General features: G+C 37.5%; 3 protein-coding genes across 5 annotated transcripts in view; all 3 read left to right on the top strand.

Moving 5' to 3' along the window:
- The window catches only part of LOC146892134 (cathepsin Q-like), a 5,494-nt gene extending 4,515 nt beyond the window's left edge, over positions 1–979 (top strand). Inside the window, exon 8 of the mRNA XM_085698859.2 lies at positions 651–979. Coding sequence (XP_085554985.2) covers positions 651–750 — 100 coding nt within the window. The 3' untranslated portion in view covers positions 751–979. The remainder of the gene's footprint in view (positions 1–650) is intronic.
- A 10,397-nt stretch (positions 980–11,376) lies between these two features.
- LOC146892133 (cathepsin R-like) lies at positions 11,377–15,721 on the top strand. 2 transcript variants are annotated; one of them, XM_087896722.1, is made up of 7 exons: positions 11,377–11,503; positions 11,791–11,910; positions 12,003–12,152; positions 12,615–12,839; positions 13,678–13,840; positions 14,492–14,609; positions 15,395–15,721. In XM_087896722.1, exons 1-7 carry the CDS (start codon positions 11,378–11,380, stop codon positions 15,492–15,494), a joined length of 1,002 nt encoding a protein of 333 aa, XP_087752848.1. In that variant the 5' UTR covers position 11,377; the 3' UTR covers positions 15,495–15,721. The 2 variants fall into 2 exon arrangements, with proteins under 2 accessions (XP_087752848.1, XP_085554984.2); XM_085698858.2 differs by having other exon boundaries at positions 11,788–11,910.
- Positions 15,722–41,631: 25,910 nt separating this feature from the next.
- Positions 41,632–46,164, top strand: LOC125408892 (cathepsin Q-like). Of its 2 annotated transcripts, none has more exons than XM_087896721.1 (7): positions 41,632–41,764; positions 42,051–42,170; positions 42,265–42,411; positions 42,871–43,095; positions 44,133–44,295; positions 44,931–45,048; positions 45,837–46,164. In XM_087896721.1, the coding sequence occupies exons 1-7, from the start codon at positions 41,639–41,641 to the stop codon at positions 45,934–45,936; spliced, it is 999 nt and encodes a 332-aa protein (XP_087752847.1). In that variant the 5' UTR covers positions 41,632–41,638; the 3' UTR covers positions 45,937–46,164. The 2 variants fall into 2 exon arrangements, with proteins under 2 accessions (XP_087752847.1, XP_048303514.3); XM_048447557.3 differs by having other exon boundaries at positions 42,048–42,170.
- Positions 46,165–72,089: the final 25,925 nt, after the last annotated feature.

Below are 72,089 nucleotides of genomic sequence, written 5' to 3'. Positions count from 1 at the left end.
GTTAGAAGATTAGGTTTCATTTAAGTTGAACAAAATCTGTTCTTGTTTTCCCATGTTCATGGATGAGGTGTATTTGACTGTCTGCATGTCTGTGGACATGTGTGCAGCAGTGAACATGTGTAGAGATCTGATGTCAGCATCAGTTGTTTCTCAATCACTATATAACTTCTATATTAAGGCTGTGTTCTTTTCTGATCTAAGAGTTAACTATTTAATCAGGCTTGCAAGCTTGTTTTTGGCATGTTCTGTGTCCATGTCTCAGGAATGAGGTTTACAGGCACACTCTAATGTCATTCTGGCTTTCCAGTTGCTCTTAAAACTGATCTCAGCTCTTTAACTGCTGAGCTCCCTGAAGCTCTAAGAACTTACTAACAGTATGTTATCATAAAATTCCCAACCCTTCACTGGTTTCTAGGGTATCAATATCATGTATGTGACATTAATTTTGTATAATGTGACACATTTGAGAGTTCGGAAATATGTAATGGTAGAAAGGTATCCTGCTGCGGTTTTCACATTCCTGTGTGAGGCACCTCTTGGTGCTCAGGAATAGACCCTCTGCCTTTCCTGATCATTTTGTTAGGTTGGCCTCTTGACAAATCCATCATGTGGTAAGTTTTCTACTAAATGAAAAACATGATCTCTTGCAGCTGGGGACAAAGCTGGGGCATGAACGGCTACATGAAAATTGCCAAGGACAGAAACAACCACTGTGGAATTGTTTCATTTGCCCAATACCCTCTTGTGTGAGGAGCCTGATGCCCACAGGGAATCACTTGGCAGGAGACTGCGTTTCCAGAGAGTTATATCCACTTCAAAGGTCAGCCTTTGCTTACTGTGTTGGATTGCTGAGTCTCTCAAGATCCACACTGCAGTGTGAATTCTGGGAGCTTTCAAATATTTCAAATTACAAGCTTTGTAACTGGTTCTCTAACTAATGAGTGTTTGTGATTCCTGCAGCAACTTTATTTTCACTCTTAATGCTTGTGCAAATAAAATCATTTAAAATTAATTTCAAGTATCATTTCTAGTTTCTTATCTTTTGTGCAGTGACTTTATTGTGGTCAAACGTGCAATTCACCTTGAATTGAAGTGGGGACTGAGTGTTGTGCTGGTGTCTGGAAGAAAGGGTGGGAGGGTCCTCCTTGATGGGTGGCTTTCTGCATTGTTGTGGTTTGCTTTCAGTGTTCTGTTTTTCCACCAGCAACCTTGCTCTGGATGACTCTATGATAATTTCTGGATTTGATACTTTTAGCTGACACACCTGTGGGAGCCCACAGAAGTGATTCCATTCCTCAGTGACTGAAGGTCAGAGGCTCACATGTTTTCTTGCTTCTTCAATGCTACTGACAAGAGGGAAACTTAAGGTGTGACTGTAAACAAGATATCTTAGCTTATGGTGTGGTTGTTTTGGTGTTTTGTGTATTAAGATGGCCCATAGAGGGAATCTCTTCCACCTTGACTTAAGGTCAGAGAGTTCAAGCCTATTCCTGTTCCTTCAAAAATATGACAGAAGGCTTGACCCAGGGAATGACTGTATACAGGATACTTGGTCCAGGGTGTGATTGTTGCAGTTCCTGCATAAACAACATATGCTTAACTCTAGATACAGTTGTTTGATGTTTCAGGTATTAAAGAGGTAGGCTTGTGAAAGAAAGGGAAAAGGATAAAGACCTTTAAAAAAAAGAAAATAGTTGGGTGTGGTAGCACAGACCTTTAATTCTAGAACTTGGAAGGCAGAGGCAGGTGGATCTCTATGAGCTAAAGGGCTTCCTAGTCTACATATTGAGTTCCAGGAAAACCAAAGATACACAGAGTAATCCTGTATAAAAATGAATTAAAATAAAAATAAAAGAAATAGAGGTTATAATAAAGCCACATAGAGATGGGAAAATACAGAGAATATGAATACTATATGCTATTGTGTTGTTTTTTAATTGTTTGATGGCTGAGAAAGAAGCTACAATTGCTAAAAGACATTTGATTATGAAAGCTGCCGGGTAATCCAACATACATATTTTAAAAATGCCTTGACTTCAACATTTAAATCAAAAGGTATGTTAATTTGGAGAAGAATTTTTGATTTTGATTTCACAGGAAATAACAGGCTGTAGATTCAATTCTTGCTAAAAAAAAAAAAATCAGGTTGACCAAGGAAGACCCCCCTGAAAAATCTCTGATAGAAGTGAATGACCCAGGTAATCCAACATTTCAGAGGACCTCTGTTCGAGTTTTCTCTGAGTTCTAGATCCAGGACAGCATCAAGACTGCTAGATGAGATGATCAAGCCTCACTAAATATCCCAGTCAGAGGTTGATCATAATTCTAAATATTTTAAGGTTCCCATAATATTGAAACATCCTCAACCACCAAAAAGTAGCCTGGAAAACTATACCCACATTCCAAACAAAATGATAATGGATGTTTGTCACTTTTATAAGGTTGGTTATAAGTATTTATGGATAATGGTCAGGAAAAAAATCTAAACAGAGGAAGTAAGATTTAGAATTCTCTTTTGCAAAAAAAGGGGGGAGTGCTATAGGACAATAATCTTGCATCCTGTAAAGATTTGTCAGTTGTATTTATTTAATGAAATGCTGTTTGGCCATGATTGGCCATTAGCCAGGCAGGAAAGGGAGCAACCAGAACAGAATTCTGGGAAGAGCAAAGGTGCAATTTGCAATCATCATCCAGACCAAGAGGAAGTAAGATGAGACTGCCTCACTCATAACAGGTATCAAGCAATGAGGCTAACACAGAGAAGAATTATGAGATAATGTAAGATGAAAGAATTAGCTAACAAGAAGCCTGAGTTAATAGGCAAACCAGTTAATAATTAATGTAGGCCTCTGTACATTTCTTTGGTACAAATGGCTGTGGGAATAGGTGTAGCAGAAACCTCTGTCAACAACCTAAAGCTATAGAATCTTCTTAAAAATGTACATACATGAAGACCCTATTAGGAAATAATCAAATCCTGGTAGAGAGTGGACAACTGTGACTCTCAATGTATATCTTCTTGTGTGTTTTCTTCTTGAACTCTTTTCCTTTCGTTTGTTTTGTTGTATTCCAATATTTTTGCTTTATTTTATCTTCTTATATTAGACTCTTACATGACTGTTTGTTTTGAAGAGAGAGAGAAGTGTGGATCTGGATGGCAGGGGATGTGGGGAGGAATTGGAAGGAGAAAATGAGAAATCATCATCAGGGTATATTGGTTGAAAAAAAAGTATATTTTCAACTAAAGAAAAATTATATCAAGCAAAATGTTATAAAACCTCAATTTCATTATATTGTGAAGAGAATATAGATACATATGACATCAAAATTAAGACTAAAAGAAATGAATCATTAAGCAGATCCATAATCAGCAATCAGGTGGAAGACAAAACAATAAATATGTAATCAAATCAATTCTTCCATCAACTACAAATAAACCTCAGGAACAGATGGCTAACTATGGACCTCTAAGAGAACCCAGAGTAGCACGGATTCATCTATGGCAGTGAAGGACCCATGAATGAAGCCTTGTCACAATTTAAAAATGTGGAGTATGTTCTTTTTCACTCATTCATGAACAATTATTGCACTGAGACATTTTTCTATGTTGAGTTATTTTTCTATGTTGGGTTCATAACTGACAAAGGACATTTCAACAAGGCAGATATAGAAGTGAAAGGGTGTAAGGAAGTCAGCTACATGACAGAGAAAGAGAATATAGGTTCTTACGACTATCAGGAGGCACTTGCGTAGATGTGACTCAGGAAGGGTGTACTGTTTTGGCCCAAGGCTTCCATTCCTGCTGACTAGCTCCTTCATGGGGATTGGATCTATCTGTTAGGGCTCAGAGAGCATCTGACTCAAGGTCCAGAATCATTTGTCACTGGGACACAGAGTGATGGAAGTTCGTCTGAACATCTTTCTAAGGTAAGGTTCACTGTAATTGCCTGCTCCAAGGTCACTCAAGTGCTTTCATGTGTTCTAATCCTTTTTCCCTCACAACTGATATAAATTGAAAAATGAGGGTCTTAGTGGTATATACTAGAGTTTGCAGCATGGGTCTCTACACTTGGAAATAGAAAAATAAAGAGGAGAATCCTTTAGAGATCAGCAAACAAATTCACAGTACAGTGTGGACTAGGTCTTCTGTTTAGCCACATAGATGATGGGTGTGTAACACTTCTGCTGGTAACGAAGTCGAAAGATTTCCTGCCATGCACTCCTGTTCAGTGACTTCAGTTCTTCACACATGGGTGTATTTAAGAGGTTAGTGTACTAAGAAAATTTAACAAGTTCCCTGATATTTGAGAACTGTGATAAGGTGATTATAGTTTAAGATATATGGACTCACTAATTCAAGTCAATCTGTAATATCTTTTGAAACCCTCAGTCTGACTTCTTTATCGGAGGAGGTAACGACTGGGGGTATTTCAGACGCTAAGAGTACAGGGAGAGCCAACTTTCTCCCAGTATCTCCAGGTTCTAAAAATATATTAAAAATTAAGGATGTAGAATTTTTAAAAGAATTTAAAAAGTCACAGGAAGCAGTAATGCAGAGCCAAGTACACCATCGAGGAATATTTGAGTAAAGATTAAGAGAGGGGCCTAATTACTGGAGTTAGTTGGTGGTCTTATCACAACCTCAGGAAAGGTGCACTTGGACCACAGGTTATATCTTGATTAGTGTTTTTGGCCAAGTAATATTCATTTTACTTCTGTGCCAAGGAGAAGACTAGAAAGTCAAAAGCCAGTTTTTGTTTAATACAAAATCACTGGGAATAGTTGGGACCAATTAACTCTACATCCAACAGAGAATTAGTGTCCTGAATATGCACAAAACTGACGAATGATAAACAAGAAACAAACCAATTAGAAAGATGGGCTTCCTAACTGGACATAAAGTTCTCACAAAAAGAAATAGAAATGGCTAGTAAATACTTTTGAAAGTTTTAAAACTACGTACGAACTTGAGAAATGCAGATTAATACTACGTAAACAATTCTGTCTCGTGTCAATCATAATGGCAATGATCAGGTAGACACATGACAACAAATTCTGATGTGGATGTGTGAAAGGGGACCCTCACACACTGTTCCTGGTTAAAGAACAGTTCCATTTGGTGATCATACCAAGCTCATACAGATTTGAACAGACTTGCCAGTCAGTCTTGGGAGGGTTAGACTTCCCTATGAGAAAGTGAGAGAAGATCCTAGAAATCCAGTTATCTAGCAGGAATTCAAACAACAATGCTACCCCTAACAGCACTCATTCTTACAAGCACTGAGAGGACACCCCAGGATTTGATGTAGATAAGTATCTCCCTTGGACCCACTGCAGATAGAGTGCATGGTAGCAGTCAGACACAGTCAGCGAGAAATATGAAAATGCCAGTGTGCTGGCTTTTTTTGTGTCAAGCTGATATAGACCTAGTTATCTAAAAAAAAAGGGAGAGTACCTCAACTAAGAAAATGTCTCCTTAAGATTGATATTGTGATGGGTCTTTCTTACTGATTGATGGGGTTGTGTCCAGTTCTTCTATAAAGTGTCACTTTTAATTTGATAATCTTGTGTGAGTGGGAATGATGTAATGCATATGATCTCAAAGTATGGCACCAGTAACTCTGGCAAGAGCACGACATCAAGATTGAGCCACAGGCAGACCACTAGGCAGTTCAGATATGAACCTAGCCCAGGATATATCTGAGATATGCTAATGGGCTAAATCCAAGCTGGTACTGATGTGCTAGGAATGCAGCCCCAAGGTGTGAGCCCTGATAGTAAAAAGCTACTACCCAATGAAAGAATTTTATAAAATAGAACTATGGGAATGGGTTTAGGATGATCCTGCTGTCCTCCAAAGACATGAATTCTCTGGCCTGTGCTTTGATGCCCATTTACTAGAGGACAACGTTTCCACAAAGGACCCTGGCCTCAGTGATCACTGAGATTCAGGATTTTATGTAGGCCTATATAGGCCTTCTGTCAGTCAAAACGATTGACTAAGCTCAAAACAATGTCCTCTATGGTACCAGTGCCACCCTCTGGATGCCTAAGATGAAAGACTTCACAGAACAGGGGGGTCAAGTCTGAAGTGTTGCAAGTGTTCTCACTGTTGAATTTCTCCAGTAGAACCCAGCACAACAGCATTTCTACACAATAGATGTTTCCTGCCTGGTGAAATATCTGTTTACCAGTTATATTGGTATCATATTATAAGAAACATTTGTATGAATATACTGAATATATTCAAAAGACAAATCTTGTGTGGACATCCTATGTGCCTATGCTTCAGCACAATGCAGAAAGATGGGTCTTTTTGGCAACTGAGCATTGTCCTTGGTGCCAAGAAACAGATTATTTGACCCTTAAAAGTGAGGTTTATCCTGGTTGTCAGGAATTCAGAGCAGCAGGGATTCATCTATGGCAGTGAGTTACCCGTGAATGAAACCTTGTCACAATTTTAAAATGTGGAGTATGTTCCTTTTTGCTCATTCATGAACAAATATTACACGGAAGCATTTCTCTGTTGAGTTATTTTTCTACATTTGGTTCATAACTGACAAAGGACATTTCCACAAGGCAGATATAGAAGTGAAAGGGTGTAAGGAAGTCAGCTACATGACAGAGAAAGAGAGTATAGGTTCTCCTTACGACTATCAGGAGGCACTTGCGCAAATGTGACTCAGAAGGTGTAGATTGTTTTGGCCCAAGGCTTCTGTTCCTGTGGTCTAGCTCATTCTTGCTGATTGCATCTATCTCTTAGAGCTCAGGGAGGATCTGACTCAAGGTCCAGAATCATTTGTCACTGGGAAACAGAGTAATGGAAGTTCATCTGTATGACTTTTCAAGGTAGGGTTCACTGTATTTGCCTAATGCAAGGTCACTCAAGTAGCTACATGTGTTCTGACAGTTTTGTCTCCACAACTACCATATACTGCCAAATGAGGGTCTTAGTGGTATATGCTTGAGTTTGTAGAACTGGTCTCTACACTTGAACATCAAATAAAGTGGACAAACCTTTAAAGAACAGCAAAAAACAAGAAATATTTAATATCTAACTGAAACACATCTGCTTCATCACCTCCAAAACGGACCAGGAACTTTTGGTTAACTAGGAACTTGTAACAGAACTTTTTCAAATTGAAATTAACAATGCTCAAATTATTACACAAAACAGAACAGGAAAATGGCATTTGCTTTATTCCCTCAAAAATAATGCCCTTCACACACTCATGTCCTCCTACATTAAAGCCTCACATTCCAAATTCTTTAAATCTTTATGAATTCATTTTTACCATAGACCAAAACCAAATACAGACTCATAGCAACAACAGTAAAATTAGACACCTATCTCCATGATCTACAAGGATTCCAAAAGTCCTCAATAAAATGCTAACAAACAAGATCCAAAGACTCCTCATGATCAAATTGTCTTTAATCCAAAAATTCGGTGGCAGACTAACATATGAAAATCAACAATGATATCAATCACATATATTGATTCAATAAAATACCCAAGATCATTCTTGTAATAGAGGAAATATTAAACCAACTAGATATCATATGTTAATATATAAACCAAGTTCTAAGAATGAGATTCATCTTTTTGAATCATGATGTGGTATGTCCTTTGGTGTATGTGTTGCTTTTATTGGTTGACGAATAAAGCTGTTTTCACCTATGGTCAGTCAAAATGCCACTAGGCAGGAAGTTCAAACAAAGATACATGGAGAGTGTAAGTGGAATTAAGGTGACTCTGTGTAGTTACTGAATTGAAAGATGCCACATTACTATCAGCATGCTGTAGCATGTGGCAATACATAGATTACTAGAAATTGGTTAAATTATGGTTTAAGAGCAAATAAGGAATATTTTTGAGCAATTAGCCAACCAGTGTTGTACTTAATACAGTTTCTGTGTGATTATTTAGGTGGGGGCCGTCATGAAATGAAAGTGCACTCTCCATTTACATAATCATATGGCCTGTCTTAGTCAGTGTTCTGCCATTACAGAGAGATGACATGACAGTGGAAACCCGTATATTTAATTGGGTCTAACAGTTTCAGGGGCATTGCCCATTGTTATCATGGCAGGGAGCACAGCAGTATAAAGGCAGGCAAGCATGGTGCTAGGTTAGTAAGTGAGAGTTTCACATTCGAGTCTGCAAGCAGTACGAAAAGAGAGTGACACTAGACTTGGCCTGTACTGTTGAAACCTCAAAACCAACTCCCAGTGATGTATTTCCTCCATCAAAGCTGTACTTCCTAATCCCTTCAGATAGGTTCATTCACTGGTGAACTGTAACATGAGGGCCTACTTGTTGAGGTCTCTGTTCTGCCCAGTTCCGACAGCAGGTAGGGCCCAAAGAAAATCACACAGAGGTCTCCATTAGTTATAAACTGATTGACCCATTAGCTCAGGCTTCTTATTAACTCTTATAACTTATATTAACCCATTATTCTGGCCTATGCTAGCCACATAGCTTAGTACCTTTTTCAGTGGGGCAAATCACATCCTGTTTTTTCAGTGTCTAGACAGGACTGGAAAAAAAGCTTATTTTTTCCCAGAATACTCCTGCTCTCATTGCTCCACCTCTGCTTCCTGTCTGGTCATTCCACCTATACTTCCTGCCTGGTTGCTGACCAATCAGTGTTTATTTAAAACATAATTGACAGAATACAGAATTGTCCCACACAGTGAACAAGTGTCCAAATCTGGGAGATTGTGGGAGAGATATTCTCTTCCATATCACCCAATTCCCCTTCCTGGAATCATAGGTTTATAGCCGTATCAGAATGCAGAAATACATTCAATCCAAATAAAAATATTCCATAGTCTATAACAGTCTCAACACTGTTTACAAGTCCAATGTTCAAAGTCTCTAATACTTGTGTCAATGTCTTAACTGCAATCCCTTGTAAAATTAAGCTTAAAAACAGATCAAATCCTTCCAACATACAATGGCACAGGATATACATTGCCATTACAAAGGTAAAGAGAGAGACTATAGTAAGAAAATACTGTACCAAAAGAGGAACTAAAGGTGGAAGGGAAAACTTCAAGTTCTATATCTGTGAGTCTGATGTTAAAGTATTCTTCAGATTTCAAACTTCTTTAGCTGTGCTGACCGCAACACACTTCCCTCCCTTGGATTTGTTCCACACCCTGTTATCAGCACTTGTTATAGGGTTTTCCTTGACTCTGGCATCTTCTGCTTTTAGCTGTTTCTAAGACCATCTGGATTTTACCCTTAGAGCTTCACACAATGGCCTCCATTGATTTCTAGGCAGGGACACCTCAGACACATGCCTTGCCTGAGCAGCCTGCCTAAGTCACAAAGGAATTCCACAAACTCTTTTTATATCCTTGGCTCTAAAGACAGAACCATGTAGGCAAATTTGCGCAGTCCTTATGTTTTCTGGGCCTGGAAAATGGTCCCTTAATTCTGAATGCCTCCAGGTACTGATTGCAATACAATGTGAGTGACTGTCCTTGATCCACCAGGATGGGTCCTGAAGCAGTATACAGAGTAACTTTGAATTGATGCTGTGCTGGTACAATGAAGAACGCCAGGTAAATGGCGCTTCTAGATGGCAGGCCCATGTAACATCCACAAGAGAAAAATCAGAGAGTTTCAAGAGATGCATCCACAGCCTGCCATTTATTTCTCCTCTTATACTTCAACCTTGAACACCACTTGGCCTTTGATGGTCATGTCTCCCAAATGTCTTGTGAGATTCAATGTATTACATACGGATCCATGGAAACAGAGCATCCCAAGAGTCTGTGTTCTCTAGGATCCAACCATAGCTGAGGAGTAAACACAAAACAGAATGTATTGATTAACTCCTGCCAGGGATGGTAACCAAACCTCCCATTCTAACTGCAAGGTTACATCACACATCTTTTCCAGAAAGTGTAATCAGAAGACAAGCAGCTCAGTAAACTGTGATTCAAAGCCTACAGGACTGCTATCCAACTTTTTCGACACGGTTCACAAAGTCAGATTCCTGTTGTCTGGAGAGGGATCCCACAGCCATGCCAGAGGGAAAGTCAGAGATTATCTCTCAGAAAGAGCCTGAAGTACTAGTGCTTAAAGACTTATTCATGTCAGTAACACAGCCAATCAAAGGGAGAGCATGACTGAGGGACGGGTTCAAATGGATAGATATATGAGATTTGTACCGTGAGTAAGGTACTGCTGTGTCAGACTCTGGAACCTCAACAACGTCTGAAGAGTTGAGACAGTGGAGTAGACTAAGGCCGTAGCCATCACCACAGAGAGGTAAGACCATGACTTTCCAAGGCAGAATGTCAGGTACTTGTGGGGTTGGGGTTGAGAGACTCCAGGGAAGATCAAGTAAATACCAAAGACTATAGTCTAATCCTCAGAAAACCTGTTGTGTGTAGGTATAGTGGAATAGGTAGCAAAGACAAAGATTACACCAGATCCCTTACAGATATGTTTGTATGGGGTTCCTTTACGTGAAAGTCTGGATCTGTCCACAGAGATTTACACCAGGTCCTTTGAACACCATTAAACCTCACTGGCACTTGCTGGTCCAGAAGAGACCATCTCTTCCATATAATCCCAGAACGGATCTGTGTTCAGTTCACATGGACAGACATAGTAGCAGATGGCATGTTCCTATCAAGGGCTATGGGCAGTGTTGCTTTAGATATGCATCAAGTTCAGAATCTGATAATCCCACTATCAACTTGGTCTTGTACTCCACCTACTCCCGTGGTTCTGACCTCCTGTTGGTTTTTCATATGACACTATTCTGATATAGGTAGTGAGCTGAGAATATGATTTCACAGTTGTGGGGTAGAACACAAGGAGTAGTAAATGACTCTTCCAACATTCTTATAGAAGATATTTTAAAATATTTTATTAAAAAAGGGAGGGTTAAAGTAAAGCCCACTACTTTCTGCATTTTAGAAAGGCTTATGATGTCATGTAGTCCCAATCCTTAAGTTGACCTTGAAAATAGAATCCATTACCATGTGATAGCAGTTTTGCTTGGTATAAACAATGACTCAGTGATATACTAGACAATGATAGCTTTTTTGCTTCTGTTCCTCACAGTGGGTGAAGACATATCTGAAGTAATAAGAAGCATTTCACCTAAAGTGTTCATTGCTAGAATTCTGGGCTCATGCTCTTCATTTTGTATTGAATCTAATAATCATCATTGGATGGCTCAGTTCAAACACATCCTAGAACTTTCCTGCAGTCTGTTTAAAATTATTTGGAAGAATAACTTAAAAACTTTTATTGACCACAATGGATTACTTTATTATGAAGGAGTAAGAAGACATAAAATTATTTCTGTAGTTATATCTTCATTTCTCTTCTAATCCAGGTTCTTCAGATATGACTCCTGTTGTTTTACTGTTCATCCTGTGCTTAGGAGTTAGGTCACATGTTTCGGCACTTGATCCCAGTTTGGATGCTGAATGGGAAGACTGGAAGATACTCTATGAAAAATCATACAGCCTGGTTGGTATCCTGGAAACTGTCTATAAGGGCCCCAGAGTACAAGTGTCTAGCCATAGTAGAGTTCATAGATGCCCCACCACAACTACCACCACTGAGGTTGCCTAATCACGGCTATTGTGAGCTTTGGGTAGCCAGATTCCCTTTCATCAATATGAGGAGAATGTGTGACTATTGAGTTCTAGACTAGCTCTCCTGGGCCTCTAATCACCTGGACAGCAAATCTACATCAGTTTGTACAGGAGTTTAATTATAGAGAAATGTCACACATTTTTGTTCTTATCCAGGAGGAAGAAGCACTGAGGAGAACAGTATGGGAAAAGAACATGAAAATGATTAAACTTCACAATGGGGAGAATGGCCTGGGGAAGAACGGCTACACCATGAAAATGAACACCTTTGGTGACATGGTGAGTGTGACATGGATCACTTCGCACTGTTCTCTTGTGTGTTTTACATGGAGTCTTTTCTATTATAATCATTAATGTATACTTTCTTGAAGACCGATGAAGAATTCAAGAAAATGATGGTTGATTTTCCTATGCAAAGTCACGAGAGGGGGAAAAGCATCTGGAAACGATCTTATTATGGTGGCTTACCCAAATTTGTGGATTGGCGAGAAAAAGGCTACGTGACCCCTGTGCGGTACCAGGTTTGACGCTGCCACCTGCCCTTCTTCTTAAACCATCTTGAAAAGGAAAGAACTTAGTGTCTCTGTTTTCTTATTGAATGAGGAAAGATGTGCAGCTCATATTATAAATAATATATTTTCTTCTTTGAAATCTTCATACATTTTCCAATATATATCGATCTTGACAGTCCACCAAACACCTTCTTCAGATATTAACTTCTACCACGTCTCATTGTAGAGTTCATGTCCCTTCTATTGTCATTAATAACTGATAAAAGCAAGAAGTCTTTCACAAATGTGGTGGTGGGGGGGACCCACAGGAGCATGTGCACACTACCAGCATCCAAGTCCTCTGGGAGATGGACAACTCCTTTCTAGGCATCTGTCAGCTGCCAGTTCCTCGTTTTCAGAAATTATTCACCTGTCTATGTTGTTACCTGAGTTAGCATTTGTTTGTGAAAAACCTTATTTTCTTCACTTTAGGGTAACTGCAGTTCTTGTTGGGCTTTTGCTGCAACTGGTGCCATAGAAGGACAAATGTACAAAAAGACAGGCAAACTCATTCCTCTGAGTGTGCAGAACCTAGTGGACTGTTCTAAATCTCATGGAAATCATGGCTGTGATTGGGGTAACGCATACTATGCCTTTATATCTGTTTGGATCCATGGAGGTTTGGAGGCTGAGGCGACCTACCCATATGAAGGAAAAGTAAGTGGACCTCATATGTTGTCATTTCAGCTCAACCTGTAGCGAGGGACAACTGTAGATATGATACACTATCCTCAGCACTCAGATTGGATGGTAGAATCTCTCTATGTTCTCATTTCAGTCATTAAGTATCAACCTTTGCATATATTTTTGGTGTGATGATTTTGGTGTAGTTCCTTTCTGTGTACATATAAAATATAGAATTTATTGTACATATAATAGAGTCTCTGCTGTGATGTAAGATGTTCTGTTTTATATGTTACTTTTATTTTTTTAATGAATAAATCAGTTTGGCCAATGACTTAGTGAAGTAAAGCCAATTGAGATGTCCAAACAGAAAGAGAGAGAGAAAGAGAGAGAGAGAGAGAGAGAGGTATCAGTGTCAAAGTGATTCCATGTAGCTTCTGAAGGAGAAAGATGTCAGAACATTACTGGTAAGCTACACCTTTGTGGCAAGACATAGATTCATAGAAATGGGTTAATTTAAGATATAAGTGCTAGCTATGAATATGCCTGGGCCATTAGTTAAACATTGATGTAACTCATATAGTTTCTAGATGATTATTTGGGTCTGGGTTTGGGATATGAAAGCACATTCTCAACTTACACTGCAGCAATAAAAAAATCTTATGGATAGGAGGAAATATTGGTTGTCACTGAGGACAAGAGAACTTATTTTCAAGTCTAGCTATTCCAGTACAATTTCACTTTCTGGGATGATTTTCAATAATCCAGACTTTTGTGTGCTCAGTTGCAAAGAGCAGAGTGTGGTGGCTGTGATTCTCTCCCAGGACATGGAGGAAAGAAACTAAGTCCCTTATCTCTTCACCTTTTAAAGGAAGGACCCTGCAGGTACAATCCTCAGAATGCATCTGCTAAAATCGAAGGATTTGTGGAACTCCCAGAAAATGAGGATGTCCTAATGGTTGCTGTAGCAAGTCAAGGACCCATTGCTGCTGCAATTGATGCTCTCCATGATTCTTTTAAGTTCTACAGTGAAGGTTAGAATATTTCCTTCTAGATATAAAGAAACAGCTATTGAGACATCTCCATGTCATGACAAGTTCTCAGACTGGCTTCTATGGAAAAATGTGATATGAATCATTAAGTTTCTAGATTTTACTAATCTCCATATAATAGTCCTGACTACTGAATTTCAACAGGTATGAACCCTCAGGTGAAAGTTAATGTGTCCCATTTAATAAAATGTATTCGTTAAGTAATTTCTCAACTCCTCTCCTTTTCATGGACATTTTAGTGGTTTATAGAAACTGATTATCTGAAATAGAATTGAAACAGAGACTTTAAATCAAATAATTTAGTCCTGTAAGTTTAACTTGGCATGAGACACTAGTAGAAAAACTGTAAAGTTCCATGGAGTCATTTCGTACGCATGCAGTTCGTAGCTATCAATAAATCTCACTATTTTGAATATTTTCAGTTTTCTGTGAAACTGTATGTTTGTGTGTGTGTGTGTGTGTGTGTGTGTGTGTGTGTGTGCAACCATGTGTGAGTACTAACATTTTTGTGAATAACTAACTCAAGTCTGATTGTGTCATTCCAGGGATTGTTGAAATAGTTTTATTGTTGGTGGCTGTGGTCACTGCCAGGTGTCCTGTGCCTCTCACATCAGTTTCTGTGTTATTTCTCAGGCATTTATTATGAACCAAATTGCAGCAGGTATAATCTGAGTCATGGAGTTCTGGTGGTTGGCTATGGATTTGATGGAAATGAAACGGATCACAATAACTACTGGCTGATCAAGAACAGGTATAAATTGCCATAAGAATCTTTATTTGAAATTTCAGGAGCTAGAGAAATGGTTCAGTGGTTAATGACCCTGGCGGCACGTCCAGGGCATTCATGATGAGATTGCAATTTTGAGGCAATATTTTGATATAAAGTTAGAAGATTTTGTTTCATTTAAGTTGAACAAAATCTGTTCTTGTATTCCCATGTTCATGGATGAGGTGTATTTGACTGTCTGCATGTCTGCGGACATGTGTGCAGCAGTGAACATGTGTAGAGGTCTGACGTCAACATCACTTGTTTCTCAATCATTATGTAACTTCTATATTAAGGCAGTGTTCTTTTCTGATCTAAGAGTTAACAATTTAATCTTGCTTACCAGCTTGCTCTTGGTATGTTTTGTGTCCATGTCTCAAGAATGAGGTGTACATACACACTATAATGTTAATCTGGCTTTCCAGTGTGGCTCATGAGACTGATCTCAGCTCTTTAACTGCTGAGTTGCCTAAAGTTCCAAGAATTTACCTACAGTATATTCTCATAAAATTCCCAACCCTTTACTGGTTTCTAGGGTATCAATATCATGTATGTGACATTAATTTTGTATAATGTGACACATTTGAGAGTTCGGAAATATGTAATGGTAGAAAGGTATCCTGCTGCGGTTTTCACATTCCTGTGTGAGGCACCTCTTGGTGCTCAGGAATAGACCCTCTGCCTTTCCTGATCATTTTGTTAGGTTGGCCTCTTGACAAATCCATCATGTGGTAAGTTTTCTACTAAATGAAAAACATGATCTCTTGCAGTTGGGGAGAAAGCTGGGGCATGAACGGCTACATGAAAATTGCCAAGGACAGAAACAACCACTGTGGAATTGTTTCATTTGCCCAATTCCCTGATGTGTGAACAGCCTGATGACCAAATAGAAGCACCTGACAGGAGACTGATTTCCAAAAGGGTTCATCAACTTCAAAGACCAGCCTTTGCTTACTGTGTTGGATTGCTGAGTCTCTCAAGATCCACACTGCAGTGTGAATTCTGGGAGCTTTCAAATATTTCAAATTACAAGCTCTGTAACTGGTTCTCTAACTAATGAGTGTTTATGATTCCTGCAGCAACTTTATTTTCACTCTTAATGCTTGTGCAAATAAAATCATTTAAAATTAATTTCAAGTATCATTTCTAGTTTCTTATCTTTTGTGCAGTGACTTTATTGTGGTCAAACATGCAATTCACCTTGAAGTGGGGACTGAGTGTTGTGCTGGTGTCTGGAAGAAAAGGTGAGAGGGTCCTCCTTGATGGGTGGCATTCTGCATTGTTGTGGTTTGCTTTCAGTGTTCTGTTTTTCCACCAGCAACCTCGCTCTGGAAGACTCTATGATAATTTCTGGATTTGATACTTTTAGCTGACACACCTGTGGGAGCCCACAGAAGTAGATCCATTCCTCAGTGACTGAAGGTCAGAGGCTAATGGCGAATCAATCCCACACCAGTTATGTTTTAAAGGGGCATTTATTTTGGGGGGTAAACTTCCATGCACATAAGTCGTCAGGAAAGGAGCCTAGTCGCTGGAGCAGGAGCCGGAACCAAGCACCAGAACCAAGAGGCCGAGCAAAGGCTTGCCGCTCTTCTTTTAAAGAGGAATATACCACGCCCCAGTGGGCTGGTATTTCAGCGGCTATTGGCTGACGGAGCAGAAGGCGCTCCTGCAGCACTGTGGGTCTTTAGCGACTATTGGCTGAAGCAGCGGAAAGTACTCCCGCAACAAGAGGCTCACATGTTTTCTTGCTTCTTCAATGCTACTGACAAAAGGGCAACTTAAGGTGTGACTGTAAACAAGATATCTTAGCTTACAGTGTGGTTGTTTGGTGTTTTGTGTATTAAGATGGCCCATAAAGGGAATCTCTTCCACCTTGACTGAAGGTGAGAGAGTTCAAGCCTATTCCTGTTCCTTCAAAAATATGACAGAAGGTTTGACCCAGGGATGACTGCATACAGGATACTTGGTCCAAGGTGTGATTGCTGCATTTCCTGCATAAACAACCAAATAACTAATGTAGGATACATTTGTTTGGTGTTTCCAGTATTAAAGAGGTAATTGCTCTGTTTCTTGTTTATATCAAGTTAAAGCAGTCTTTTGAATTTTGCCCCACTTTCTGGAATGAATACATAGGCACATGAAAAATAAATATGGTTATCCAATTGTTGTGGGACTCCAACAGATGTTGCCCCAACATGAGACCCTGACACACAAATTCACCCAGTTTCAATTCTTGGCCCCTCTCTGATTTGCAATGGTACCATGTGCTACTCCAATGCATTGAACTAGGCTGTGATTCTCCCTCATTCATTCATAAACCTTGTGTTAACACCCATTAGAACCTAGCAACCATACTAATGTATGCTCTGATCAGTACAACATAGCTGAAGCCCAAAGAATTGGAAATAGCCTTTATAACTATGATAAAATTTCTTAAAGATGGAGTGAAGAAGTCCATGAAGAGAGAAACAGTCTAAAAAAATGAATAAATTAGTTCAGCACCTAAGAGTAGATATAGGATCTATAAATAATACTCAAACAGAAAGAATGCTGAAAGTTTAATATTTAGGAACTTGAAAATAAACCTCAGAAAAGGGCTTATTAACAGATTATAAAAGAAAGAAGAAAAACACTTCAGAAATTGAGACAATATAAAAAAACAAGAATACCCTAGTCAGAGAATATATTAAATCTAAAAAACTCCATGTACAAGCATTCAAAACAAACTAGAACACCATGAAAAAGACAAAATCTAAGAATAATTGAAATTAAGGAAGGAGAAACACAGGTTAATGTCACAGAAAAAAATTAATAACGTCAGAGAAGAAAATTCCCTAAACTAAAGGAAAAAGTACCTGTCAAAGTAAAAGAAGTGTACAGAACACAAAATAGATGGAAAGAGAAAAGAAATCTGCCTCAACACATAATAAGTGATACACTAAGCATGCAGAACAAAGAATGAATATTAAAGGTTGCAAGTAAAAAGACCAAGTAACAAAAAAAGACAGGACTATTAGAATAATATATTACTTCAAAATTGAGACTTTAAGATCAGAAAAGCCTGGACATTAGTTCTAAAAACACTAAGGGAACAAAGAAAGTGGCTCAGCCTGCTATGTCCAGCAAAGCAGTCAATCAAAATAGATGGAGAAAGATATTTTATGACAAATCCAAATTTAAACAATACCTGTCTAAAAACCCAACCCTATTATAGGTGCTATAGGGAAAGCTTCAACCTGAGCAGGTTAATCAAACCTTTGAAAACACCAGAAAATGATAATCTCAGACCATAATTAAAAGAAGGGGCAATACCAGAACATAAAACAAAAACAAAACCAGGAATCAATAAACACTGCTCGTTGATAACTCTCAACACAAATGATCTAAATAGACTCACAGACTACCAAACGGATGCAAAAAATAATCCATTCTTCTGCTGAATACAGAAATAGACATTAACAACAACCTGGTAAAAGGATTAAAAAATATATCTCAAGAAACGGACCCCAGATAAAAGTTAATGAATTCAGTTACCATCTTGACAAAACAGACTTCAAACTAAAGCTAACAGAAGAGATAGAGGATACTACTCTCTTCAGAGTTTATCGCCATCGAGGGGACATTTCAATTTTTAACATCTATGCATGAAGTCAAGTTCACAAACACAACTATAACTTAAATCATATACTGATCCTTATAAACTAGTCCTTACACACCATACAGTGGGTGACGTCAATGCTGTACACTCACTAATAAACAGGATATCCAGAAAAATAAACGTAGAAATTCAGAAATTAACAAATATTGTAAACCAAAAAAAAAAAAACAACGGATACTTACAGAATTTTTACCCTTTACAAAAGAGTATATCTTCTTCTAAGCAACTAATGGAACTTTCTCCACTTTTGACCACATACTCAAACACAAAGTCTCAACAGAAATAAGAAAATTGAAATAACACCCTTTATCCTATCAGATAGGTTAAAACTGGTATCAACAACAGCAGAAACAATAGAAGCTTACAAAACCAATGAAAACCAAAGAAGTGACTGCTGAATAAATTATGGGTTAAGAGAGAAAGATATTGAGAAAGATATTAAGGACTACCTAGTATTGAATGAAAAAAGAATACAAAAGAATATGGGACAAAATATAGGCTTTTCTAATAGACACGTTCATACCAACAAGTCTCTTCAAGAAGAAATTGGAGAAATTTCATACTGGTAACTTCATAGCATACTTGAAAACTTTAGAACAAGCAGAAGAAATAACAACAAAAAGAGTAAATGTCAAAAAAAAAAACAGTTAACGGGTAAGGGCAATAAAATGAAACAACAAAAACACAATTCAAAGAATCAATGAAACTAAGAGTTGGTTGTTGGAGAACAACAATAAGATTGACAAGTTTAGTGAACCAGCAAAAAGGCAGAGAGAGAATCCAAATTTAATAAAACTAGACATGAAATAGGGAAACATAATTACAGAACCTAGAAAACTCTAGATAATAATGAGGACATACTTTAAAATCCACTACTCCACCAAATAGAAAAATCTAAACTAATGGATAATTTTTGACATTTCTCAGTTATTAAAGTTAAATAAAAATCAGATAAGCAATTTAAACAAACCTATAATCCCTCCAGAAATAAAAGCATTCATTAAAGTCTTAAAACTAAAAGTAGCTCAGGATCATTTGAATTTATCACAAAATTATACCATATTTCCAAAGTAGGGTTAAAGCAAATACTCCATAAATTATTCTACAAAATTGAAACAGAAGGATTATTGCCCAGTTCATCTTCTGAGGTCACAAGTAACCTGAAACCCAAAGCCATATAAAAGCCCCACAAAGAAAGAAAACAACATACCAATTTCCCTTATGAACATATATATATAATTTCTCAATAAAATACTGACAAACCAAATCCAAGAAGGAGATGCAGAGTACTTCAGAATATTTAAATGATAAATGTAATCCATCATATAAGTAGACTGAGAGAAAAATAAATGTATCATCATCTTATTAGAAGCAAAAAATCCTTTGACAAAAACCCAACACTGTTTCATTTAAAAAGAAAGGACTGCAGAGATTAGGAATATATGAATAAAAGATATATCTAAACATAATAAATGCAGTTTACAGCAGGCCCATAGCCAATATCAACTTAAAAGAAAGCTTGCCCACTTTCCATACTTATTCAATAAAGTACTTGGAGTTTAATCTAGAGCAATAAAACAATTGAAGTAGATCAAATGAGTAAAAATAAGAAAAGAATAACAAAGTATCTATGCTTTCAAATAATCTAATAATATTCATAAGTTACCTGAAAATTACCTAGAAAACTTAGACAACTGAAAAACACCTTTGACAATACACTAAGATAGGTATTTTACTCACAATAATGAGAAACCTACTTATATACAAATGAAAAAATGTACTAAAAGAGGTCAGGGAAATAAAACCTTCACAATAGCCTGAAGTGGGATTCCCCTCTCTATGCTGTGAATACCATTGGTTAGTAAAGAAAACTGTCTTGGGCCTGCACAGGGAATAGAGGTAGGCAGGGAAAACCAAACTGAATGCTGGGAGAAAGATGGAGCTAAAGAACAGCCACGTAGTTTCGCTTGACACAGATGCCAGAACTTTACCTTGTAAACCACAGCCATGTGGCCATACACAGATTACTAGAAATGGGTTAAATTAAGATATAAGAGTTAGCCAATAAGAAGCTAGAGCTAGTAGGACAAGCAGTGATTTAAATAATTTAGTTTCTGTGTGATAACTTTGGGTCTGAGCTGCTGAGCAGTCAGGAACAAACAAGCAGCCCTCCTTAAAAAAATAGCTACAAATATAGAGATATGAATGTAATACCATGGGGTTACTGTAACCAAGCAAGTGAAAAACATGTATGATAAATAAAAACTTTAAGAATTTGAATAAAGGAATTGAAGAGATATCAGAATATGGACTAAATCCCTATCTCATGGATTGGTAGCATGATTCCAGGCAAAATCTTCATCCCAACAAAAGCAATATATTCAGTTGATACAATTCACATGAAAATTTGAACACAATTTTTCACAGAACTTGGAAGGACACATTACAATCTTATATAGAAACAAAAAGGCAGGCAAGCTAGAACAATTCTGAATAATGGAAGAAATGCTGCAGGTATCATAGTCTCTGACTCTGAATTATACTACAAAGTATGATAGAAACAAGGTGATATTGGCACAAAAACAGTTATGCTGATAAATAGAATTGAATGGAAAATCTAGACATAATTCCACACACATATGGACCACTGGATTTTAAAAAAGAGGCCAGAAATATACACTGGAAAAAGACAGGCACCATCTTCAACAAATGGTGATGATAAAATAGGGCAGCTTCATAATATGGATCAACATAGATCATCCTGCAAAAACCACAAGTCTAAATGGATCAAAGATCTCAACATCAAACCAGATTCACTGATCCTGATAAAGAAAGTGAGGAATAGCCTTGAATGTATTGGCACTGGAGATGACTTCATGAACACAACACCAATAGCAATACCACAGGCACAGCAATCAGCAATTAATAAATAGAGACTCCTGAAACTGGATAGCTTCTATAATGCAAAGGACATGTATTCAAACAAAGCAGCAGCCTACAGAATAGGAAAAGATTTTACCAACATTGCATCTGACATACAACTAATATCCAAAATATAGAACGATTTATGAACCTGGATATTAAGAAAACAATTCAATTTTAAAATGGGATACAAACATAAACAGAAAATTCTCCAAAGAATAAACTCAAATGTCTGAGAAACACATAAGGAAATGTGCAGCATCCTTAGACATCAGGGAAATGCAGATCAATATAGCTACTTGAGATGTCATTTTACACCAGTTGAAATATCTAAGATCAACAAAACAAGTGGCAGCTCCTGCTGGTGATGATGTGGCGTAAGGTGGATACTCACCCTTTGCTGGTGAAACTGCTAACTTCTAAAACCACTATGGAGACTGATGTGGTGTTTTCACAGGAAGATGGCAACCAACTACCACAAGATGGAGCTGTAACACTATTGGGCATGTAGCCAATGAATCCTCTACCCTACCAGAGAAATACTTGCACAACCTTGCTCACTGCTGGTCTGGTCATAATATATAGTATTTTGAAGCAACCGAGCTATTGTCAGTAGAAGAAAGGACAAAGAAAATATGGCACATTTACACAAAGTAGTATTAATCTGCAAATAAAAACATAAAGCAATAAAATTTACAGGTAAGTGAATAAAAGTAGAAACAAAATTTACATGAATTAAGTATCCCCAGACCAGAAAGGCAAATATTGTACTCATTTATATGTGAATTTTAACTGTTAAGTAGATGATAAGCAAACTACTCTTCACAGAAAAAAAAGAGATTGGCATACTGTAAGGTGGGGATAGATCTCCCTAAGGAAAAAAATATAATATATAGTTATGGATGTAGATAGGTGGACTGGAACAAGAGGTACAAGTGATGAGATGGAGGAGGAGTGAGGAGGGGGACTTGAGAGAGAATACTGGAGAGACAACTAAAACTAAGGGTTATTTGGATGGTAGTATGAAAACTTAATGGTGTGGGACAATGGTCTTGTATCCTGGGAAGATTTGTTAGTTGTATTGCTTTAATAAACTGCTGACTGTGAAATGGTCTGTCCTGTCTCTTTAAGAGACAAGCCACTCCTACTTCCTAACCCCCACCCCTATCCACTGAGGCAGGCTGATCTTCCTCCTTGCTTGCACCATGAGTCTCTTTTTATTCAATCTCCCTGTCAAAGAGGAAGCTTCTGACTCTATCTACTTCTCCCATTTTCCCCTTCTTCCTCTCACCCTTCTCACTCTGCCTCTCTGCTCTCCTCATATCCATAATGCACTAAATAAATATCCAACCTCATTCTGCATGGCATGCCTACCATCTATCTCTTGCCTGCTGCCCAGGACCAGCTGTCTTTGGAGACCTGCAGGGTCGTCTCATGGCATGCCCATCTGGCAGTCTTTCCACGTGGCCTGCTACAGCCACTCAAGGAACTATGCCATTGCTCTCTGGGATTGGCTGTTCTTGGGACTGCAGGGAACCACGTAGCATTTTTAATTAATCCATTACATTTGGTGTGCAGCATTTCTAATTAATCCATTACAGATTGGCCAGTAGCCAAGCAGGAAGTATACGTCGGACAAACAGAACAGTAGAATTCTGGGAAGAGGAGAGGTTCAGTCTGAAATCATCACTCAGACCAAGAAAAACTAAGCTGAGACTGCCTCACTGATAAAAGGTACCAAGCCATGTGATTAACACATACAAGAATTATGGGTTAATGTAAGATGTAAGAATAAGTTAATAAGAAGACTGAGCTAATAAGCCAACCAGGTATAATTAATGTAGAACTTTGTGTATGGGGCAGGTGGGGGACAAATGGCTGTAGGACTGGGTAGGACAGAAACCTCTCTCAACAAATGGCACCTGCATGGACAACTACATCCACACAGAACCTGAGAAAGCTTGGGAACTAAATCTAGACACAAAGAACAGAGTTAAGCATTGCTTCTTCCTAGCACCATTTTCTCAGGTAGATTCTATTTGCTAGAGGCAAGCCAGCCTCATTTAAGAGAGATTTCTTGACTCAGCCTTAGCTGCAAAAACCTGCAAAAGGCCCCACCATGAAGCACCTAAGGGTTCTGATGAGTGGCTGACAGTATGCTTTTTGGTAGTGGCAGTGACCTTGAAACTCCATAGAGTGGTGGCAATAAACATGGCTCTGGCCAGTACCTTTGTCATGAGGCTAGACTCTCAGAAAGCTAAGAAAATGAGCTGGATCCAGCCAGCAAAGCTATGGCTTTAATACTAGCCATATCAATTAGCAAATTAAAGTCTTGGGTGGTTAAAAAGAAAGAGATAGAGTCAGATGAAAAAAAAACTTTAAACTGTTTACAGTGTGTTGAAAAATATATGTAGGCTTAGGAAAGAAGAGAAAAAGGGCAAAGACCTTAAAAAAGAGAGAGTGGTTGTGTGTAGTAACACAGACCTTTAATTCTAGCACTTGGGAGGCAGAGGCAGGTGGATCTTTTTGAGCTCAAGGGGTTCGTGGTCTACAGGTAAGTTCCAGAACAGCCAAAGATACACAGAGTAATCCTGTACCAATAAAAAACATGAGTTAAAATTAAAAATAAAAGAAATAGAGTTTAAAATAAAGCCACATAAAGATGGAAAATACAAAGAATATGAATACTATATGCTATTGTGTTGTTTTTTTTATTTTTGATGACTGAGGAAGAAGCTACAATTGCTAAAAGACATTTGATTATGAATGCTGCCAGATTAATCCAACCTATATATTTTGAAAATGCCTTGACTTCAAAATTTAAGTCAAACGGTATGTTACTTTGGAGAAGAATTTTTGCTTTGGGTTTCACAGAAAATAACAGGCTGTAGATTCAATTCTTGCTAACAAAGATCAGGTTTGACCAAGGAAGACCCCCTGAAAAATCTCTTATAGAAGTGAATGAACCAGGTAATCCAACATTTCAGAGGACCTCTGTTCAAGTTTACTCTGAGTTCTAGATCCAGGACAGCCTCAGGACTGCTGGATGAGATGATCAAGCCTCACTAAATATCCCAGTCAGGACTTGATCATAATTCTAAATTTTCTTTAGGTTCCCATAAGATTATCAGCATCCCCAATCACCAAGATGTAGCCTGGAAAACTATGCCCACATTCCCCCCCCCAAAAAAATGATTGTATATGTTTGTCTCTTTAGAATGTTGGTTATAAGTTTTTATGGATGATGGTCAGGAAAAAAATCTAAACAGAAGAGATTAGATTTAGAATTCTCATTTGAAAAAAAAGGGTGGAATGCTATGGGACAATAATCTTGTATCCTGTAAAGATGTGTCAGTTGTACTGCTTCAATAAAATGCTGCTTGGAAGGTAGCCAGACAGGAAATATAAATGGGGCAACCAGAACAGGAGAATTCTGGGAAGAGCAAAGGTGCAATTTGCAATCATCATCCAGACCAAGAGGAAGTAAGATGAGACTGCCTCACTCATAACAGGTATCAAGCAATGAGGCTAACACAGAGAAGAATTATGAGTTAATGTAAGATGTAAGAATTAGTTAATAAGAAGCCTGACCTAATAGGCAAACCAGTTAATAATTAATGTAGGCCTCTGTGCATTTCCTTGTACAAATGGCTATGGGAACAGGTGTAACAGAAACCTCTGTCAACAACCTAAAGCTGTAGAATCTTCTTTAAAATGTACATACATGAAGACCATATTAGGAAATAATCAAATCCTGGTGAACAGCAGACAACTGTGACTCTCAATGTATATCTTCGTGTGTGTTTTCTTCTTGAACTCTTTTCCTTTTATTTGTTTTGACCTATTCTGATACTTATGCTTTATTTTATCTTCTTATATTTAACTCTGTAATTATTACTTATATGACTGTTTCTTTAGAAGAGAGAGAGAGTGTGGATCTGGATGGCAGGGGATATGGGGAGGAATTGGGAGGAGAGGATGAGAAATCATCATCAGGGTATATTGGTTGAAAAAATATATTTTCAACTAAAGAAAAATTGTATCAAGCAAAAAGATATAAAACCTCTATTTCATTATATTGTGAAGGGAATTTAGATACATATGATATCAAAATTAAGACAAAAAGAAATGAATCATTAAACAGATCCATAATCAGCAATCAGGTGGAAGCAACAATAAATGTCTACCTAAATCAATTCTACCGTCAACTCATAAATAAACCTCAGGAACAGATGGCTAACTATGGACCCCTAAGAGAACCCAGAGCAGCAGCGATTGATCCATGGCAGTGAAGGACCCATGAATGAAGCCTTGTCACAATTTAAGAATGTGGAGTATGTTCTTTTTCACTCATTCATGAACAATTATTGCACTGAGACATTTTTCTATGTTGAGTTATTTTTCTATGTTGGGTTCATAACTGACAAAGGACATTTCAACAAGGCAGATATAGAAGTGAAAGGGTGTAAGGAAGTCAGGTACATGACAGAGAAAGAGAGTATAGGTTCTCCTTACGTCTATCAGGAGGCACTTGCGTAGATGTGACTCAGGAAGGGTGTACTGTTTTGGCCCAAGGCTTCCATTCCTGCTGACTAGCTCCTTCATGGGGATTGGATCTATCTGTTAGGGCTCAGAGAGCATCTGACTCAAGGTCCAGAATCATTTGTCACTGGGACACAGAGTGATGGAAGTTCGTCTGAACATCTTTCTAAGGTAAGGTTCACTGTAATTGCCTGCTCCGGGGTCACTCAAGTGCTTTCCTGTGTTCTAATCCTTTTTCCCTCACAACTAATATAAACTGAAAAATGAGGGTCTTAGTAGTATATGCTAGAGTTTGTAGAATGAGTCTCTACACCTGGAAATAGAAAAATAAAGAGGAGAATCCTTTAGAGATCAGCAAACAAATTCACAGTACAGTGTGGACTAGGTCTTCTGTTTAGCCACATAGATGATGGGTGTGTAACACTTCTGCTGGTAACGAAGTCGAAAGATTTCCTGCCATGCACTCCTGTTCAGTGACTTCAGTTCTTCACACATGGGTGTATTTAAGAGGTTAGTGTACTAAGAAAATTTAACAAGTTCCCCTGATATTTGAGAACTGTGATAAGGTGATTATAGTTTAAGATATATGGATTTACTAATTCAAGTCAATCTGTAATATCTTTTGAAATCCTCAGTCTGACTTCTTTATCGGAGCAGGTAACGATTGGGGGTATTTCAGACACAAAGAGTACAGGGAGAGCCAACTTTCTCCCAGTATCTCTAGATTCTAAAAATATACTAAAAGTTAAGGATGTAGAATTTTTAAAAGAATTTAAAAAGTCACAGGAAGCAGTAATGCAGAGCCAAGTACACCATCGAGGAATATTTGAGTAAAGATTAAGAGAGGGGCCTAATTACTGGAGTTAGTTGGTGGTCTTATCACAACCTCAGGAAAGATGCACTTGGACCACAGGTTATATTTTGATTAGTGTTTTTGGCCAAGTAATATTCATTTTACTTCTGTGCCAAGGAGAAGACTAGAAAGTCAAAAGCCAGTTTTTGTTTAATACAAAATCACTGGGAATAGTTGGGACCAACTAACTCTACATCCAACAGAGAATTAGTGTCCTGAATATACACAAAACTGACGAATGATAAACAAGAAACAAACCAATTAGAAAGATGGGCTTCCTAACTGGACATAAAGTTCTCACAAAAAGAAATAGAAATGGCTAGTAAATACTTCTAAAAGTTTTTAAAAAAATTTTACATACTTGGGAAATTCATATTAAAACTACATAAATAATTCTGTCTCGTGTCAATCATAATGGCAATGATCAGGTAGACACATGACAACAAATTCTGATGTGGATGTGTGAAAGGGGACCCTCACACACTGTTCCTGGTTAAAGAACAGTTCCATTTGGTGATCATACCAAGCTCATACAGATTTGAACAGACTTGCCAGTCAGTCTTGGGAGGGTTAGACTTCCCTATGAGAAAGTGAGAGAAGATCCTAGAAATCCAGTTATCTAGCAGGAATTCAAACAACAATGCTACCCCTAACAGCACTCTTTCTTACAAGTACTGAGAGGACACCCCAGGATTTGATGTAGATAAGTATCTCCCCTGGACCCATTGCAGATATAGTGAATGGTAGCAGCCAGACACAGTCAGCGAGAAAATATTAAAATGCCAGTGTGCTGGCTTTTTTTGTGTTAAGTTGATATAGACCTAATTATCTAAAAAAAGGGAGAGGATCTCAACTAAGAAAATGTCCCCTTAAGATTGATGGGTCTTTCGTACTGATTGATGGGGTTGTGTCCAGTTATTCTATATAGTGTCACTTTGATTTGATAATTTTTGATTTGATAATCTTGTGTGAGTGGGAGTGATGTAATGCATATGATATCAAAGCATGACACCAGTAACTCTAGTAAGAGCTAGGCATCCTGATTGAGCTCCAGACAGACCACTAGGCAGCTCAGATATGGGCCTAGCCCAGGATATATCTGAGATATGCTATAAATCCAGGCTGGTACTGATGTGCTCAAAAAGCAGCCCAAAGCTGTGATCACAGATAGTACAAAGCCTCTTCCCAATGAAAGGATTTTAAAAAAAATGGAACTATGGGAATGGGTATAGGATAATACTGCTGTCCACCAAAAACATGAATTCTCTAGCCTCTGTGTTGATACTCATTTTATAGTGGACAAAGTTTCCACTCAGGACCCTGGCCTCAGTGACCATTGAGCTTCAGATTGTAGGTAGGCGTACATAGGCCTCCTGTCAGTCATAGCCATTGTCTAAGCTCAGAAGAATGTCCTGTATGGTTACCAGTGCCACCTTCTGGATGCCTAAGATGAAGGAATTCACAGCACACGTGGGTCAATCCTGAAGTCTTCCAAGTGTGCTCACCAGAGAATTTTTCCAGTAGAATCCAGCAACAACAGCATTTCTACACAACTGATGTTTCCTGCCTGGTGAAATATCTGTTTACTATTTATGCTGGTATCATAGAATAAGAAATATTTGTATGAATATACTGAATATATTCAAAAGACAAATCTTGTATGGACATCCTAAATGCCTAATATCTTACAGTCCATACGCATAAGCACTCTGCAAAAATGATGGGTCATTTTGGCACCTGAGCATTGTCCCTGGTGTCAAGAAACAGATTATTTGTTCCTTATAAGTGAAGTTTTTTCTGGTGGTCAGGAATTCAGAGCAGCAGGGATCCACCTACAGCAGTGAGTTACCCATGAATAGACCCTATCACAAATTTAAAATGCGGAGTATGTTCGTTTTCACTCATTCTGGAACAAATATTACACTGAGGAATTTCTCTGCGGAGTTATTTTTCTACATTTGGTTCTTAACTGATGAAGGACATTTCAATAAGGCAGATATAGAAGTGAAAGGGTGTAAGGAAGTCAGCTACATGACAGAGAAAGAGAGTATAGGTTCTCCTTAGGTCTATCGGGAGGCACTTGCGTAAATGTGACTCAGAAGGTGTAGATTGTTTTGGCCCAAGGCTTCTGTTCCTGTTGAGTAGTTTGTTCATGCTGATGGTATCTATCTCTTAGGGCTCAGGGAGGATCTGACTCAAGGTTCAGAATCATTTGTCACTGGGACACAGAGTGATGGAAGTTCATCTGTATGACTTTTTAAGGTAAGGTTCACTGTAATTGCCTGGTCCAAGGTCACTCAAGTGTTTTCATGTGTTCTGACCATTCCCCACCCCCAACTAACATATACTGAAAATGAGGGTCTTAGTGGTATATGCTTGAGTTTGTAGAACTGGTCTCTACATTTGGACATCAAATAAAGAGGTGAAACCATTAGAGAACAGAAAAAAAAAACAATCAAAGGGCAGATATGGGAACAGGGAAGAAGCTATCTTAATTAAGGGAGCCATTTAAGTGTTCGCAAGAGACTTGAATCTAGAGGGGTTTCCAGGTGTCCAAGGGGATGTCCTCAGGTAGTTCCTTGCCAGTAGAGGAGAGGGTGCCTGAACTGGCCTTGTCCCATGGCCACACTGATGAATATCTTGAATATCACCATAGAACCTTTGTCTGATGATGAATGGAGATAGAGACAGAGACCCACATTGAAGCACTGAACTGAGCTTCCATAGTTCAGTTGAAGAGCAAAAAGAGGGAGAAGATGAGCAAGGAAGTCAGGACCACAAGGGGTTTGTCCACCTACTGAGACAGTGTGACTGATCTAATGGGAGCTCACCAAGGCCAACTGGACTGGGGCTGAAGGAGCAGGTGATCAAACCGAACTCTCTGAAAGTGACTAACAATGGGGGCTGACTGAGATGCCAATGAAAATGACACTGGGATTTGATTCTACTGCATGTACTGGCCTTTAGGGATCCTAGTCTGTTTGGATGCACACCTTCGTAGGTGTGGATGGTGTGGGGAGGGCCTTGGACTTCCCACAGAGCAGGGTACCCTGCCCTCTCTTAAGACTGGAGGGAGAGAGTGAGTGGGGAAGTGGGAGGAAAATGGGAGGAGGGGTGTAGGTGGAAATTTTGAAAAATTAATAAAGTATTAAAGAAATTCAATGTACATGTGAACTAGGTCTTCTGTTTAGAAACATAGATGATATGTGAGGTTTGCTGTGTAACACCCTGTAATGAAGAGGAAATATTTCCTGCCATTCTCTCCTGCTTGGTGACTTCAGTTCTTCACATATGGCTGTTTTTCAAAGGTTAGTGTGCTAAGAGAATTTAACAAGCTCCACTGATACTTGAGAACTGTGCCAAGGTGATTCTAGTATAAGAAATATGAACTTACTAATTCACATCAATCTATCTTTCTTTTGAATTCCTCTCTCTGACTTTTTTTTTATCTGAGGAGGTAATGATTGGGGGTATTTCAGACACAGAGAGTATAGGGAGATCCAACTTTCTACCCAGTATTTCCAGGATCTTGAAAATATATTAAAAATTAAGGATGAAGAATTTTTTAAAGAATTTAAAAACTCACAGGAAGCTGTAATGCAGAGCCAAGTACACCATCAAGTGATATTTGAGTAATCCTAAAGAGAAAGCCAATATTACTGGAGTTAGTTGGTGGTCTTATCACAAATCTCAGAAAAGAAGCACTTGTACCATAGCTTATATTTTGATTAGTGTTTTGGCCAAGCAATATTTATTTTACTTTCAGGTCAAGGAGAAGATTAGAAAGTTAAAAGTCAGTTTTTATTTAATCCAAATTCACTGGGAATAGTTGGGAGCAAACTGTTGTGCGGTACAGGGTGTTCAAAGTTCAAGATCACACAATCACCTTCCTTCTTCATTTGATATCTAGAAAACATATAACACAATTAAAATTGAGGTATAGCTCTACATAGAGAATTCTAAACAGAGTTAACTCAATGGTTGAGAAACACTTAAAGAAATGTTCAGCAATGTTAGTCATCAAGGAAATGCAAATCAAAACTACCTTGAAATTTCATTTTCCATCTGTCAGCTAAGATAGACAGTTAAGGTCAACTAAAGAAGTGACGGTTTATGCTGCTGATGATGCTGAATAACAGCGGACAGGCAGTCATACATTGCTGTAAGACTGCAAACTGTAAAACCACTATGAAAACCTGAGTGAAGATGCTAAAAGAAGATAAGAATTGATAGACCTCATGATTCATCTATACCCCATTGGGCATGTAACAAAAATATGTTTCATCCCACCACAGAGGTACTTGATAAACCAAGATCATTACTGGTCTAGTCACAATATCAGAACTTTGAAACAATGACGGAATCTTTCAGTGGATGGAAGTCCAAAGAAAATGGGTACTCTTACACAATGGAATATGACTTGGTTGATAAAAAAATAAATTTACAGGTAAATGTATGTAAGTAAAAGAATCATCTTTATTGGGGTATCTAAGACCCATAGAGACACATATGATATATTTTCTTCTATATGTGATTAGCGGTGAAGTAAATGTTAAACAAGTTATCATCCATAGAACATGGAAGATAGGTACAAAGGAATGTACTTGGGGAGTACTGGTCAACCTTCTCAGGAAGGAAAAAAAGTAACAGTAATAGTAACAGAGAGCAGGGTAGTGAAACAGGAGAATCAAGTGGAGATCAGGACACACGCTGGGATGAGACACAGGATACAGAGAAAGACAGTTAAAGTTAAGGGTCATTCGAGTGTTAGTATGGCAACCTAATACTGTAGGAACTTCCTAAATGATCTACATACATAAAGGACATCTATTCATATTTGCCAAGTAATCAAAAGAAAGGAGGACTGTGCCACTAAGTCCATATCTGTTTCCTCTACACTTTATTGGCCTCTTTTCCTTTATTTTGTTTATTGGTTTTTATATTTTTTCCCATTCTGATTTGTATTTATTTTGTCTTATGTTTTATTTTACAGTAGTTCAGTTTTGTCCCTTACATTTCCTACAAGAGACAGAAAGGGATGGCATCAGAAAGTCAGTAAATATGAAGCAGAATTGGGAAGATTGATGGAGGAGGAAACATAATCATGACACATTGTATGAAAAAAATCTATTTTCAGTAAACAACAGTACATAGATCAGCATAAAAATGAAAAAATATTGCATTAGTAATAGAAATAACTAAATATATAGATATATGACTTACCAAATTGGAGACAAAAAAACCTAAAATCCTTAAAGTCTTTTCAGCAATAAGGTTCAGGAAATATCTAATGTTTCACTGAAACATATCTGCCTCATCACCCCCAAAATGCCCAGGCCCATATGGTTAACTAGGGACTTGTAACTGAAGTTGTTCAAATTGACATTAACAATGCTCAAATTATTACACAAAACAGAACAGGCAAATGGCCTTTGCTTTATTCTCTCAATAATAATGCCCTTCACACATTCATATCCTCTCACATTAAAGCTTCTCATTCCAAATTATTTAAATCTTTATGAATTCGTTATTATGATGGGACTAAAACCAAACACAGGTTTATAGCAAAAACATTAAATTAGACAACTAGCTCCATGATCTACAAGGATTCTCAAATTGCTCAATAAAGTGCTAACAAACAAAATGCAAAGACACATCAAAAAGATCATTCTTCATGACCAAATTGTCTTTAATCCAAATGTTCAGTGGCAGACCAAAATTATGGAAATCAACAATGGTAACCATCACATATACTGATTCAATGCCCAAAGTATCTCAAGTGTTGTTGTTATATTTTGTACTTTACTTCCTTCTGTAGATGGAGATGTTTCTTAATGTCATCATTGCACGGGTCATCTCTTCATGTGATGCCTAGAATTTTCCTGAGACATTCCATCTCAAACACATTCAGCTGTTGTTCTGAAGAGCATTTCATGGTCCAGTTTTCAGATTTGGAAAGAACCAGCTCTAGACAAGTGTCTCATATTCTTGTAATTTTGTTGTTATTGTTATATCTCTTGCTAACCAAACCTTTCCTTGTGTCTGGAATGCAGCCCTCTCTGTCTCTGTCTGTCTCTTGACATCTAAAATAATTCCTTCTTTTGAGCTGAGGTTTCCTCCCAAATAGACAAAGTTGGATGTTTGCTTGAGGTTCTGAGTCTTTATTACAGGGTTAAAATCCTTGTGTGTCCTTCCCATGTCTTCTCAATATTTCCTTTCACACCAAGGTTTTCACTTACTTCCACCCTCTATTTACCTTGGCCTGAAGTTCACTTGCACAATGAGGAATTAGTTGAGAAGATATATGATGTGTGAATCAGTAACTTTTGTTTGGCCACTTGATAAATCACTACTTGCTAGAAAATTTTTATCACAGATAAATGAACAATAAAGAAACATTAAGGATGCTCGAAGTTCCAAGAGAGCTGAGAGAATCTTGAACCAAAAGAATATTGTGGTCAGTATCATCCTATAAAATTTCAAATGATAGCACAGACTGTAGTAATAAAGCAGTATAGTACAGATATATGAAATAGAGAGATAAATAAATAAAAAAGAATAGAGGGGTCAGATATAAATGCATTCAGCTATACCTATTTGACTGTTTTTACAGGATGCAAAAATAAACAACCAAACAAAAACAACAAGAAAAACAACATAAAAAACACCAAAACAAACAAAAAATATTGAAAGAAACACAATATCCTGTTGTGGGAGTAACTTCCGCTGTCTCAACCAATAGTCGCTGAAATACGAGCCCACAGTGCAACGGGGAGCGACTTCCGCTCCGTCAGCCAATAGCTGCTGAAATACAAGCCCACTGGGGCGTGGTATATTTCTCTTTTAAAAAGAGAAGCAGATCCAGATCAGGCTCTCTTGGTTCCAGCTCTTGGTTCCGGTGCTTGCTCCCGGCTCCTGCTCCAGGCTCCTGCTCCCGGCTCCTGCTCCAGCGACTAGGCTCCCTTCCTGACGGTTTATGGTGTATGTAAGTTTTACCCCCCAAAATAAATAACCCCTTAAAACATAACTGGTGTGGGATTGATTCGCCGATAATATCCTCAAAAATTGATGGTATAAAACCTTTATTTGCAGAGATGGAGTTGGATGCTTCTATTTTACTCTGAGAAACAAAACAAAACAAAACAAAAAATACTCAAATCAAAATGTGTCAGACATATCAGCATAACACCTAATAATCTGAAATTTCAAAACACGGTCCAAGGTAATCTTCCAAGAATCTACAAGAATGACCCAAAACACATATTTAAAAATACCAGATGCATAGCAAGAATTTACCATCCCCTGTGCCCAGATTGGTACCTGACCCAATTGTCATCAGAGAGGGTTCATTCAGCAGCTGATGGAAATAGATGCAGACACACAGTCAAGCATTAGGTGTACACTGGAAGGTGTGAAGTCTTACTGCAACTTGATGTGTCATGTTTTGTTGATACTCATGGGAGTCCTGTCCCTTCTTTAACCAAAACAAAAGAGGAGTGGATTGGTGTGGGAACAGAGGGAGAAGGGTGTGGAAGAAAAGGAGAGGGGGAACCTCTGGCTAAGATGTAAAATAAATAAATAAATAAATAAATAAATAAATAAACTTTTTTTAAAAAAAAAAAGAAGTAAGATATACACCTCACCACAGTGTCACAAGGACATGCTTTCTGATTTGGACTGTGTAGCATAGGAACTAAGACAGCAACTTGCACACTGGGCTCTCTTAAGTGACAGTTTCCATGAAGCAAAGAAAAGTTTCAGTTGAGTGAAGAATTAGCCAACATGATAGGAGAAAAATATTCACTAACTCTATATCCAACAGAGAATTAGTGTCCTGAATATGCATAAAACTGACAAATGATGAATTGTCGACATAGAAGGAAAAGAGCTCCAGCAGGATGGCATAGACCAGATCTCCAACATGGTCACAAAAGGCAACTTCCATGATGTATTGAAAACTACCAGAGAAAATTCACAAATCACAAACAAGGGCAAATCCATTTGATTAACAAGTAAATTCTCAACGTAAACTACAAGACAAAAGGGCTTAGAGCAATGTGCTCCTATTTCTAAGAGATTACAGATGCCAGTCCAGAAAACCTTACCAGCAAAATTATCTGACAGAGTAGAAGGATAGTGAAAATTTCTCCATGATACAGACTATGTCTGTCAAACTAGCTGTGACGGCTATTCATGGTTGTTGACTGAACATACATGGCAAAGAGTTTCCATTAAATTGGCCTGTGAGCATGTGTTTGGGGTACTGTCTTGACTGGTAATTAACAAAGAAGAACCCAGTCCACTGTGGGTGACACCATTCCTACATAGGTGGGCCAGGGCTTGTTGTAAGGAGCCGCTTGTTGATTCCCAGCTGCTTGGCAGCTCAGACCCGAAATGACCACACACAAGCCATATTATTTATATCACTGCTTGGCCTATTAGCTCTAGCTTCTTATTGGCTAACTCTTATATCTTAATTTAACCCATTTCTACTAATCTTTGTATCACCACAAAGTCCCAAGTATCTGACTCTGGCGGGGCTATATGACTTCTCTCCAACTCTGTCTTCTTCCCTGCCTAGGTAAGATCTGCCCTGCACAGGACCAAAGCAGTCCTTTATTAACCAATGGTATTCACACCATACAGAGGGGAATTCCACATGAAGGTCTCTACGAAAAAAAAGTGGCTGAACATGAGACTGAGAGTAACTCAGTATTTGGCATTTGAGCATGGTTTTTACTTCAAACATAAGCCATGTATTCCATGCCTTGGTTTCTCTTTATGATGATCCGTAAATTGTGAAATAAATTTTTATTATCCAAAATTTTGTGGTCATGATGTTTAGCATAGCAACAAGAGTCACAATAGAACCAAATTGGTGAGGCTGAAATAGGTTTTTGCTATGGCAGATCTGACTGCATTGTTTTGGAGGATGGTGGTTTCATTTCAAGCTTTTCTGTACAAGCCATTTTGAGTTTGCAGATTAATAGGCAATTTGAAGAATTCTATAAATTATGTAGAAGTTCAGAGTCAAAACAAATGTTGTTCATTATTGTAATTCTCCTAGGTCTGTCTGTATGTGACACAGTGAGGAAGAGATGATGTCATAGTGTGAATATTAATAATGTCTAGGGAAAAACACAAAATACCCTAACATATGTCTCTGAATTTAGATTCTACCACTGTAAGAAAGAAAAAAGTTGGGGTAATTTATAAACCATGTTGTGTGAGTGGGAATGATACAATGCATATGATATCAAAGTCTGGCACCAGTAACTCTGGTAAGAGCTAGGCATCATGAGCAAACTACAGGCAGACCACTAGACAGCTCAGATATGGGCCTAGCCCAGGATATATCTGAGATATGCTAATGAGCTATATCCAAGCTGGTACTGATGTGCTAGGAACGCAGCCCCAAGGCGTGAACCTGATAGTACAAAGCTACTGCCCAATGAAAGGATTTTATAAAATGGAACTATGGGAATGGGTATAGGATGATACTGCTGTCCTCCAAAGACATGAATTCTCTAGACATGAATTCTGGGTATTGAGGCCCATTTACTAGAGGACAAAGTTCCCACACAGGACCCTGGCCTCAGTGACCACTGAGTTTCAGAATTTTATATAGGCCTATATAGGACTTCTGTCAGTCAAAATGATTGACTAAACTTAAAACAATGTCCTCTATGGCCAGCAGTGCCACCCTCTGGATGCCTAAGGCGAAGGACTTCACAGCACAGGTGAGTCAAGTCTGAAGTGTTGCAAGTGTTCTCACTGTTGAATTTCTTCAGTAGAACCCAGCAACAACAGCATTTCTATAGAATAGATGTTTCCTGCCTGGTGAAATATATGTTTGGCAGTTATATTGGTATCATATGATAAGAAACATTTGTATAAAAATACTGAATATATTCAAAAGACAAATCTTGTGTGGACATTCTAAGTGCCTATGCTTCAGCACTCTGCAGAAAGATGGGTCATTTTGGCAACTGAGCATTGTCCTTGGTGCCAAGAAACAGATTATTTGACCCTTAAAAGTGAGGTTTATCCTGGTTGTCAGGAATTCAGAACAGCAGGGATTCATCTATGGCAGTGAGTTACCCATGAATGAAGCCTTGTCACAATTTTAAAATGTGGAGTATGTTCCTTTTTGTTCATTCATGAACAAATATTACACGGAGGTATTTCTCTGTTGAGTTATTTTTCTACATTTGGTTCATAACTGACAAACGACATTTCCACAAGGCAGATATAGAAGTGAAAGGGTGTAAGGAAGTCAGCTACATGACAGAGAAAGAGAGTATAGGATCTCCTTACGTCTGTCAGGAGGCACTTGCGTAAATGTGACTCAGAAGATGTAGATTGTTTTGGCCCAAGGCTTCTGTTCCTGTGGTCTAGCTCATTCTTGCTGATTGTATCTATCTCTTAGAGCTCAGGGAGGATCTGACTCAAGGTCCAGAATCATTTGTCACTGGGACACAGAGTGATGGAAGTTCATCTGTATGACTTTTCAAGGTAGGGTTCAATATATTTGCCTAATGCAAGGTCACTCAAGTGTTTTTATGTGTTCTGACCATTTTCACCCCAACTACCATATACTGCCAAATGAGGGTCTTAGTGGTATATGCTTGAGTTTGTAGAACTGGTCTCTACACTTGAACATCAAATAAAGAGGACAAACCTTTAAAGAATAGCAAAAAACAAGAAATATTTAATATCTAACAGAAACACATCTGCCTCATCACCCCCAAAAGGGACCAGGAACATGTGGTTAACTAGGGACTTAAAACAAAACTTTTTCAAATTGACATCAACAATGCTCAAATTATTACACAAAACAGAACAGGAAAATAGCCTTTGCTTTATTCCCTCAATAATAATGCCCTTCACACACTCATATCCTCCTACATTAAAGCCTCACATTCCAAATTCTTTAAATATTTATGAATTCATTTTTACCATGGGACCAAAACCAAATACAGACTCATAGCAACAACAGTTAAAATTAGTCACCTATCTCCATGATCTACAAGAATTCTAAAAGTCTTCAATAAAATGCTAACAATCAAAATCCAAAGATTCATCATGACCAAATTGTCTTTAATCCAAAGATTCGGTGACAGACTAACATATGGAAATAAAAAATAATATCAATAACATATATTGATTCAATAAAATACCCAAGATCATTCTTGTAATAGAAGAGATATTAAACCAACTAGACATCATATGTTACCAAATAAACCAAGTTCTAAGAATGAGTTTCATCCTTTTGAATCATGATGTGGTATGTCCTTTGGTATATGTGTTGCTTTTATTGGTTGACGAATAAAGCTGTTTTCACCTATGGTCAGTCAAAATACTGCTAGGCAAGAAGTTCAAACAAGGATACATGGAGAATGTTAAATGCAATTAAGGTGCCTCTGTGTAGTTACTGAAGGAGAATGATGCCAAATTACTATCAGTATGCTGTAGCACATGGCAATACATAGATTAATAGAAATTGGTTAATTCATGGTTTATGAGCAAATAAGGAATATTTCTGAACAATTAGCCAAACAGTGTTGGACTTAATACAGTTTCTGTGTGATTATTTAGGTGGGGGCTGTCATGAAATGAAAGTGCACTCTCCATTTACATAATCATGCGGCCTGTCTTAGTCAGTGTTCTGCCATTACAGAGAGACGACATGACAGTGGAAACCCGTATATTTAATTGGGTCTAACAGTTTCAGGGGCATTGCCCATTGTTATCATGGCAGGGAGCACAGCAGTATAAAGGCAGGCAAGCATGGTGCTAGGTAAGTAAGTGAGAGTTTCACATTCGAGTCTGCAAGCAGTACGAAAAGAGAGTGACACTAGACTTGGCCTGTACTGTTGAAACCTCAAAACCAACTCCCAGTGATGTATTTCCTCCATCAAAGCTGTACTTCCTAATCCCTTCAAATAGGTTCATTCACTGGTGAATTGTAACATGAGGGCCTGCTTGTTGGGGTTTGTGTTCTGCCCAGATCCCACAGCAGGTAGGGCCCAAAGAAAATCACACAGAGGTCTCCAAAGGTTATAAACAGATTGGTTCATATCTCAGGCTTCTTATAAACTTTTATAACTTATATTAACCCACTATTATGGCCTATGCTAGCTACATGGCTCAGTATCTTTTCCAGTGGGGCACGTCATATCCTTTTTCAGTGTCTGGAAAGGACTGGAAAAAGAGCTTTTTTCTTCCCAGAATACTCCTGCTCTCATTGCCCCACCTATACTTCCTGTCTGGTCATTCCACCTATACTTCCTGCCTAACTACTGACCAATCAGTGTTTATTTAAAACATAATTGACAGAATACAGAATTGTCCCACACCAGTGAAGAAGTGTCCAAATCTGGGAGATTGTGGGAGAGATATTCTCTTCCATATCACCCAATTCCCCTTCCTGGAATCATAGGTTTATAGCCATATCAGAATGCAGAAATGCATTCAATCCAAATAAAAATATTCCATAGTCTATAACAGTCTCAACACTGTTTACAAGTCCAATGTTCAAAGTCTCTAATACTTGTGTCAATGTCTTACTGCAATCCCTTGTAAAATTAAGCTTAAAAGTAGATCAAATCCTTCCAACATACAATGGCACAGGATATATATTGCCATTACAAATTTAAAGAGAGAGACTATAGTAAGAAAATACTGTACCAAAAGAGGGACTAAAGGTGGAAGGGAAAACTTCAAGTTCTATATCTGTGTGTCTGCTGTTAAAGTATTCTTCAGATTTCAAACTTCTTTAGCTTTGCTGACCGCAACACACTTCCCTCCCTTGGATTGGTTCCACACCCTGTTATCAGCACTCATTATAGGGGTTTCCCTGACTCTGGCATCTTCAGCATCTTGCTGTTTCTAAGACCATCTGGGATTTACCCTCACACAATGGCCTCCATTGATTTCTAGGCAGGGACACCTCAGACACATGCCTTGCCTGAGCAGCCTTCCTAAGTCATAAAGGAATTCCACAAACTTTTTTATATCCTTGGCTCTAAAGACAGAACCATGTAGGCAAATTTGCGCAGTCCTTATGTTTTCTGGGCCTGGAAAATGGTCCCTTAATTCTGAATGCCTCCAGGTACTGATTGAAATACAATTTGAGTGACTGTCCTTGATCCACCAGGATGGGTCCTGAAGCAGTAAACAGAGTAACTTTGAATTGATACTGTGTTGGTACAATGAAGAATGCCAGGTAAATGGCACTTCTAGATGGCAGTCCCATGTAATATCCACAAGAGAAAAGTCAGAGAGTTTCAAGAGATACAATCACAGCCTGCCATTTATTTTCCCTTTTATACTACAGCCGTGAACACCACTTGGCCTTTGATGGTCATGTCTCCCAAATGTCTTGTGAGATTCAATGTATTACACATGGACACATGGAAACAGAGCATCCCAAGAGTCCGTGTCCTTTAGGATCCAACCATAGCTGAGGAGTAAACACAAAACAGAATGCATTGATTAACTCCTGCCAGGGATGGTAACCAAAGCCTCCCATTCTAACTGCAAGGGTACATCACACATCTTTTCCAGAAAGTGTATTCAGAAAACAAGCAGCTCAGTAAACTGTGATTCAAAGCCTACAGGACTGCTATCCAACTTGTGTTGTCAAGGTTCACAAAGTCAGATTCCTGTTGTCGAGAGAGGGATCCCACAGCCATGCCAGAGGGAAAGTCGGAGATTATCTCTCAGAAAGAGCCAGAAGTACTAGTGCTTAAAGACTTATTCATGTCAGTAACACAGCCAATCAAAGGGAGAGCATGACTGAGGGACGGGTTCAAATGGATAGATATATGAGATTTGTGCCGTCAGTAAGGTACTGCTGTGTCAGACTCTGGAACCTCAACAACGTCTGAAGAGTTGAGACCGTGGAGTAGACTAAGGCCGTAGCCATCACCACAGAGAGGTAAGACCATGACTTTCCAAGGCAGAATGCCAGGTACTTTTGGGGAGTGGGGTTGATAAGCTCCAGGGAAAATCAAGTAAATTCCAAAATCTATAGTCTAATCCTCAGAAAACCTGGTGTGTGTAGGTATAGTGAAATGGGTAGGAAAGGTAAAGAAGACACTACATACCTTATAGGTCTGTTTGTATAGAGAAGGTCCCATTACATGAAAGTCTGGATCTGTCCCTGTTTTATACCAGGTTGTTTGAACACCAGTGAACATCACTGGCACTTGCTGGTCCAGAAGAGATCATCTCTTCCACATAATCCCAGAACGGATCTGTGTTCAGTTCACATGGACAGACATAGTAGCAGATGGCATGTTTCTATCAAGGGCTATGGGCAGTGTTCCTTTAGAGATACATCAAGTTCAGAATCTGATAATCTGACTACCAACTTGGTATTGTACTCCACCTACTCCCGTGGTTCTGGCCTCCTGTTGGTTTTTCATATGACACTATTCTGATATAGGTAGTGAGCTGAGAATATGATTTCACAGTTCCAAGGGTAGAACACAAGGAGTAGTAAATGACTCTTCCAACATTTTTATAGAAGATGTTTTAAAATATTTTATTAAAAAAGGGAGGGTTAAAGTATAGCCCACTACTTTCTACATTTTAGAAAGGCTTATGATGCCACGTAGTCCCAATCCTTAAGTTGACCTTGAAAATAGAATCCAATACCATGTGACAGAAGTTTTGGTTGGTATAAACAATGAGTCCTGATATCCTAGACAATAATTGTTTTTTGCTTCTGTTCCTCACAGTGTGTGAAGACATTTATGATGCAATAAGATGCATTTCACCTAAAGTTTTCATTGCTAGAATTCTGGGCTCATACTCTTCACTTTGTATTGAATCTAATAATCATCATTGGATGGCTCAATTCAAAAACATCCTAGAACATTTCTGTAGTCTCTCAAAAATTATTTGGAAGAATAATTCAAAACTTTTATTGATCACAATGGATTAATTTCTTTGGAAGGAGTAAGAAGACATAAAAAGTATTGCTGTAATTATGTCTCCATTTCTCTTCCTTATCCAGGCTTTTCAGATATGACTGCTGCTATCTTTCTGGTCGTTCTGTGCTTAGGATTTAGATCAAGTGCTTCGGCACTTGATCCCAGTTTGGATGCTGAATGGGAAGAGTGGAAGATACTCTATGAAAAATCATACAGCCTGGTTAGTATTCAGGAAACTGTCTGTAAGGGTCCCAGAGTGCAAGTGTTGAACATTTTAGATGTCATAGATACCCCACCACAAATACCACCACTGAGATTCGTTAATTATGATTATTGTAAGCAATTGGTAGCAGATTCTCTTCATTAGTATAAGGAGAACATCTCACTATTGTGTCCTAGACTAGCTCTCCATGGTCTCTAATCCCCTGGGCAGCAAATCCACAATATCAGCTTGTACAGGAGTTTAATCATAAAGAAATGTCACCTATTATGTTCTTATCCAGGAGGAAGAAGCACTGAGGAGAATAGTATGGGAAAAAAACATGAAAATTATTAAAAATCACAATGGGGAGAATGGCCTGGGGAAGAATGGCTACACCATGGAAATGAATGCCTTTGGTGACATGGTGAGCGTGACATGGATTACTTCACCCTGTGTTCTCTTGAGTGCTTTACATGGAGTCTTTTCTTTTATAATCACTAATGTATGCTTTCTTGAAGACCGATGAAGAATTCAAGAAAATGATGGTTGATTTCCCAATGAAAACTCACAAGAGGGGGAAAGGCATCTGGAAACGAGCTCTTAGTGGCTTACCCAAATTTGTGGATTGGCGAGAAGAAGGCTATGTGACCCCTGTGCGGAAACAGGTTTGACACTGCCACCTGCCCTTCTTCTGAAACCATCTTGAAAAGGAAAGAACTTAGTGTCTCTGTTTTCTTATTGAATGAGGAAAGATGTGCAGCTCATATTATAAATAATATATTTTCTTCTTTGAAATCTTCATACATTTTCCAATGTATATCAATCTTGACAGGTCACTAAGCACCTTCTCCAAATATTAATTTCTTCCACATCTCATCGTAGAGCTCATGTCCCTTCTATTGTCATTAATAACTGATAAAAGCAAGAAGTCTTTCACAAATGTGGTGGGGGGGACCCACAGGAGCATGTGCACACTACCAGCATCCAAGTCCTCTGGGAGACTGACAGCTCCTTTCTAGGCATCTGTCAACTGCCAGTTCCTCATTTTCAGAAGTTATTCACCTGTCTATGTTGTTACCTGAGTTAGCATTTGTTTTTGAAAGACCATATTTTCTTCACTTTAGGGTAACTGCAGTTCTTGTTGGGCTTTTGCTACAACTGGTGCCATAGAAGGACAAATGTACAAAAAGACAGGCAAACTCATTCCTCTGAGTGTGCAGAACCTCGTGGACTGTTCTAAACCTCATGGCAATAACGGCTGTGATTGGGGTAACACATACTTTGCCTTTCGGTATGTTTTGCATAATGGAGGTGTGGAGGCTGAGGCGACCTACCCATATGAAGGAAAAGTAAGTGGACCTCATATGATGTCATTTCAGCTCAACCTGGAGTAAAAGACAACTGTAGATATAATACAGTATCTTCGGCGCTCAGATGGGGTCGTAGAATCTCTCTCTACACTGTCATTTCAATCGTTATGTATCGACTTTTGCATACATTGTGGTGTGATGATTTTGGTGTAGTTCTCTGCTCCTTACATAGAGAATATAGAATTTATTTAATTCTATACATATAATAGAGATCTCTTCAGTGATATAGTTGTCCTATTGTATTTGTGTTACTTTTATTGGCTCATGAATAAAGTTTTTTGGCCAATGACTTAGTGAAGTAAGGCTAGGTTGGAAATCTAAACAGAGATAGAGATAGATAGATAGATAGATAGATAGATAGATAGATAGATAGATACATAGATACATAGATAGATACATAGATAGATAGATAGATACATAGATAGATACATAGATAGATAGATAGATAGATAGATAGATAGATAGATAGATAGATAGATAGCTGGATAGATAGATAGATAGATAGATAGATAGATAGATAGATAGATAGATAGATAGATAGATAGATAGAGTAATCAGTGTCAAGGTGATTCCATGTAGCTGCTGAAGGAGAAAGATGTTAGAACATTACTGGTAAGCTACAGCCCTATGGCACTACATAGCTTCATAGAAATGAGTTAATTTAAGATATAAGAGCTAGCTATGAATATGCCTGAGCCATTGACCAAAGATTGATGTAACTAATATAGTTTTCAGGTGACTATTTGGGTCTGGGTGGTTGGGATATGAAAGAACAGTCTCAACTTACACTACAGCAATAAAAAATTGTTTTGGATAGGAGGAAATTGATTGTCACTGAGGACAAGAGAATTTATTTTCAATTCTAGCTATTCCAGTATCATTTCACTTCCTGGGATGATTTATAATAATCCAGACTTTTGTGTGCTCTGTTGCAAAGAGCAGAGTGTGGTATTTGAGATTTACTCCCAGGACATGGAGGGAGGAAACTAAGTCTCTTATCTATTCACCTTTTAAAGGAAGGACCATGCAGATACAATCCTCAGAATGTAGCTGCTAAAATCAGAGAATTTGTGGCCCTTCCAGAAGATGAGGATGTCCTAATGGATGCTGTAGCAACTAAAGGGCCCATTCCTGTTGGAATTGATGCTTACCATGTGTCTCTTATGTTTTACAAGGATGGTTAGTATATTTTCTTCTAGATTTGAAGAAAAAGCCATTGTGACATCTCTGTCACGACAAGTTCTCAAATTGGCTGATATGTAATAACTGTGATGTGAATGGTTATGTTTCTGGATTTTACTCATCTCCAAATAATAGTCCTGAGTACTGAATTTCAATGAGTATGAAGCCCTATATGAAAGTTAATGTGTTCCACTTAATTAAATATATTGGTTAACTAATTTCTAAACTCTTCTTCTCTTAAGGACCTTTGAGTTGTTTATATAAACTGATTATCTAAAATCAAATTATAACAGAGCCTTTGAATTAAGTAATTTAGCCCTGTAGGTTTAATTTGGCATGAGACACTAGTAGAAAAACTGTTAAGTTCTAAGGAGTCATTTTATATGCATGCAACTAGTAGCTATCAATAAATCTCACTAGTTTGGATTGTTTCAGTTTCTATGAAACTGAATCTATGTTTGTCTGTGTGAACCCATGTGTGAGTATTAGCATTCTAGTGAACAATTAACTAGCTCAAGTCTGATTGAAGTTTATATCATTTCAGTGATGACTGAAATAGTTTTGTTGTTGGTGGCTGTGGTCACTGTCAGGTGTCCTGTGCATCTCACATCAGTTTCTGTGTTATTTCTCAGGCATTTATCATGAACCAAATTGCAGGAGATATAATCTGAGTCATGCAGTTCTGGTGGTTGGCTATGGATTTGATGGAGATGAAATGGATGGTAATAACTACTGGCTGATCAAGAACAGGTATAAATTGCCATAAGAATCTTTATTTAAAATTTCAGGGGCTGGAGGAATGGTTCAGTGTTTAATGACACTGGATGCACATCCAGAGGATTTTGATGAGATTGCAATTTTTAGGATGCATTTTGATATAAAGTTAGAAGACTATGTTTCATTTAAGTTGAACAAAATCTGTTCTTGTTTTACCATGTTCATGGATGAGGTGTATTTGACTGTCTGCTTATCTTCGGACATAGGTGCCACAGTGAACATGTGTAGAGATCTGATGTCAACATCAGTTGTTTCTCAATCACTATATAACTTCTATATTAAGGCAGTGTTCTTTTCTGATCTAAGAGTTAACAATTTAATCTTGCTTGCCAGCTTGCTCTTGGTATGTTCTGTGTCCATGTCTCAGGAATGAGGTTTACAGGCAAACTCTAATGTCAATCTGACTTTCCAATTGCTCTTGACACTGAGATCTTTAACTACTGAGCTCCCTGAAGCTCTAAGAACTTACTAACAGTATGTTATCATAAAATTCCCAATCCTTCATTGGTTTCTAGGGTATTAATGCCATGTGTGTGACATTGATTTTGTACAAAACGACACGTTTGATAGTTTTGAAACATGTAACGATAGAAAGGCATTCTGCTGTAATGTTCACATTCCTGAGTGAGGCACCTCTTGGTACTCAGGAATAGACTCTCTGTCTTTCCTGATCATTTTGTTAGGTTGACCTCTTGCCAATATTGTAACAAATCCATCATGTGGTAAGTTTTCTACTAAATGAAAAACATAATCTCTTGCAGCTGGGGAGAAAAATGGGGCATGAACGGCTACATGAAAATTGCCAAGGACAGAAACAACCACTGTGGAATTGTTTCATTTGCCCAATACCCTCTTGTGTGAGCAGCCTGATGCCCACAGGGAATCACTTGGCAGGAGACTGCGTTTCCAGAGAGTTATATCCACTTCAAAAACCAGCCTTTGCTTACTGTGTTAAACTGCTGAGTCTCAAAATCCACACTGCTGTGTGAATTTTGTGAGCTTTCAAATATTTCAAATTACAAGCTTTGTAACTGATTCTCTAACTAATGAGTGTTTGTGATTCCTGTAGCAACTTTATTTTCACTCTTAATGCTTGTGCAAATAAAATCATTTAAAATTAATTTCAAGTATCATTTCTAGTTTCTTATCTTTTGTGCTGTGACTTTATTGTGGTCAAACATGCAATTTACCTTGAAGTGGGGACTAATGTTGTGCTGCTGTCTGGAAGAAAGGGTGGGAGGGTCCTCCTTGATGGGTGGTATTCTTCATTTGTGATTTTCTTTCAGTGTTCTCTTTCTTCACCAGCAACTTTGCTCTGAAAGACTCTATGGTAACTTCTGAATTTGACACATTTAGCTGACACACATGTGGAAGTCCACAAAAGTGAATCCATTCCACATTGACTACAGGTCAGAAAGTTCACATGTGTTCTTGCTTTTTCAATGCTATCGACTAGAGGGTTGACTTAAGGTGTGGTTTTAAACAAGATATCTTGGCCTAGAGCGTGATTATTTGGTGTATTAAGATGGCCCATAGAGGAAATCTCTTCCACCTTGACCAAACGTCAGAGAGTTCAAGCCTATTTCTGCTCCTTCAAAAATATGACAGAAGGCTTGACCCAGGGAATGACTGCATACAGGATACTTGGTTCAACGTGTGATTGCTGCATTTCCTGCATAAACAACATATGCTTAACTCCAGATACATTGTATGATGTTTTTGATATTAAAGAGGTAATACTTTGTTTGCTGTTTATATCAAGTTAAAGCAGTCTTTTGCCCTCTTCCCAACATTCTGGATTGGGTATATACGCTTATTGCAAATAAACAAGTTTATCCAATTGATGTAGGACCCCAACAGATGTTGCCCCAACATGAGACCCTGACACACATATTTATCCAGTTTCAATTCTTGGCCCCTCTCTACTTTGCAATGGTACCATGTGTTACTCCAATGCATTGAACTGGGCTGTGACTCTCCCTCATTCATTAATTAACCATGTATTAGCACCCACTAGAGCCTAGCACCTTACTAATGTAGGCTCTGATCAGCGCAACATAGCTGAAGTTCAAGACAAAGAATTGGAAATAGCCTTTATGACTATGATAGAATTTCTTAAAGATGGAATGAAGAAGTCACTGAAGAGAGAAACAGTCAAAGAAAATGAATAAAATAATTCAACATGTAAGAATAGATATAGGATTTAAAAATAAAACTCAGAGAAAATGCTGAAAATGTAAAATTTAGGAACTTGAACATGACCCTCAAGAAAGGCTCATTAACATATTATAAAAGAAGGAAGAAAAACAATCAGGAAATTGAGACAATAAAGAAAAACATGGATACCCCACCAGAGGATATATTAAATCTAAAAAGTTCCATGTGCAAACATACACAAGAAAAACTAGAGCACCATGATAAGACCAAATCTAAGAATAATAGAAATAAAGGAAGGAAAAGCACGAGTTAATGGCACGGACAATTTTTTCAACAAAATCAGAGAAGAAAATTACCCTAAACTAAATAAAAAAGTGTCTGTCAAAGTAAAAGAAGTGTGCATAACATTAAATAGATTGAAACAAAAAATAAATTCCTCTCAGCACATAACAATCATAACACTGAGCATGTAGAACAAGGAAAGAATATTACAAGTTGCAAGGAAGAAATGGAACAAAGCCCTTATAATTCTGTCCCGAAGGCAGAATTATATGCCAATCTTATGGTGCTATGGGATTTTAAAGAACCTCTTAATATAGTTACAGATTCACAATATGCAGAAAGAGTTACCTTGCAGAGTGAAACTGCTGAATTTATACAAGATGACACAGAGTTGACTTCATTGTTTATTCAGGTACAGGACATAATCAGGAATAGGCTTTGTCCAATGTACATAACACACATCCGGTCCCATATGGGTCTGCCAGGTCCTCTAGCACAAGGTAATGCAGAAATTAATCAATTACTGATTGGAAGCATGTTGCAGGCCTCAGAATTTCATGAAAAACATCACATAAATAGCAAAGGTTTAAAGAAAGAGTTTTCCATTACAAGGCAACAAGCTAAGGAGATTATAAAGAGATGCCCTACTTGCTCTTTGTATAACCAAACACCGTTACTTGCAGGGACTAACCCGAAGGGTACTCAAAGGAGTAAAATCTGACAGATGGATGTGTTCTACTTTGCAGAATTTGGAAAATTAAAATATGTACATCACACCATTGACACTTATTCAGGCTTTCAGTGGGCAACTGCTTTAAGCTCAGAAAAAGCTGATTCAGTAATCACACATTTATTAGAAGTTATGGCCATTATGGATATACCTGCACAAATAAAAACAGATAATGGTCCAGCTTATGTATCTAGGAAAATTAACCTGTTTTTTTTGCTTATAATAATATTAAGTATGTTATAGGTATACCATACAATTCTACAGGTCAATCAGTCATAGAAAGATCAAATCGAACTATAAATGATATGCTAAATAAACAGAAAGGGGTAGAAAACACCCCCAGAAATAGATTACATAATTCCTTATTAACCTTGAATTTTCTTAATACTAATGAGAAAGGAACAACAACGGAAGAAAGACATTGGATAATGGAAAAGTCTGCTGAACTAAATCAACCAGTTTATTTCAAGGATGTGCTGACCTCTCAATGGAAGCCAGAAGATGTGCTACATTGGGGAAGGGGTTTTGCTCTTGTTTCCACAGGAGAAGAAAAATTGTGGATACCATTGAAATTAATAAAGGTTCAATTTGAAGAGGAGAAACCTCTTGGAAATGAGAAATGACAGCACATCCATAATGATGATAATCATACAGGTGATAAGAAAAACATATAGAATTGGGGCAGGGTTTTATTCTTATCTCTACAGGAAAACAATCATTTTTGAAAAATTCAAGGGACCATGGATGTTTGAATACTGACAGATGGAAAAATAACTACCCAATAAGGACTATCAAGAAAACTGAATAGGTTCTGTAAGTTTAAAAATCTAAGACATACTAAATTATATTTCTAAATTTATAGAGCTGGTTTTGGAGTTGGACTCTGGGTCAGTCCCTCTCTAATTCCAAGCCTGTTGTTAAAAGAAAAACCCAAAGTTTCTGGAGTTTCTGTCTCATGTCAAGAGCCATAATATTAAACAGAAAGAAATACGAGTTTAGAAAACACCTTTGTTTTTCTCCATATCTATCATGCCTTTCATTGAATATATGTATGTCTATATATGTCCATATAATTAAAGTTTAAGTTTTCCACAATGAACAATGAGCTTTTCCTGCAGTGATATTTGAAGTTTCCAGGAAGAAGATGGGGCTCCATAGCAACAACTCCACCTGGTTGATATGACATCATGATACTGATAGTGCTACTACAAGTCCTGTTTTGGGTATCAGCTGCACAGACTGTTCCAACTTGGTTAGCTGAAATGGTGCACATCTTGTACAACATTCTGGTCAGACCTCCACAAAATACTCAGAGACTATTTGCAATTTTAAAAGACATTGATCCTGAAATTTAACCATCATTTTACTTTCACAGGATTACGCAGAAAGAACGTCGCCCCCATGACAGCTGGAAGTAATTCTAGAGGATGATGTCCCCTCTCCCAGCAAAGTTTGTTTTTGGGTTTAGGGACATTGTTTAGGGGTTGATTATAATTAGTCTATGGTTGAGGGTTGGGGAAGAAATTTTATAAGCTCAGGGATCTTTTTTGAAAAAAAAAAGAGGAAAAATTGGATGATGGGATAATAGATTGGTATTTGTGAGTTATTGTTTATAGATAATCACATTGGCATAGATTTATGTATATGGATACAAAGTTAAATTATATTGAATATTGTATGCATGCATGCTTCTACCTCTGTTTAAAACATTTTTATGTATTAATATATAATATTATTATTATATTATATATAATATAATATAATAATTATAATATATTAATAATTATTAATATATATTATTGATATATATTACCATATTGCAGTGTACATTTTTACCTCTAATTAAGATACTTATATATTGTTTATGTATTGATATACATTGTTTACATTTGGAGGTCATTGTCCTCATTTATTGCACAGTTGTTTATTCTCTTAGTCTTTAAGTTAGATGGGTGTTAAGAATTGTAGATCAACAGTCATCTTTGTCTGTCATATTTATAGTTAGACTAATCAGGTTCTTTAGATACATAGAGATTATATTCTGTATAAATAATCTTCAATCTCTTCAAAGAGCTGTAGAAAAATGGCATTTAAGCAAAAATAGAGTTCTGTGGTAGTGAGACACAATCGCTCCTGGCAATATCGATCTATGCCCAAAAGATTGTTGAGCACCAAAGACACTCCACTTGGAGCTTGTCTTCTTCTTGGCAAAACCGGCCTCTGGGCAAGGAACTGCCCATACCTCAACTACTGAAAAATACATAGTATCCGGAAATGGATAAGCAGAACTGTCAAATCTTGCCAAGACAGGGTAAGATGGTTTTGAAATTTTTCTTGTCTTTAAAATTAATCTTTCAGTTATTCTAGGCCTGAGCCAAAGTTGATTGCTTCAACACTGCAAACCTGACTTTGGACGATTGCCCAGGTAGCCAGTTATCTCTGATTTGTTGCGTACTTTGAAAGTTGTTTTATTGCACTTCCTAATTACTCAGGTAACATTATTTCCTTTCTCAGATCTTCGATGGGGCTGAAGACTAGATAAATGTAGCTACTTTCCTCTCATGACTTGGCCGTTATTTATTATACAATACTTAAGATAGTTAGAATAGGATATTTGTTCTTATTGTATATAACTTTGTAGTAGGTTTAGAACTCTCTTACTTTAAACAAAAGGAGGAGGTGCTGATGGAGCTACTTTTGCTCCTTCAGCCAATAGCCTTTGAGATACCAGTCCACTGGGGTGTGGTATCTTTTGTTTTAACAAAAAAAAAAAGGCAGCAGCTTTCTGCTCGTTCTCTTGCTTCGGATTCAGTTTCTGGCTATCAGATGCTTTTCCTGATTGTGCAGGAGGCTGTTGTCTAGGACGGTGATCTGTAAGCTTTTTCCCTTTAAATAAATAACCTTTTTATTAATCATAATTCCAAACTGGTGTGGGATTGTTTTATGACTTACTTCATTAAGACTAAGTAACATAAACTGACAGGACTATTAAAATAATATATTACTTCTCAACTGAGACTTTAAGATCAGAAAAGCTTGAACAGAAGTTATAAAAACACTAAGGGAACAAAAATGTAACTGCCTGCTATATTCAGCAAATCAATCAAAATAGATGGAGTCAATCAAAATAGATGGAGAATGACATTATATGACATTATATGAAAAATCCAAATTTAAACAGTAACTGTCTAAAAACCCAGCCCTACCAAAGGTGCTATAGTGAAAACTTCAACCTGAACAAGTTAACCAAACCCTAGAAAACACCAGAAAATAATAACCTCAGACTAAAATTAAAAAGAAGGGACAATACAACAACATAAAACCAAGAATCAATAAACACTGTGCATTAATAACTCTCAACACAATGATCTAAATAGACTCACAGACCACAAGAAAGGATTCAAAAAAAGAGAATCCATTCTTCTGCTAGGTACAAGAAATAGACACTAAAAACAACAGAATCAAAGGATTGAAAAAGATATCTCAAGAAATAGAACCCAAATAAAAGTTTATGGATTCAGACACTATCTGACAAAACAGACTTCAAACCAAAACTAATAGACGAGATAGAGGATGCTACTCTCATCAGAGGAAATAGCCATCAATGGGACATTTCAATTTTTAACATCTATGCATGAGATCAAGTTCATAAACACAACTACAACATAAACCACACACTGACCCTTATAAACTGACCCTTACATACCATATAATGGGTGACATCAATGCTGTACACTCACTAATAAACAGGATATCCAGAAAAAAAAACTAAACAGAAATTGTGGAATTAACTAACATCATAAACCAAAAACACCCAGCAGATATTTACAGAAATTTTTACCCTTTATAAAAAATATATCTTCTTCTAAACAACTAATGCAACTTTCTCTACTTTTGACCACATACTCAAACATAAAACAAGTCTCAACAGAAATAAGAAAATTGAAATAACACCCTTTATCCTATCAGATAGATTAAAACTGGTATCAACAACAGCAGAAACAATAGAAAGCTTACAAACCTATGGAAACCAAAGAAGTGACTACTGAATAAATAATGGGTTGAGACAGAAAGATTTTGAGAAAGATATTAAAGACTACCTAGTATTGAATGAGAAAAGAATACACAAGGTTATGAGACAAAATATAGGCTTTTCTAATAGACAAGTTCATATCAACAAGTGTCTTCATGAAGAAATCTGAGAAATTTCATACTGGTAACTTCATAGCATACTTGAAAACTTTAGAATAAAAAGAAGAAATCACACCAAAAACAGAGTAAATGGCAAAAAATAATCAAATTAAAGTATAAAGGCAACAAAATGAAACAACATAAAATGCAAAGAATCAATAAAATTAAGAGTTGGTTGTTGGAGAACAGCAATAAGATTGACAAGTTTAGCCAATCAGCAAAAAGGCAGAGAGAGAGAGAATACAAATTAATAAAGTTAGACATGAAAGGGGAAACATAATTACAGACACCAGGAAAGTTCTAGATAATAATGAGTACATACTTTAAAATCCACTACTCCACCAAATAGGAAACCCTAAACTAATGAATAATTTTTGACATTTCTTATTTAACAAAGTTAAATGAACATCAGATAAGCAATTAAAAAAACTATAATCCCCCCAGAAATAGAAGCATTCATTAAATTCTTAAAACTAAAAATAGCTCAGGAGTGGTTGATTTTATCACAAAATGACACCAGATTTCCAAAGAAGTATTAAAGCAAATACTCTGTAAATTATTCTACACAATAGAAACAGAAGGACTATTGCCCAATTCATATCAGAGGTCAGAAATAACCTGAAACCCAAAGCCATATAAAAACCCCACAAAGAAAGAGAACAACATACCAATTTCCCTTATGAACATATATGCAAAACTTGTCAATGAATTACTGGCAAACCAAATCCAAGAAGGAGATGCAGGATGCTTCAGAATATTTAAATTGATAAATACAATCCACCATATAAGTGAACTGAAAGAAAAAAAAAGTCATCATCTTATTAGATGCATAAAATCCTTTGACAAAAATCCAACACCATTTCATTAAAAAAAGACTGCAGAGATTAGGAATACATGAATACAATATATATCTCAACATGATAAATGCAGTTTACAGCAGGCCCATGGCCAATATCAACTTAAAAGAAAGCATGTCCACTCTCCAAACCTATTCAATACAATCCTTGAAATTTAATCTAGAGCAATAAGACAACTAGAGTAGATCAAGTAAGTAAGAATTAGAAAGGAATATGTCAAACTATCTATACTTGCAAATAATCTAATAGCATACATAAGTTACCTGAAAATCACCCTGGGAAACTCATACAACTGAAAAGCACTTTGACAAAGCGTTAAGATAGAAATTTTACTCACAAAAATGAGAAACCTACTCAAATACAAATGACAAATGTACTTAAAGAGTTCAGGGAAATAAACCCTTCACAATAGTCTGATGAGGGAGTCCCCTCTGCATACTGTGAACACCTTTGGATAATAAAGAAAACTGTCTTGGGTCTATGCAGGGAATAGAGGAAGGTAGGGAGAAACAAACTGAATGGTGAAATGCTGCGGGAACACATTCTGTTCCTTCAGCCAATAGCCTTTAAGATACCAGCCCACTGGGGCATGGTCCCTTATGCTTTAAAAAGGAGGAGGAACCATGTGTTCTCTCTCTCTTGCTTCTGGCTCCTGTTCCAGCTTCTAGACTCTCTGTTTCCTGTTTGCAATGAGAGGACCACTGTTTGGGATGGTGATCTGTAAATTTTCCCCCTCAAATAAATAACCCTTTTTTAATTATCCATAATTCTTAACTGGTGTGGAATTGTTTTGTGGCTTCATCTGGTGCCCAATGTTTGGCTTTAGAAACACTCGCCCCCCGCCCCCCCCCCCCCCCCCCCCCGCGCCACCTCTATTGCCTAAGGTCAACTCTGAGTGTGTCTGGCTTGGTGAGAGCCCTTCCTCAGCCCGTGGCGGCCTGTGCATGAAGCCAGCAATTCATATAGAATCTCGCATAGCCTGTGGATCAGGCGCAGTTCTTTTCTCCTTACACACCTCGGATTGGTTTCAAGTACCCATGCACCCTACCATTTGCCTCCCACCAGGGCGCACTGCAGACATTTAGGTGAGACGTGGGCTTCCACTGTCTTAGCCAGCTGTTCTGCGGCATTCCAATGATTTGTTTGTATTTGCCTATTCCATTGCTCTAGACATCCTCAGAGCACACAGTCTGTGATTTATCTTTTAGCATTCTGCTCTAAAATCAGATTTCAGACCGGCTACAAGTGAATTCATGTGTACCACTAGGCCCCGCTTGAATACTTTTGTAAATGTACTATGACACCTACTGGCAGGTTACAGTTATTGTGCCTAATCCAGCTAATTGAACCATAGGTAAAATTTAATATTCTAAATATAGAGCATACATCGCTAATTTAAAGGGACAATATGTCAGACAATCTAACCATCCAAGGTTTCAATAGCCTCTTTATTTGCACCATGTGTGAGGTTTACCAATTGCTTTGTGTTCTTGTACACCCCGAATGGTTGGTGTTCGCCATCTGTAATATTTTCTAATATTTTCCTCAGAAACACAAGTTTTTGGGGCTGCAGGAATGTTAATCTGGGTATTCTACTACGACAATAGGTCACAACCCTGCAAATTCACTGCAATATTGGCTGTATATGGCCTTAGTCTTCCTATTTGCCCTTCTGGCACTATACATTCAACCGATCTCATGCTTTGTTTTACCCGAGATAGGGTTCCAATTCCCAGGAAATGAACATCAACCTCTTGAAGAGGCCAATTCAGATGCCAAGATTCTGGAGTAATGATACTTACATCTGCCATCTGCACCCATGTCTAATAAGTCTTCAATAAAAATGCCATTTATACGAACTCTTAGCATTGGTCTTTGATCATTTATAGAAGTCTGCCAATATATACATTTCTTCTATAGTACTAGAATTTTTGACTCATCCTCCACATTTAACCCATATTCAAACCTGTATTGCTTTTTACAGCAGGCATTGGATTTTTTAATTTTCCTGATGAGACACGTTCTCCACAGTAACTGAGAATGACTGAACCACATTAACCATGGGGGCCTGCGAGAGCCCCCCCCATGGCATTTCCCAGTGGTATCGGGTTGCCTTGTCTATCTGTCATTGACCTACATTCATTGGTCTAATGTTGACCTTTGCCACACCTCCTACATATACCTGGAGGCTGGGTCCTCCTATTTCTGCCATTACCAGAGGAGGCAATATTCCTCAGAATCTGTTGTCTACAATCCTTTTGCAGATGTCCCATTCTACCACAGTTAAAACATCTAGTATTTTGATGTCGTCTCTTACCATTGGAAATTGCTTCTCCTACCATGGCAAAGAGCTTGTGCTAATTTTTTTGGGAGAAATCAATAACAATTACCCAAAAAGCAAGAGACTTAACTTTATAAAGAGAACTTCTTGGATCCTCCCTCGAATTGTCCGTGATGCTCCAATAACCGGAGCCCATACATTTTATACTGATGCTAATAAATCAGGGAAAGCAGGTTACAAATCAGAAGAATTGAGTAAAGTGGAACAAAGTCCTTATGATTCTGTCCAGAAGGCAGAATTATATGCCATCCTTATGGTGCTTAGGGATTTTAAAGAACCTCTTAATATAATTACTGACTCACAATATGCAGAAAGAGTTATTTTGCATATTGAAACTGCTGAATTTATACCTGATGATACAGAACTGACCTCATTGTTTATCCAGGTACAAGACATGATCAGATACAGGCTCTGCCCTATGTATATAACGCATATCCGATCCCATACGGGTCTGCCAGGTCCTCTAGCACAAGGTAATGCAGATATTGATCAATTATTGATTGGTAGTATGCTGGAGGCATCTGAATTTCATAAAAAACATCATGTCAATAGCAAAGGCTTGAAAAAAGAGTTTTCTATTACATGGCAACAAGCTAAGGAGATTGTAAAGAAATGCCCTACTTGCTCTTTTTATAACCAAACACCATTGCCTGCAGGGACTAATCCAAAGGGTATTAAAAGGAATGAAATTTGGCAGATGGATGTGTTTCACTTTCTAGAATTTGGCAAATTAAAATATGTACATCACACTATTGACACTTATTCAGGCTTTCAGTGGGCAACTGCTTTAAGCTCAGAAAAAGCTGATTCAGTAATCACACATTTATTAGAAGTTATGGCCATTATGGGTATACCTGCACAAATAAAAACAGATAATGGTCCAGCTTATGTATCTAGGAAAATGAAATGATTTTTTGCTTATTATAATATTAAGCATGTTACAGGTATACCATACAATCCTACAGGTCAAGCAGTTATAGAAAGATCAAATCGTACTATAAAGGATATGCTAAACAAACAGAAAGGGACGAAAGATACCCCCAGAAATAGATTGCATAATGCTTTATTAACCTTGAATTTTCTTAATGCTAATGAGAAAGGAACAACAGCAGCAGAGAGGCATTGGATAATGGAAAAAACTTCTAAACTAAACCAACCTGTTTATTTCAAAGACGTGCTGACCTCTCAATGGAGGCCAGGAGATGTGCTACGTTGGGGAAGGGGTTTTGCTCTTGTTTCCACAGGAGAAGAAAAATTGTGGATACCATCAAAATTAATAAAGGTTCGATTTGAAGAGGAGAAACCTCTTGGAAAGGAGAAATGACAGCTCATCCACAATGATGATATTCATACAATTGGTAAGAAAAACATATAGAATGGGGGCAGGGTTCTGTTCTTATCTCCACAGGAAAACACTGATTTTTGAAAAGTTCAAGGGACCCTGGATATCTGAATACTGACAGATGGAAAATAATGGCCCAATAAGGACTATCAAGAAAACTGAATAGGTTCTGTAAGTAAAATATACTAAATCATATTTCTAAATTTATAGAGCTGGTTTTAGAGTTGGACTCTGGCTCAGTCCCTCTCTAATTCCAAGCCTGTTGTTAAAAGAAAAACCCAGAGTTTCTGGAGTTTCTGTCTCATGTCAAGAGCCATGATATGGGACAGAAAGGAATATGAGTTTAGAAAACATCTTTACTTTTCTTCATATCTATCATACCTTTCATTAAATATATCTATCATGTCTTTTATTGAATATATGTATGTCTGTATATGTCTATATGATTAATATATGATTATATATTATTATAATCATATAATATATGATATTAATATATGATTAATATATGATTAATGTTTAAGTTTTCCACAATGAACAATAAGTTTTTCCTGCAGTGACATTTGAAGTTTCCAGGAAGAAGATGGAGCCCCATAACAACAACTCGACCTGGTTGATATGACATCATGATACTGATAGTGCTACTACAAGACCTGTTTTGGGTACCAGCTGCACAAGACGATTCCAACATGGTTAGCTGAAATGATGCACATCTTGTACAACATTCTGGCCAGTCCTCCACAAAATACTCAGAGATTATTTGCATTTTTAAAAGACATTGATCTTGAAATTTAACCATCATTTTGCTTTCACAGGATCCCCCAGAAAGAACGTCGCCCCCATGACAGCTGGAAGTAATTCTAGAGAACGATGTCCCCTCTCCCAGTAAAGTTTGTCCTTGGGTTTAGGGACATCATTTAGGGGTTGGTTATAATTAGTATAGGGTTGAGGGTTGGGGGAGGAATTTTATAAGCGCAGGAATCCTTAAAAAAAAAAAGAGGGATAATTGGATTATGGGATAATAGCTTTGTACTTGTGAGTTATTGTTTTTAGACAAATATATTGGTATTGATTCTTATATATTGATACAAAGTTAAATTATGTTGACTATTTTATGCATGCATGCTTCTACCTCTGTTTAAAACATTTTTATGTATTGACATATATATATATATTGTATTAATATATGTATATTTTACCATATTGCATTGTACACTTCTACCTCTGATTAAGATACTTATATATTGTTTATGTATTGATATATATATTTACCATATTGCAATGTATACTTGCACATTGTTTATATTTGGAGGTCATATTGTCCCCATTTATTGCACAGTTGTTTACTATTTCAGTCTTTAAGTTAGATAGATATTGAGAATAATATAGATAAATAGTCATCTAAGTTTGTCATTTATAGTTAGACTAATCAGGTTCTTTAGATACATAGAGATTATATTCAGTATAGATAGGTACTCTTCAACCTCTTCAAAGAGCTATAGAAAATGGCCTTTAATCTAATTCAGAGTTCTATGGTAGGGAGATACAATCGCTCCTGGCAACACTGATCTATTCCCGAGAGAATGTTGAGCACCAAAGACACTCCACCTGGAGCCTTTCTTCTTGGCAGAACTGGCCTTTGGGTAAAGAAATGCCTATACCTCAACTACTGACAGAGTTACAGAGTATCCGTAAATGGATAAAACAGGACTGTCATATCCTGCCAAGACAGGATAAGATAGTTTTGAAAAGTTCCTTGCCTTTGAAAATGGTATGTCAGTTACGTTAGGCCTTAGCCAAAGTTGGTTTCTTCAACGCTGCAAACGTGATTTTGGGTGTTTGCCCAGGTAGCCAGTTGTCTCTGTGATTTATTACATGTTCTGGAAGTTTGATTGCACTTCTTAATTACTTAGGTAACATTATTTCCCTTCTCAGATCTTTGATGGGATTGAAGATTATATAAACGTAGTTACTTTCCTTTCATGACGTGGCCAAGTTATTTCTTAGACAAGACTTAAGCTAGTTAGAATAGGATATTTGTATTTATTGTATATAATTGTGTAGGTTTGTACTTACTGTATATAATTTCGTAGTAGGCTTAGAACTCTCTTACTTAAACAAAAGGGGGAGGTGTTGTGGGAGTAACTTCCGCTGCCTCAACCAATAGTCGCTGAAATACGAGCCCACAGTGCAGCAGTGAGCGACTTCCGCTCCGTCAGCCAATAGCTGCTGAAATACCAGCCCACTAGGGCGTGGTATATTTCTCTTTTAAAAAGAGAAGCAGATCCGGATCAGGCTCTCTTGGTTCCGGCTCTTGGTTCCGGTGCTTGCTCCCGGCTCCTGCTCCAGCGACTAGGCTCCCTTCCTGACGGTTTATGGTGTATGTAAGTTTTACCCCCCAAAATAAATAACCCCTTAAAACATAACTGGTGTGGGATTGATTCTGTTGTCTACAATCCTTTTGCAGATATCCCATTCTACCACAATTAAAACATCTAGTATTTTGATGCCATCTCTTACCATTGGAAATTGCTTCTCCTACCCACTCTTCAGTACCCTAGTCAAGTGTCTCGACATTCATTGTATGCAAGACTCATTCATCTATGGGTGCTGATCTGATCTTTAAAAGCCCAAGGATCTGTTTGCACTCAATGTTGGCATTCTTATAAGCCAAAGATTAAATTATACATCTAACTTCTGGGTCAGTTATCCCTATTTGTACAACCTTAGTTAGTCTTTGCAAAAAGTCAGTGAAAGATTCTCTCAGACCCTGTTTAACCCTAAGATATGATTCAACTCTATTTCCCAGTTCTGAATCCTGTCCCAAGCTTTTAAAGCTGCTGTGGTGCACAGGGACAAGGTGTGGTCATCATAAAGAGCTTAATACTGAGGATCAGAGTAAAGTCCTTCACCTAGAATTTGATCTAGGGAAATCTCAAGTCCTTTTGTTTTTTCTTGTTGCTCTAAATTTCTTGCTTCCTCTTTTAAAAAGCAACTCCAAAGCAAATGTGGTCCACTTTCTAGGACTTCTGAGATAAACTGAGCCCAATGTTGAGGTGTGGTTTTTGCTACTGAAAGTCCACATTTTGACCATTTCCCTAAAAAAGGATGAATGTAGTTCGTAAGCTACAATTGCTTGCTTAATTTCTTTTAGATCAGTCATATGTATGAACTCCCATGTATATTCCTTGACAACCTTAGGGTACTTGGAGCCAGATACTTTTTCTGATTTTATTACTGGAAAGGCATATAGAACTCTGGGGAAGCTATCCCAGAGATTTTTACATACCGACAAGGTTAAATTTTGCCTTTTTACCTTTTGTTCCTGGTCATCAAATTTGATGTTTCCTCAATCTTTTCAAATCTGTTTACCACTGCCTTTTGTAATGTCTGGATCTCCTGTCCAGTGTTCTGCTCTAATGCCCTCATTGAGGATTCCAAGGTATGAAGTCTGTCCAGTAGAGATAATGTCTCATTCTTGGACATAATCTTTATAACATACATATTACCTTCCTGGAGAGACATTCTATCAATCAATCTGTCTTACCTCTTTGACAGAGTCTGATTAAGACAATCAACAGTGCAAATTCTCTCAAATCATGTTTCAGCACCCACTGTCATTGTTTGGTTTTTATGTGTCAAATCGGTTGTTTCCTTCTCTAGAGTGCTGAATCTTCCTTTAAATAATTTACTATCAGTATGTACCATTTCCAAAAGTATCTCAGTTGACTGAGTTTTGTTAGTTAAATTGGCCATATCCTTCTACAGATTTCCAACCCCTTTCCTGAGAAGTGTGGTTTCAGTCTGAAAAGACTGTACCATTTCTAAAAGTGCCTCATTTCTAGCCCTATTGTCAAACCATTTTTAAGGAAAAAAATATTGAGTACAAGACTAATCCCCAGAAACAAAAATAATGATGTAGAAGAGACATTGTCATATAAGTCTTTTAAATAGAAATAGTGGGTAATAGAGTGAATACTTGTGAGACATTATTTATGGATAATTTACATTGGGATAGTTTTCATATATTGATACAAGTTCAAATTATATTTGTTACTTTTGTTTACATTATTTGTACATATAGACAAAATAGCACATTATGCTCCTTCAGACAATAGCCTTTAAGATACGAACCCAGTGTGGCATGGCCTCTTATACTTTAAAAAGGAGCAGGAATTGTGCACTCTCTCTCTCTTGCTTCCGGCTCCCATTCCAGCTGCTAGACTCTCTGTTTCCTGTTTGTGACAAGAAGACTATTTCTTGGAATGGTGATCTGTAAGTTTTTCCCCTCAAATACATAACCTTTTTTATTATCCATAATTTTTAACTGGTGTGGGATTGTTTTGTGGCTTCAGTGGAAGAAAAAAGGAAGAGTGAGAGAGAAGTAAGGTAGCACCACCAGACACAGTCACCAAAACTTTACTTAGCAAGCCATAGACATGTGGTAATACACAGATTACTAGAAATGGGTTAAATTAAGATATAAGAATTAGTCAATAAGAAGCTACAGCTAATGGGCCAAGCAATGATTTAAATAATATACTTTCTATGTGATTATTTCAGGTCTCAGCTGCCAAGCAACCAGGAACAAACAAGCAGCCCTCCTTACAAGAATAGCCTCAAATATATACAGATGAATATAATAGCATGGGGTTACTATAACCAAGCAAGTGAAAAACATGTATGAAGAGAAAAAACCTTTAAGACTTTGAAGAATGAAATTGAAGGGCTATCAGAATATGGACTAAGATCCTTACTCATGTATTGGTAGGATGAATACAAGCAAAATGTTCATCCCACCAAAAGTAATATACACATTTGATACAATTCACACCAAAATTTAAACATTCTTCACAGAACTTGAAAGGACAAATTTCAATCTTATATGGAAACAAAAAAAGAGTCAGGAAAGCTAAAACAATTATGAATAATGAAAGAAATGCTATAGGTATCATAGTCCCTGACCTCAAATTATACTACAAACTACGATGATAGAAACAGGGTGATATTGGCACAAAAAGAGATATGCTGATAAATAAAATCGAATAGAAAACCTAGACATAATTCCACACACATATGGATAGCTGAATTTTAAAAAGGAAGCCAGAAATATACACTGGAAAAAAACAGGCACCATCTTCAATGGTGATCATAAATTAGGGTGACTTCATCCTGCAAAAAACAGAAGTCTAAGTGTATCAAAGACCTCAAAATTAAAGCAGATTCACTGAACCTGATAAAGAAAGTGAGGAATAGCCTTGAATGTATTGGCACTGGAGATGACTTCATGAACAGAATACCAATAGCAATACCACAGGCACAACAATCAGCAATTAATAAATAGAGTCTCGTGAAACTGGAAAGCTTCCATAAGGCAAAAAAAGACAAAATGAAAACAAAAACAAAAAACCAAAGCAGCAGCCTACAGAATGAGAAAAGGTTTTTACAAACTTTGCATCTTACAGACAACTAGTATCCAAAATATATAAGGATTTAATAATCTGGATATTAAGAAAACAATTCAATTTTAAAATGAAATACAAATCCAAACAAAAAATTCTCAAAAGAATAAATGCAAATGTCTGAGAAACACATAAAGAAATGTGCAGCATTCTTAGACATCAGGAAAATGCAGATACACATGACTATTTGAGATGTCATTTTTCACCAGTTGAAATATCTAAGATCAATAAAACTTACCCATTGCTGGTGTAACTTCAGATTTGTACAACCACTATGGAAACTGGTGTGGTGGTTTTGAAGGAAGATGGCAGCCAACTACCACAAGATGGAGCTGTAACACTATTGGGCATGTAGCCAAAGAATTCTTTATCCTACTACAGAAACTCTTATATAGCCTTGCTCACTACTGGTCTGGTCATAATATTCTGAACTTTGAAGCAACTGAGCTATTGTCAGTGGGTGAAGGGACAAAGAAAATGTGACACATTTACACAAAGTAGTATTAATCAGCAAATAAAAATATGAAGCAATGAAATTTACAGGAAAATGAATAAAAATAGAAACAAAGTCATCCTGAATTAAGTATCCCCAAACCAGAAAGGCAAATATTATACTCACTTATATGTGGATTTTAGCTATTAAGAAGATAAGTAAGCTACTATTCATAGAAAAGAAGAGATTGGCAAGCTGTAATGTAGGGATAGATCCCCCTAAGAAAAGAAAATATGATACATAGTTATGGATGTAGATAGGTACACAGGAACGGGAGAATCAAGTGATGAGGAGGAGGAAAGATGAGAGGGACTTGGGAGAGAAGACAGGAGAGACAACTAAAATCAAGGGTCATTTGGATGGTCATATGAAAACATATTGCTGTGGGACAATGGTCTTGTACTCTGTGAAGATTTGTCAATTATATTGCTTTAATAAAATGCTGATTGGTCAGTAGCCAGGCAGGAAGTATAAGTGGAACAACCAGAACAGTAGAATTCTGAGAAGAAGAAAGGTTCAGTCTGCAGTCATCACCCAGACCAAGAGGAAGCAAGATGAGAATACCTTGTTGATAAAATGAACAAAGTCACATGGTTAACACTGACAAGAATTTGGGTTAATGTAAGATGTAAGAATTAGTTAATAAGAAGCCTGAGATAATAGACAGACCAGTTAATAATTAATGTAAACCTCTGTGTATTTTGGGGACAAATGGCTGCAGGAATGGGCAGGATAGAAACCTCCTGTCAATAAATTGCACTGGCGTGGACAACTACATCCACAGAAAACCTGAGAGAGCATGGGAAGTAATTCTAGACGCAAAAGAACTGAGTTAAGCATGGCTTCTTGCTAGCAGCATTTTCTCAGATGGGCTTTGTTTGCTAGAGGTGAACCTGTCTCTTTTAAGAGAGATTTCCTGACTCAGCTTTAGCTGCAAAAAGCTTGCCGTTCTTTTAAAAGGCCCCACCATGAAACACATAAATGATTTTCATGAATAGCTGACAGCATGTTATTTGGTGGTAGCAGGGACCTTGAAACTCCATAGAGTTGTAGCAATAAACATGGCTCTGGCCAGTACATCTGCCATGAGTCTAGACTCTCAGAAACCTAAGGAATGGGATGGATCCATCCATCAAAGCCATGACTTTAATCCTAGCCATAATACTTAGCAAATTAAAGTCTGACATGGTCAGAAAGAGAGATACAGTAAAGATAGATTCAGATTTTAAAAATGATATATATTTTAAAAGTTTACAGTGTGTTTAAATATATATATATATATATAGGCTTGGGAGAGAAAAGAAAAAGGACAAAGACCTTAAAAAAACATAGAGTAGTTGGGTGTGGTTTCATAAACTTTTAATCCCAGCACTTGAGAGGCAGAGGCAGGTGGATCTCTATGAGCTCAAAAGCTACCTGGTCTACAGAATGAGTTCCAGGACAGCCAAAGACACACAGAGCAATCTTGTCTCAAAAAAAAAAACCAAATAAAAATTAAGAATAAAAATAAAAGAAAATTTTAAAATCAAGCCAGAAAAGAAGGAAAATATACAGAATATGAGTACTATATGTTATTGAATAGTTTGATGGTGGAGGAAGGAGCAACACTGCTAAAATACATATGATTATAAATGTTGCTGGATTAATTCAACATATATATTTTGAAAATGCCTTGATTTCAAAATTTGAGTCAAAAGATATGTTACTTTGGAGAAGAGGTTTTGCTTTTGGTTTTACAGAAAATGACAGACTGTGGATTCAATCTGTGCTAACAAAAATCAGGTTTGATCAAGGAAGACCACCTGAAAAATCTTCAAAAATTAAATCCCTAAGCATTAGAGATTCTAAAAGCAGTCAAAAAAAACCTGACAAATATCCCTGATAATCCAGGGATGTATCAAAAAGATAATTCATCATGACAAAGTTATATTCATTCCAGAGATTTAGAGGGAAAGCTACATATAAAAATGTTACCAATCACATCTGTTGGTTCAAGATAGAACTTACAAAACAGCATCTGTCTTTGAAAAAACCTGACATCATGTTATGTAATAATAGTAGTGGTATGTTGTAAGGAGGTTGTTTGTTCATTTTCCAGTCACCCAGACTCCCAAAACATTCACACAGAAACTGTATTATTTAAAACACTGTTTGGCCATCCACTTAACCATATTTCTGGATTACTCTTATATCTTAAATTAACCCACTAGTTTATATTTTATATTAATCTATTAGTTTATACTTTACCTTAAGCCTCATGGCCTATCAGCAAAGTTCCAACTGGTGTCTTGTATCTTTCTCATCTGGTGGCTCCATGGTTTCTCTCTGACTCAGCATTCTTTTTTCCAGCATTCAGTTTACTTTTCCCTGTCAGACTCTATTCTGCTAAGCCACTGGCTGAAACAGCTTTATTATTCATTAATCAATAAAGCAATACATATACAGAAGGACTTCCCACACCAGTGGTAGACCCACATTAAACACAAAAAACACTATGTATAGCATGCTTAATGTCAACATCATGGTAAATGGAAAAATATTCAAGTGGGTCTCTGTAAGATCAGAAGGAAGACAATGGTGAATATGTTCTCTACTCCTTTTCAATGTAGTATTAAAGTCTTAGATAGAGTAGAAAACTAGAAGGGTAAATAAAAGGAATACAAACAGGAAAAGAAATTAAAGAAATCCTGCAAGCAGCAATATTAGTAATACAAGACAAACTCAAACAATTGCAAATAATTTCTTGGAGATGATAAAGACTTTCAGCAAATGGTGAGCTACAAAATTATCACACATAGACATCTAGCCTTCTTTTGCATCACAAGAATAAATAACAAAAAATGACACTCTGTCATTCAAATGGTAACAAAATAGTAATACTTGGTGTAGGAGGTTCTTCTGTTCATGTGTTGCTTTCATTGGTTAATGAATAAAGAAACTGCTTTGGGCCTGATAGGGCAGAACTTACGTAGGTGGAGAAGACAGAACTGAATGCTGGGAATGAGAGCAGAGTGGGAGAAGTCATGGATCCTCTGCCTGAGATGAATGCTGGTTAGAATCTTGCCAGTAAGCCACAGTTATGTGGCGATACACAGATTAATAGAAATGGGTTAGACTAAGATGTAAGAATTAGCCAATAAGAAACTAGACCTAATGAGCCAAGCAGTGTTTTAATGAATATAGTTTCTGTGTGGTTATTTCAGGTGTAAGCTTGCCAAGCAGCCTGGACAAACAAGGGACCCTCTCTTTGCAACAAATATTTAGAATTACAACTAACTAATAAAATAAACAACATGTACAAGAAAATCATTAAGACTGCAGAATGCTTGTAAATTTGAAAAATTATGTGAAAGTGGTCATCACTCTAGAAACACAATACACAGTCAATGAAATCCCAGCCAGAATTCCAGGATTATTTACATCCAACATATGAATACAAAAAGTGAAAAGCTTATATGGATTTCTAAAGGGACAAGATGGCAAAGGCAATCTTGAACTGAAAGAATACATTGAGTGGTATCACCCTACCTCATTTCAAATTATAGTACAGAACCATAGAAATAAAAACAGCATGGTACAAGCTGGATGGTGGTAGTGCACACCTTTAATCCCAGCACTTGGGAGATAGAGGCAGGTGAATCTCTGTGAGTTCAAGGCTGGCCTTGTCTGCAAGAGCTGGTTCCAGGACAGGCTACAAGGCTACAGAGAAACCCTGTCTTAAAAACCAAAAAGAAAACCATGGTACAGGTACATGAAATAGACATATAAATTAATGTGGAAGAATATAGAAACCAGATATAAATACAGAAGCTACAAGCTAAATCAACAAGACTTACAAAGATGAAATATGTGTGTATGTATGCATGTGTATGCAAGTATATATGTATTTAGAAAATACAACAACCTTAACAAATGATTTGGAAAACTTTTACTGGTAGAAAATGAAACTGGGTGCTTATATTTCACCCTTAACAAAATTCAATACTAAACAAATTAAAAATCTCAGCCTAAACCCCCAATAATGAAAACTTTCAGAGAAGAGTAGTTTTGTATTTCAGTAAATAAATCTTACTTGAAGATCAGAGAGTAAAACACCCCCACTGGTCAGCCTTATAAACCAGGCAGTGGTAACATGTTGACCGAGGTTATCTATCCCACCCAGTCCTATAGCTGTTCAGCCCCAAAGAAATGCACAGAGGTATACATTAGTTATAAACTGGTTGGCCTAGTAGCTCAGACTTCTTATTTACTCTTATAATTTATATTAGCCCATTATTCTTGTCTATGTTAGCCACATGGCTCAATACCTTATTCGATGAGGCAGTCACATCTTGCTTCTTCTGTGACTAAGTCACGACTGCGGAGGATGAGCTTTCTTCTTCCCAGAATTTTCCTGTTCTTGTGCCCCACCTCTACTTCCTGTCTGGTTGTCCTGCCTATACTTCCTGACTGACTACTGGCCGATCAGCATTTATTTAAAATATAATTGACAGGATACAGACCATTGTCCCACAGCAGTAACACATACCTTTGTCCCAGTAGTCATATTAGTTGCCACAGAAACCATGCAGTGCATGCCTTTAATCCCAGTGGTGCATGCCTTTACTCCTAACCCTAGAGAGGATTACAAAATGAGATGAGACAGCTCTCACACCCAGTCTCATTCTGAATTCTTGGAGGTGGGATCACAATTTCAGAATGAGGTCATCGTAAAAGCCAGTGGATGGCTGTTGTGCTTTTCTGACCTTCAGGTGGAGCACCTATTTTTTTCTGTGCGTTTTTATTAATTATGCTTCAATTGGAGCCCAAAGTTTGGGTCATGAATTTACAAAAAGACTGATTTCCTGAAACCCAGGCCAAAGCTGGGATTGGAATTTCAGCTCTAGGAATTGGAACCCAAGATTAGCCACCTGGGATTGGGAGAAGCACTAGAGCTCTCAGCTCCCATCCACCCCATCTTAGCATCCTCTCCTGCCATACTTGTCCTTAGTGCCAGCCTACAGGACACCACACAGCTTCCTGCAGCCCTCCTGCACCTTCCTGTGGTTTCTGTGGTTCCATGGCGTGCCCCTAGCCCCACGTACCTGAGACTCTCAAGTCACTATACAACTTCTCCTGACTCCTGTGTTTTGTGTGCAACTGCTGCACAGCTGCCCTGACTGGCATCTCTTCAATGAAATTCTGTTCTGTTTGGTTCTGAGTTCTGCTTAGAAAATCCACAGGTTTTTCTAGTTCACATTGTCATTACACCTTAAAAGTCTCAACTAAACCAGTATTTTAACAGAAATAAGTCATTTGCTAACTGAATTTTTTTGTAATTTGTAAACCACTCCAAAGATATTTGCAGATAATATTCCCATCCAAGAATTTAATAACCTTTTTATTTCTATTATTAATGGAATTTTAGGAGATGTATGTGATCTATCTAGGATGTATACCTTTTTAGTCATAGCTGCTATTGGCTTGCTAATTTATATTATACCTTTAAAGACATGCCTTGATAACAGAATCAAGAATGAGAAACTTTTAGAAATGATCCAAACTTTACAGACTAGTAGTGAGAAGTTGGGTGAAATGATACATACCATTGAAAACAGTAACAATAATTTGACAGGCAAAATTCAATTCATGTGGATGGCTTATGAAATCTTAGAAAATGGTATTAAGAGATTATCTGAAAGAATTCATACTGTTGAAATTGACAATGAACATCTGTTAAAAAGTTGTGACAAGCTAACAGATTGAATATCTTTCCTGGAGGACAATCTATAAGCCATCAAAATAATCTCTAGGGAAGAGAAAATATCATTAATGGAAAATTTTAAAAACTTGAAATCACATGTACATGATGAGAACCAGAAATTAATTGGTTTGATGAAATCATTAGAAATATTCACAGGTCAAAAGATTCAGATTTTACAAAAGGCAGTGATAAAAAGATTTGAATCATTTGAGATAAATTGTGAAATAAATCCTTTTTAAAATCAATTTTCTTGTGGTCATGAAGTCTTTCATAGTAACAAAAGCAACAATATAACCAAAATTAGTGTTGGAAAAATTGGGTGTTACTATGGTAGATCTGACTGTATTGTTTTGGAGAATTGTGGTGGCGTTTGGAAGCTTGTTCTGTACAAGCCACGGTGTTTTCAGAACTTAAAGTACTTATGGTGTCGTCTATAAACTATGTGGAGTTCAGGGTAAAAACAAATGTTGTTCATTGTAATTCTTCTAGGTCTGACTGTGTGTGGAACACTGAGGGAAGAGATGACAACATAGCATGAATATTGCGTCTAGGAAGAGACAAACAATACCCTAACATATGTCTGTGAATTTAGATTCTGCAAGTGTAAGGAATAAAAAAAATTGTTAAATTACAAATCATGTTGTGTGAGTGGGAATGATGTAATGCATGTGAGATCAAAGTGCTGCGGGAGTTCCTTCTGCTCCTTCAGTCAATAGCCTTGAAGACACCAGCCCACTTGGGCGTGGTTTCTTATACTATAAATACAGCTGTAAAGCCTGTGCTTGCTCTCTTACTTTCAGCTCTTACTTCTGGCTGCTAGATTCTGTTCTTGCTCCCCATTTGTGCAGAGGACTGCGATATAGAACAGTCATCTGTAAAATAAATAACCCTTTATTAGATGTAATTCTGAACTAGTGTGGGATTATTTTGTATCTTCCACCATCATCAAACTTTGGCACCAGGGACTCTGGTAAGAGCTAGGCACCATGATCAAGCTCCAGGTAGACCACTAGGCAGCTCAGATATGAGCCTAGATGAAGATATATCTATGACATACTAATGAATTAAATCTCAATAGGTACTGATGTACTAGGAAACCAGCCCCAAGATGAGCTCTGATACTGCAAAGCTATTGCCCAAAGAAAGTGTTAAAAGGGGAACTATGGGAATGGGTGTAGGGTGATACTGTTGTCCTGCAAAGACATGAATACTCTAGCCTGTGTGTTGATGTCCATTTGCTAGAAGACTAAAGACTCAATGCATGGCCCTGACCTCAGTGACTCCTGACATTCAGAATTATAGGTAGGACTACACAGGCCTCCTGTCAGCTATAGCCATTGACTAAGCTCAGAAGGATCTCCTGGATGTCTACCAGTGCCACTCTGAGGCTGTCACAGATGAAAGACTTCACAGCACACGTGAGTCAAGTCTGAAATCTTGCAGAGTGTCCTCACTGGAGAATTTCTCCAGTAGAAACCATCACCACCACCACCAGCAGTATTTCTGTACAACAGGTGTTTCTTGTTTGGTGAAATATCTGTCTACCATTTATGTTGGTATCATATCATAAGAAATAATTGTATGAATATACAGAATATTTCAAAAGACAAATCTGTGTGAAGATTCTAACACTAATCCCTTACAGTCCATATGTTTCAGCACTCTGCAGAAAAGATGGGTCATTTTGATGCCTGAGCATCATCCTTGGTGTCAAGAAACAGATTATTTGACCCTTACAGGTGAAGTGCATCTTGGTGGTCAGATATTTAGAACAGCAAAAATTCATCTCAGGGTGTGAGTTACCCATGAATGAAGCCTTGTCACAGTTTTAAAATGTAGAGTATCATTTTTGTGGCTTATTCATGAATAAATATTGCACTGAGGCATTTCTCTGCTGAGTTATTATTTTCTTTTTGGTTCTTAACTGGCAAAGAACATTTCAATAAGGAAGATATGAAAGTAAAAGAGCATAAGGAAGTTAGAGACATGACAGAAAAAGAGGTTTTGGGCTCTCCTTATGTCTATCGGGAGGCCTTTGGGTAGATGTGACACAGGATTAGACTATTTTGGCCCAAGGCTTCCTTTCCTGTTGTTCAGCTCTTTCCCTGATTCTATCTATCTCTTAGAGCTCATTGAGCATCTGACTCAAGGTCCAGAAACATTTGTCACTGGGACACACAGTGATGGATATTCATCTGTACATCTTTCCAAGCTAGGGTTCACTGTAATTGCTGGATACAAGGTCACTCAAGTGACTGAATGTGTTCTGGCCATTTTGTCCCCACAGCTAACATATCCTGCCAAATGAGGGTCTTAGTGGTATATGCTAGAGGTTGTAGAATGGGCCTCTACATTTGGACATAGCAAAATAAAGAAGAGAAGCCTTTAGAGATCAGCAAAGAAATTCACAGTACAGTGTGAACTCAGTCTTCTGTTTAGTCACATAGATGATGTGTGAGCTTTACTGTATAACACTTCTGCTGGTAAAGAGGAGGGAAGAGTTCCTGCCATTCTCTCATGCTCAATGACTTCAGTTCTTCACACATGGGTGTCATTAAGAGCTTAGTGTGCTAAAAGAATTAACAAGCTCACCTGACAATAGAGAAGAACTCTGCCAAGCTTAAGAAATACAAATTACTAATTCAAGTCATCTGTCATTTTTTTAGGAAATCCTCAGTCTGACTTCTTTACGTTACATGATGATTGGGTTTTTCCTGGCACAAAGTGTGCAGGGAGAACCATCTTTCTGCAGAGTATTTCCGGGTTCTAGAAAATATGTTAAAAATTTAGGATGAACAATTTTTAAAAAATAAAGAATTCACTAGAAACTGTAATACAGTGACAGGTACACCATCGGAGGGTGTTGGAGGAATCCTTGGGAGATAGCCAACATACTGGAGTTTCTTGGTGACCTTATAATCTCAGGAAAGATGCACTAGGAACATAGGTTATATTTTGATTGGTGCCTTTGGCTGATCAATATTCATTTTATTGCTCTAGCAAAGAGAGGACTAGAACATCAAATACCATTATTTATTTAATCCAAACTCAATGGGAAGATGTTGGACCCAACTATTAAGTGGCATAGGATGTTCAAAGTGTAAGATCATACAATCACCTTTCTTCTTAATATGATATCAAGAAAACATATAACACAATTAAAAATGAGATACAGATCTACACAGAGAATTCTGAAAAGGAAAAGTCTCAAATGGCTAAGAAACTCTTGAAGAAATGTTCAGCACTGTTAGTCATCAGGGAAATGCAAATTAAAACTACTTTGAGATTTCATTTTACATCTGTCAGAATAGCTAAAAACAATAAAAGATGTGGCAGTTTGTGCTGACCATGCTGTTGAATAATGGGGAGCAGGCAGTCATACTTTGCTACAAGTCTACAAATTTGTAAAGCCACTA

The sequence above is a fragment of the Myodes glareolus genome, chromosome 14 (genome assembly GCF_982192425.1).
Source record: "Myodes glareolus chromosome 14, mMyoGla1.1, whole genome shotgun sequence".
NCBI lineage: Eukaryota > Metazoa > Chordata > Mammalia > Rodentia > Cricetidae > Myodes > Myodes glareolus.
The sequence above is the reverse complement of the archived record's forward strand: the minus strand, read 5'-3'. Positions and strand labels throughout refer to the sequence as shown.

Coding starts and splice junctions, on each gene's coding strand:
- LOC125408892 (XM_048447557.3), top strand. CDS start 41,639: ATGACTGCTGCTATCTTTCTGGTCGTTCTGTGCTTAGGATTTAGATCA. Junction 41,765..42,047: donor ATGAAAAATCATACAGCCTG/GTTAGTATTCAG, acceptor GTTCTTATCCAG/GAGGAAGAAGCACTGAGGAG. Junction 43,096..44,132: donor CCTACCCATATGAAGGAAAA/GTAAGTGGACCT, acceptor CACCTTTTAAAG/GAAGGACCATGCAGATACAA.
- LOC146892133 (XM_085698858.2), top strand. CDS start 11,378: ATGACTCCTGTTGTTTTACTGTTCATCCTGTGCTTAGGAGTTAGGTCA. Junction 12,840..13,677: donor CCTACCCATATGAAGGAAAA/GTAAGTGGACCT, acceptor CACCTTTTAAAG/GAAGGACCCTGCAGGTACAA. Junction 13,841..14,491: donor TTTTAAGTTCTACAGTGAAG/GTTAGAATATTT, acceptor GTTATTTCTCAG/GCATTTATTATGAACCAAAT.